This window comes from Triticum urartu, chromosome 1, assembly GCF_003073215.2.
Source record: "Triticum urartu cultivar G1812 chromosome 1, Tu2.1, whole genome shotgun sequence".
Classification (NCBI taxonomy): Eukaryota; Viridiplantae; Streptophyta; class Magnoliopsida; order Poales; family Poaceae; genus Triticum; species Triticum urartu.
Window position 1 is genome coordinate 12,767,738 of NC_053022.1, and position 72,089 is coordinate 12,839,826.

Sequence of the window (72,089 nt, forward strand, 5' to 3'; positions counted from 1 at the left end):
TTGGTAGGAAAAAGACCATCGCTCGTCCCCGACCGCCACTCATAAGGAAGACAATCAATAAATAAATCATGCTCCGACTTCATCACATAACAGTTCACCATACGTGCATGCTACGGGAATCACAAACTTTAACACAAGTATTTCTCAAATTCACAACTACTCAACTAGCATGACTCTAATATCACCATCTTCATATCTCAAAACAATTATCAAGCATCAAACTTTTCTTAGTATTCAACACACTCATAAAAAATTTTACAAATCATTTATGCTTAGCATATTAGGATTATTCAAGCAATTACCATGCTATTTAAGACTCTCAAAATAATCTAAGTGAAGCATGAGAGATCAATAGTTTCTATAAAACAAATCCACCACCGTGCTCTAAAGGATATAAGTGAAGCACTAGAGCAAACAACAAACTACTCCGAAAGATATAAGTGAAGATCAATGAGTAGTTGAATAATTATGCAACTATGTGAAGACTCTCTAACATTTAAGAATTTCATATCTTGGTATTTTATTCAAACAGCAAGCAAAGCTAAAGAAAATAAAATGACGCTCCAGGTAAAGCACATATCATGTGGTGAATAAAAATATAGCTCCAAGTAAAGTTACCGATGAACGAAGACGAAAGAGGGGATGCCTTCCGGGGCATCCCCAAGCTTAGGCTCTTGGTTATCCTTGAATATTACCTTGGGGTGCCTTGGGAATCCCCAAGCTTAGGCTCTTGCCACTCCTTATTCCATAGTCCATCGAATCTTTACCCAAAACTTGAAAACTTCACAACACAAAACTTAACAGAAAACTCGTGAGCTCCGTTAGCGAAACAAAACAAAACACCACTTCAAGGTACTGTAATGAACACATTATTTATTTGTATTGGTGTTAAACCTACTGTATTCCAACTTCTCTATGGTTTATAAACTATTTTACTTGCCATAGAGTCATCAAAATAAGCAAACAACACACGAAAAACAGAATCTGTCAAAAACAGAACAGTCTATAGTAATCTGTATCAAACTTGTACTTATGGAACTCCAAAAATTCTAAAATAAATTGGTGGGCCTGCGGAATTTGTCTAGTAATAATCTGCAAAAATAATCAACTAAATATCACTCTCCAGTAAAAAGTTTTAGCTAATCTCGTGAGCGCTAAAGTTTCTGTTTTTTACAGCATGACCACAAAGACTTCACCCAAATGTTCTACTTGGAACAAACACTAATTAAAACACAAAACTACATCTAAAAATCAGCTAGATGGATTATTTATTACTAAACAGAACCAAAAATCAAGAAACTAAAATAAAATTGGGTTGCCTCCCAACAAGCGCTATCGTTTAACGCCCCTAGCTAGGCATGATGATTCCAATGATGCTCACAAAAAGATAAGAATTGAAACATAAAGAGAGCATCATGAAGAATATAAATAGCACATTTAAGTCTAACCCACTTCCTATTCATAGGGATTTTGTGAGCAAACAACTTATGGGAACAATAATCAACTAGCATAGGAAGGCAAAACAAGCATAACTTCAAAACTTTAAGCACATAGAGAGGAAACTTGATATTATTGCAATTCCTACAAGCATATATTCCTCCCTCATAATAATTTTCAGTAGCATCATGAATGAATTCAACAATATAACCAGCACCTAAAGCATTCTTTTCATGATCTACATCCATAGAATTTTTAGTACTCTCCACATAAGCGAATTTATTCTCATCAATAGTAGTGGGACCAAACTCAACAAAATAACTATCATATGATTGAAAATTAAGATCAAGATGACAAGTTTCATGGTTATCATTATTCTTTAAAGCATACGTGTCATCACAATAATCATCATAGATAGGAGGTATGCTTTCATCATAGTAAATTTGCTCATCAAAGCTTGGGGGACAAAAAGTATCATCTTCATCAAACATAACGTCCCCAAGCTTGTGGCTTTTCATATCATTAGCATCATGGGTATTCAAAGAATTCATAATAACAACATTGCAATCATGCTCATCATTCACATATTTTATGCCAAGCTTTCTATGTAATTCTTCTTCTAGTACTTGAGCACAATTTTCCTTTCCATCATACTCACGAAAGATATTAAAAAGATGAAGCGTATGAGGTAAACTCAATTCCATTTTTTTTGTAGTTTTCTTTTATAGAGTAAACTAGTGATAAAACAAGAAACAAAAAGATTCGATTGCAAGATCTAAAGATATACCTTCAAGCACTCACCTCCCCGGCAACGGCGCCAGAAAAGAGCTTGATGTCTACTATGCAACCTTCTTCTTGTAGACATTGTTGGGCCTCCAAGTGCAGAGGTTTGTAGGACAATAGCAAATTTCCCTCAAGTGGATGACCTAAGGTATATCAATCCGTGGGAGGCGTAGGACGAAGATGGTCTCTCTCAAACAACCCTGCAACCAAATAACAAAGAGTCTCTTGTGTCCCCAACACACCCAATACAATGGTAAATTGTATAGGTGCACTAGTTCGGCGAAGAGATGGTGATACAAGTGCAATATGGATGGTAGATATAGGTTTTTGTAATCTGGAAATATAAAAACAGCAAGGTAACTAATGATAAAAGTGAGCGTAAACGGTATTGCAATGCTAGGAAACAAGGCCTAGGGTTCATACTTTCACTAGTGCAAGTTCTCTCAACAATAATAACATAATTGGATCATATAACTATCCCTCAACATGCAACAAAGAGTCACTCCAAAGTCACTAATAGCTGAGAACAAACGAAGATATTATGGTAGGGTACGAAACCACCTCAAAGTTATTCTTTCCAATCAATCCGTTGGGCTATTCCTATAAGTGTCACAAACAGCCCTAGAGTTCGTACTAGAATAACACCTTAAGACACAAATCAACCAAAACCCTAATGTCACCTAGATACTCCAATGTCACCTCAAGTATCCGTGGGTATGATTATACGATATGCATCACACAATCTCAGGTTCATCTATTCAACCAACACATAGAACCTCAAAGAGTGCCCGAAAGTTTCTACCAGAGAATCAAGACGAAAACGTGTGCCAACCCCTATGCATAAGTTCATGGGCGGAACCCGCAAGTTGATCACCAAAACATACATCAAGTGAATCACGTGATATCCCATTGTCACCACAGATACGCACGGCAAGACATACATCAAGTGTTCTCAAATCATTAAAGACTCAATCCGATAAGATTACTTCAAAGGGAAAACTCAATCCATTACAAGAGAGTAGAGGGGGAGAAGAAACATAAGATCCAACAATAATAGCCAAGCTCGCGATACATCAAGATCGTGCCAAATCAAGAACATGAGAGAGAGAGAGATCAAACACATAGCTACTGGTACATACCCTCAGCCCCGAGGGTGAACTACTCCCTCCTCGTCATGGAGAGCGCCGGGATGATGAAGATGGCCACCGGTGACGGATCCCCCCTCCGGCAGGGTGCCGGAACAGGGACCCGATTGGGTTTTGGTGGCTACAGAGGCTTGCGGCGGCGGAACTCCAGATCTATTCTGTTCCCCGAAGTTTTTAGGGTATATGGGTATATATAGGAGGAAGAAGTACGTCAGGGAAGCCACGAGGGGCCCACGAGGGTGGAGGGCGCGCCTGGGGGGGAGGGCGCGCCCCCCCTGCCTCGTGGCTCCCTCGTTTCTTTCCTGACATGCACTCCAAGTTTTTCCGGTAGCTTTCCTTCCAAAAATAACTTCTCCAGTTGGTTTCATTCCGTTTCGACTCCGTTTGATATTCCTTTTCTTCAAAACACTTAAACAAGGGAAAAAACAGGACCTGGCACTGGGCTCTGGGTCAATAGGTTAGTCCCAAAAATAGTATAAAAGTGTTTAATAAAGCCCATAAACATCCAGAATAGTAGATAATATAGTATGGAGCAATCAAATATTATAGATACGTTGGAGACGTATCAATCCCAAATTTTCAATTTGGAATGTTATACATTAGATCATCATTGCATATCATATTTTATTTGCATTTTTGTTTGATCCTAGAAATTCTACGCAACTCAAGGACCCGCGGAGAGAGTTGGGGATTTCATTATTTTCATATTCGAGTTTTCTCGAATTTTGAAAAGAGGATCGTTTGATTTTAATTATTTTTCTCTTGAATATTTCTTTAATAAAAAGATAAAAAGAGAGAGGATAAAATGACTTCCTCAAAAATAAAGAAATATCGGAGATTTAATATTAAAATCAAATAGGATTTTTATTCGGTGTTTTATCGCTATTTTATTTGAATTAGGAAAACAATGCATTTTTCGAAATTATATTTTAGGCCCAAATAAATGTTCACCTTGTCCGGCTTATTTTTAGAGGACGGGGAAAATTTATTTCGGTATTTTTGGAGTCTGTTTAGTATTTCTTTTCTTTCTTTTTCTGCTTGTCGGAATTATTATTGAAAAAAAGAAACCGACTCCGGGCCGTACCCGAGCGGGACTCCGCCCGAGGGGCTTTATAAGCCGCCGCCCCGAGCCGCCCCAAGGCCCAGCCACCGCGCCCAGCCCACCAGCGCCCGCCGCCGCAGCCGCCGCCCCGCGTCGCCGCTGCCGCAGCTGCCGCACCTCGCACCGCCCCGCCGCAGCCGCTGCCGCACCATCGCCACGACGTCGCTGGAGGTAGCCGCCGCCTTGGTTTATGCAAGAAAACCGAACGGTTTTCTTTTCTCTAAACCCTAGATCTTTTTTTAGATCGGGTTCGGTTAATTTTTTCGGTTTAGTTATTTAGCGAACGCCTATTCATACGTTAGTTTTAACGAATGGTTTTCACCGTTTAGCCGCAGACAGCGAACGTTCGTTCGTTAGCCTGTTCGTCAGTTTTTCTTTTTCTCAAATTTTCCGCGATTATTTTCGATCGCTATTTCTGATCCGATTTTCATTTTAGTTTAACTTTACGCTCGTTTATCAGAATCAGGCGATTCAAGTGCCTAGAGTTTCGTCTCGAAGCCCTCTTTCTGTTTAACCAACTTAGACAAGATTTTGCTACTGTAAAATTTGGCTTTAGTCCAGATTAGTAAACGAAGCTTGTTTCTTTCACCGTTTTGAGTTTTGTTGCTTCGTTTGATTTGATTCTTTTTGCAAACCGGAGTTCTTAAGTTGAACTTTATGGTTAGATCTCTTATTTGAGTTTTACCCGTGCCCTTGCTTGATTGCTTATTGTATGCTTGTTTGTTTGCGATAGAGTACCCGGAGTGTGAAGCGTGCTACTACGAGTCTCTAGGTTTCGCGGATCATCAGCAAGGCAAGTAAAACTTTGATCATACCTCTTTCATACCCAGTTTTATTGCATTAGATCAATCTTCAAACAATTGCATGGTTAGGGTCTGATTTAAATTGTGGGTTTGGAAAGTAGATGAGGTAGTACCTATTCACATGTTTACTATCAAACCTTGGGAGTTACTTCTACGTTGCTTATACTGCTATGCTATGCTCGTAGACGTGGATTGGGTTTGAGTGTATTCATGACATATGTGAGTATTGTTAATTAATGGTTAACTTAAGGTGGCAACTTTAATACACATCTGGGTGGATTGAGGCACCTGGGAATTCCAGTGATTGTCTGTTTTTTTTTTGGAAATCCCAGGGTACCGTGTGATTCTCCTATGGACTGCCACCCAGGCTCAAAGGGATCATAAGATTATTCATGCTAGAAACTTCCGTGTGCAGCCACATGCCAATATGGGCTCTGGCATAGTTGAGTAAGTTGTGGGAAACTTTTCCATGATGGGCTAGCAGATGTAGGGGATTGTAGGTGTACAGGCCTATCTATCGGTTAAAGGGACCTCTTCGAAAAGACTGTGTCTCGGTCATCCGCTTCTCAAACATCATGTAGTGCGAGAAATCAAACGGAGGAGATCGAGTCTTGTGGGAAAAAGTGCACAAACCTCTACAGAGTGTACAAACTAATCATGGTTAGCCGTGTCCCCGGTTATGGACGTCTTGAGTATCTAGTTTCTTGGATTATCATGTAGATCTCATTACTCTTAATATAATTTGATTGGGTTTAATGATGAAGCTTAATTGGGATTGAGTTGGGTGAACCTTCTCAATGTTTAACAACCACCATGATAGTTAAATAAAAATTTATTCCTTTGTTGTAGGGAAAAATTAGTTTTTCGCAAAACATATTAACCATACAGCCTCCACCAGCCATATATGCATATAGTGATAGCTTTATTCTATTCATTACTCTCTTGTGTTACATTGCCAGCATGTTCCATGTGCTGACCCGTTTTCGGGCTGCAACGTATCATGTTGCAGACTTTTCAGACGACGAGTAAAGAGCCTTAGGTCGTGGTCTTTCACTCAGTGATGTCGTTGGAGTTGATGGACTCACTTTATCTTCCAAGCCTTCCGCTGTTATCGTATTAGATGGCCTTAAGCCATATTTATTGTAATAAGTTCTCTTTTGAGACATTCGATGTAATGAGTGTGTGATTGCTACTCTGTTATAAATCCTTCAAGTACTGTGCGTGTCAGCATTACCGATCCAGGGATGACACTTATGCACAGAGACTTGACCGTCTGAGGTCGGGTCGCTACATGCTCTCGGGCTCAGCTGCACCCGCGCTGACGAAACAAATCAAAACAAATACTAGACAAACTCAAAAAAAATCTAAAAAAAATTTGGGTGGTAGATAATTTGATACATGAGGTTCGCTGCAAATTTTAACTCATTTGAACAATTCAGCAGCTCTCTGCAAAAAAGACAAAATCAGGGTCTATAAAAAAGTTTACTGTTCACGCACTGTTTTGACCCGATTTATCTTTTTTGCCGAGAGCTGCTCAGATATCCAAATGATTTAAAATTTGGAGCGGACCTCACACATCAAATTATCTACCACGCAAAAAAAAATTGGATTTTTTTGAATTTTTCTAGTATTTTTTTTTAATTTTTTCTGACCGGGAGCAGATGAGTCTGGGCACCGATTTGGATTTTCGATTTATTTGGCTTTAAATTTGTACACAAAAGAGTGTTAGTTCTATCTTTTCAATGCACTTTAAAGTAGGAAAAAATGTTTTTCTCTCATCACACGGTAAATCGAGACCAGTAACATTCTACACATGGTCTCTTTAATTTTTATATGCACTTAGCTCATTGGAGGTTGGGTAATTAAAAAGGAGAGAGACGGTGGCTTGCATCTTTTCCGTGTGTTTTTTACTCCATTCTATAATTTGTTCTAAAGTTTCTATATGTACACTTTTCACCGGACAAAGGGAATAGGTGTATTATACGATACATGCCAGCCTAAAATAGTTTTTGGCATAGATCCCGGGATAATAATCGTTGGCTAGATTGCAATGAGCGCTTTTTTTGTTGTTGAGTCGCTCCCGCACCTCCCGGGTCGCCTCCGCTCGAGCGACTCCGGAGGCTCCAACTGAACCGTAGCCAAGACTCTCCCAGCCTGATTCCCCTGGCCATTGCCGCCGCCGCCGCGGTGGCGGCGCCCGTCTCGCTGAAGGTGGAGGGCAGAGGAGGCACGCCGTTGTCGTGCATCTGTGCGGGGATGCACGGCGACGGATGCGTGTGCGAGGTGGTCTGTGGAGATGAAGACAAGGTGTCGCGGCGCTGGGTGACTCCAGAGGCAGCGGATCGGACGTGGTCGGTGCACGGCGGCGCGATCTGCCATGGCGTACGGCGGCGGTAGCAGGCCTGTTCGGGGCCTGATCTGGGCCGACGGCCCATGGACTCTGCGTGCCCCGGACGGGCGGCTGACTATCGACAAGTCGGTGCGCTGCACCAGCGCGATGCGGCGCAGCCACGCTCGGGAGGCGTTCGTCTTCTCCTCTGCAGCCGGACAGTGACGTGGGGGCTGCTGGCTCGGCCGGAATAAAGTGGTTTGGCCCTGCTGATCTTCAAGCGCCAAGTCTTTGATCTGTTTCATGCTGGCCTCCTCGATTGTCAGAGACACCCACAAGAGATAATACACAACTAGTATATATATAACTTGTATTCTTCAGGAGACATAACCGTAATAAATATTCTCCGATTCGGACCAAATTAGTTCATTTTTGCAGTAGCTGCAAGATGGGCCAGCCTCATCTTGGCAAACTCAACTAACTTGCCAACGTTCGGTAGAACCACCTTGGCGGCGTCCAACGCGGTGAAGCACTCCATCCACGCCAGTAGAAATGGCATATTCATAGTGTCAAAGAGCTTGGTACCACGTAGCTTTTCAGTTCCCTGCAGCCACGACACCAAATCACCCAGTGCGATGTCTATGTATCCAATACTTTGCCGTCGAAGAAGGGCTTCCCCTTGGAGCATTCCTTCAGAACTCCCTCTAGCATCTTCGACTGCCCCCGCTAGCATTTGCCTTCTCCCTTCAGTCTTCTCCTCCACTGTGCTAGCCTTGAAAGTTTGCATGCACAAGCCGTATAAGGGGCAGGTGACCCTCCATCAAAGATCACCTGACTTTGAAAGAACCTGTAACCTAGCCCTGTGTAGATTAAGTTTACACGATTTTAATCATCTCTTTGATCAATGAAGCTCGGTAGGCATGACATAAGGGATAAGGCTTTTACCCATCCACTGGGGGTGAACCTAGGTAAAACCACCGTGTCACCATCATTGTTGTCGAGATCCCTTCGGGCACCACTTTCCTCCCTATCGGCTTCCATAACCGTCAGTAGATCGAGCGGCGCATTAATCATCGACAATCTGGTTCATGTACACGTAGATGCCATGTTCTTGTTTGTTTGTTCTCTCCAGGATAAGTTAGGTCCACACGAGGTCATAGGTACAAAACTATCTCTGATTCGACTTCAGAGCGAAGATGTCATGCGGTGGAGATGACAACACACTCGGAATAGTCATCCTTTAGTTCCTTCTGTTGAGGTCTTATACGTTGCCACAGGGGATTATACATCAAGGTGCATTTCTGGTGAATCTCAATCTGAACTACCAGGTCATGAAAGTTGGTGTTGAAGGTGTTTTCTTCAACAATTTCCCTTGTGACTTGTCACGGTTGGGGTACTAATAGTCATCTCCATTAAAGATGTACCTCTCTCGCTCCAGACTCCCTCTCTGTAAAATAATATCAGGAAGAAAGAAACGAATATTATAACCGAAGATCATTCTATCTTCCTTGTTTAGTACAACATTACATACAGAGATGTGCAATAGAGACAACATAAGAGATAGTGCAGAGCTATACAACATGTATTTTCTTCAGTAGAATAACTATAATAAATATTCTCCGATCCAAACTGATTGGTTGACAACTTAGTTCAGTTCTTGACAGACAACACACTCAGAATAGTCATCTGGTACAACACAGCGAGGATGTTATGTACAGTGGAGATGACGATACACTTGGAATAGTCATCCCCGCAGAGGAGTCATATATCAAGGTGCGTTTTTGTTGAATCCTCAAGTTCTGAACTACCAGATCATGCAAGTTGGTGTTGAAGGTGTTTGTTTTCTTTGACATCTCCCTTTGTGACTTGGCAGAGTTGGGCCCACATGGTCATCTCCGACAAAGATGGACATTTTCTCATTCCAAACTCCATCTCGTTGAAGAAAAAAAACATAAAAATAAGATTGCTCCTCCGTTTTTAAATATATGCATTTTCAGATATTTCTATACAGACTACATTTGGATGTATATGGACATATTTTAAAGTATAGATTCACTCATTTTGCTTTTGTATGTAGTCGGTATTGGAATCTCTAAAAGGGCTTATATTTAGGAACGGAGGGAGTATATTATAACCAGGGAACATTCCACGTTTCCATATTCCATTCAATATTGCATACATGACATGTGTGACAATGACACCAACGAGAGATAATGCATAGCTATACAACAGACAGACATAACTGTAATAAGTAGTATATTTTTTTTATCCAAACCAATTGGGTGCCAACTTAGCTTAGTTCTTGACAGGCACATTTATACTGGCAGCAATTCGGGCCTGCCTTGTCTTTGCAAATGCAACCAACTTACTGACATCTGGCAGAGCCATCTTGGCAGCGTCCAGCGCAGTGAAACGCTCCACCCAAGCAAGCAGAAGTGGGGTATTTGAGGTGCCAAAGAGCTTGGTACCACATAGTTCTTCAGTTCCTTGCAGAAACGCCAACAGACCGCCAAGTGCTATATCCACGTATCCAATGTTATCACCGCCGAAGAAGGGCATCCCCTTGGAGCATTCCTTGAGAGCCACCTCTAGCGTCTTCACCCCCGCTAATATTTGCTTTATCGCTTCAGTCTTCTCCTCCTCCGACAAGTGGAGCGTAGAGAAGATAGGGTTTATCAACAGCAACACATCGGCTCGTCACTTTCTCTTCAAGGAGAGCCTTGCGCTACACCCCTTTTTTGATCCATATTAATTTTGTCATGGAAAAAAGTCACGCATGATTCTCATCAATCACTATACTCACTCCACATGCATATATGTACTTTACCTTCAGACTTATACCCAAGAAATATCCATGTACTTTTGCCTTCAATTTCCTATCATTCCTGGATGCGTACATGAAATGATGAATATTAATAGTAGCACTTACTACTCGCTCCAATGTTAGTACAAAGTTAAGACATTTATTTTGAAACCGAGGGATTACATATCAATGAGGTAGCTCTGGTATGTCCTTATAGTCCATTAGAATCCTTTCACTTAATTTGTAATACTCCTACCTACATCTGGTTGCAAATGTATTTTTTTCTTTCCCTTTTCGAAACAAAAAATTACATTATTGTTAACTATGTGCCGGTCCTAGTATTTCTAATGTAAGGTAGTATTGTTTTTATTTTATAAAAAAAATCATAATATGTTTCTGTGTTACCAAATAATATAAAGTTAAACGATCACATTTATAAAAATATCTTGAGATCACATACCGAGATATGGTTTTAGTTTATGAAAATACAATGCGTATCAACATCTAAATGCTATTGATCGACAGAAAACGATATCACTGGTGATAGAGAGGCCATGTAGATAACTGGTAAGCACGTCATCAGCACCAAACAATTATCTGAATTTATTGACATAATATGTTGCAATCTTTCACTCAGCTAAAGATTAAAGTTACATGGTATAATTCAAGTATTGCAGGGCATAATTGTAGAAACACAGCTAAACCGGTATTCCCATTAATTTGGTACCCTTCAGTAACATCTTACTAGATTCTTTTTCGGTACTAGCAAAATATTGAAGTCATGCATACGTGATCCTTGTCCAGGGACTGAAAAAAAAGGCAGTCACCATAAGATGATGAATGCAGTTATTGAGGCAGATGTGGCTCCAAGCACTTTTCTTACTTTTGCTGAATTGAATTGAATCGAATCACTCTCGCCTCCAAGGTCGCACGCGCTTGCGGCTCCGGAGGAACCCCAACCCTACAACCAGAAGGCCCTAGATCTAAACCTCCCGGCCATCGAAGGCGGCGGTCACCGACGGGCCATCTTCGCGCGGAGGCGGGCCATCACAGGTGTTACAAATAAGCCATGCTCGTGCGGTGGCGACCGGCGTCGGCGAGCCAGGTCTGGTCCGTGCGTGCGTGGGCGTGCCCATGTTCGTCGTGTGTGCTGGCCGTGCGTGTGGATCGCGCGGACTGCAGCGGATGCGTTGTGCACGGAGATTAGCTAGCATAGTTAGTTGGGGCATGCACGTATGGATTAGTGCAGCAAATCTCTTTCTGTGCGCGTGCAGCGGAGTGTGGCCGAGTTGAGTGGATCGTGGTGTACATGCTACTGGCGGCCGGTGTGGTGTCCGGGTCTTGCGTGTGTGCGTGTGCTAGTCTGTGTGTGCAACCGGGTATAAAGACCCACCCTATGTACTGATCGATATGCCAGTATGAGCCGAGCCAGCAGCTCGAGCTGCAGAGAATAGAAGAGGCCATATGTGCGGCTGAGGCGCCGTTCGTTTGGCGAGGCATTTGTGCGCCAAAAAAAAAACAGTGTGCTCCTTCTTCCATCTTCGTCTGAGCGAGAGAGAGAGAGAAAGAGAGAGAGCTACCCGGGGTTTGTCCCAACAACCGGGGCTGCGGTGGAGGTGGTGTGGCCGGCGGCGCGAGAGCTCAGTGATGCTACCTGCGCACGGGGAGGAGCGCAGAGGAGCGAAGGATCCGGCAAGATAGGCAGCAGGGAGGCAGGGAGTGTGCGGTGTGCCAGAGTAAGCTGGTGGCGGTGGCGCATGTCCACGGCCATGGAGGCGGCGGTGCTGAGGAGGCCTAGCCAGAAAGGAGATCCGGGCAGGCAGCGGGCGACCGGTCACCTCCACGTTCGTGGGCGGGTGATGGTGCTCTTCCGGTGGAGTTGGCGCTGGAGTTGGGTGAGACGAGGTGGCTCAAATCTGGGTCTGGCTCGATCTGAGTGGATGGGCTCGTTCCCTCTCGTGGTTGTCCCTTGGTGGGTTACGGCCAAGGTTTTGGATCCCAAGTGGACATTTTTTTCTCGAGGGGCATCAGAATTTGCGGTTACCACGGTAACCATGAAATTCTGGAAAAATTTCGGACGGAATTTATAGTCAAATTTTGAATTCAAATTTTTTTAAATCGATATAGAAAGCTATTTAACTCCAAATTATCAGTTGTTTTACCCTGGCCTTGTGGCTATTCGACAGCAGCTGGCACTTGCTCAGTTGCTCACTGGTCGTGAGTTCGAGCCCTGGTCGCTCCAACAAATTGGCAAACATTTTTTCAGCCAGGACTCGAACCCGCGTCTCCCAGCTGATGAATGGTTCGCTCTACCACCAGGCCACAACCACTTCTGCTGGTAGGAAAGCGATGACCGGTATTTAACTATACTGTGAGAGTTTGAATTCCAAATTTTCAAATTATTCGAGATTTTTTGCTCGATATTAGTGTTTCTCGAGGGGGGTCGGTAAACGCGGTAACCGCGCGGAAGCTCGGAATTTCGCTCGGTTACCAAAACCATGGTTACGGCCGTTGCGGTGGTCTTGATCTGTGCCCAAGGTGGAGGGACGTTAATGCTGCCGTTCCTAGTCTGAGTTGGTGGTGGAGTTTGGGTCGTGCTCTCTGCTGTGTGAGGTGTTGGAGGACCACGGCAGTGCGGCTTCATTGGCAAGGTGTCGCGGTGGCGGCGATGCGAGGCTTCATGGATGGTGCTGCCCCAAGCCTTGGTGGTGTGAAGATGGGCAGTGATACGGATGAAAATCCTGCCCGGTTCTTGCCGGTCCGGCAGCGATGGCGCCCGCGGGTGTCATTCCCCCTTCTTGGAGGCAACGTCGAGGTGTGTCGTCATCTCCCTCGCTTGCTTGGTAATGGCAGCGGCCGCGCTTCGATTCCTCTCTGTCACAGTCCAAGATCAAGAGGTAGTAGTGCGCCACACCACTGCTTAGATTTTTTATTCCTCCCTCCCACAGTTTCCAAGATCCCGTTCATGGCGTAGGCCAAGATTCCACATTTTCGATCCCTCTCGGAGTTTGTTATTAAACTGAAATAAGTGAAGCCCCAATTGATGTGGATGTCTGATGCATCCATGGAATTCTACCGAATTGCAGATCAGATCAGATCACTGTGCCGGAAAGGTAACATCTGAATAAGGTAACCGACAGATTATTGTATTGTGCACAGCTCTATTGCAAGTTTTTGGACATAAATATGGAAGTAGCTGTTGAAAGTCAAAACCAATTGCATATTGTGTATCTTGCAAACAACTAGCAGAGCACTATTACATGGCACTGACCTGTGATTATTCATATATCTCCAGACCTAATGGACCGAAAGCATCGAAGCACAGCAATTTCTATGCTTGCATCACACACGTAGGCAAAGTACAAACTTGAATGCTGACAGAGTATGGTAGTCACTGTTTTGATTTATGGCATAGGTTCATTTTCAGATGAGACAAAAGGCTTCGGTGGCATCTGCAGATTCTGCAACCTCCCTGTTAACATGTTAACGACCTTTGTCATCGACGGACGGTTTCTTGGGTTCCACTGGATACACCACAGTGCCACCATAGCCAGCTTCCTCACCTTGTCTTTCTCTTCTTGAGTCGTTTCCAAAGTAAGCACCAACTCCTGATCGTTGATTACTTTCTCGTAGATCCATTCTGGGAGGTAAACATCATTCTGGCTCTCAATACTTGGGTCTGAATTCCTCCTTCCGCTCACCATTTCTAGCACCAGCATTCCGAAACTGTACACATCTAACTTGTACGATACTCCCCAAAGTTCCGAGAATATAGCGCTGGTGCAATATAGCCCATTGTGCCTCTTGCTGCTGTTAAGGTGACGATGCTTTGGTCTCTTGTGCACAATTTGGCAAGGCCAAAGTCTGAGATCTTTGGATTGAAGTTGTAATCCAGCAGGATATTGTGAGGCTTAATGTCAAAGTGGAGGATACGCTGGTTGCACCCTTGATGTAAGTACTCCATTCCTCTGGCGATGCCTAACGCAATATGTAGCAGCTTGTCTGGTACTAGAAGATTCTGAAAAATATTAGAGTCATCAGAGAATATGTATTTCTCCAGTGACTCGTTAGGCATGAATTCGTAAATAAGAGCCCGTCTCATTCCTTCAGAACAAAATCCCAGGAGACGGACAATATTGGCATGGTGGATTAGTCCAATGGTTGCAACTTCGATGAATACTTCTCCCTCTCCTGTAGAGTTCTCTAGCATCTTGACTGCCATGGGCACTCCATTTGATAGTTCACCTTTGTATACACTTCCAAATCCTCCCTGCCCTACTTTTTCCTTAAAACGTCTTGCCATCTTCTTAACTTCAGAGAAAGTGTACCTTGTGGGTTCCGATGTTCCATACGTCTTGAGAAACATTTCTACCTTCAAATGTATCTCCGCATTATATCTTGTCTTGAGTGAAAGATAAAGCACAGTGGCCACCGCCAACAAAAGAGCAACAAACACGGCCACTGATGATGTAGCGGAGAAAATAGACAATAGGTCATCAACATATTGCATCGGGATTTAAAAGCAGTTGCTTAGTCAGTGTCATGGGGATAAGAGGATATCAAGAGTCAGAGTAGCCACTAGCCAACAATAAGAATTTACACAATATAAGTTCTTTTTTATTTTGAAGTTAAAAACACTCAGTTATAGCAGTACCTGCAATGACTTTGATATGCGTACCTGCAAATACCAAGAATGAGATAAAATAAATCAATTATAATTCTTGAAAAAAAGTTGTAGAACCGACAAACTGTTATACGAGTGTTTTCTACTGTTGGTGCAGTAAATTTCCCTAGAGGATACAGTAGTTTTTTTTAATATATGCGGAACACATATGTGGCGCTGTTTTTTCTTTTTTAGAAAGAGAAGAAAAAATAAATCTTTGTCACAAGTACAACTTATCAAACAGATTTTATTTTTTGGAAAATTTATAAAAATGACACTAGTCGCATTGTTTTGGTGCTATTTCTGAAAATGCCACTGGTCTGTTAGTTTTTCTTATGTTTTGGTCATGCGCACAGCTTTTACGGTCAAGACAAACCTTTTGACTGAACTGGGCAATTTTTTTCTGAACATGGTCTCGGTCACATACATGTGGACCCGGTCGAGGTCGGTTCTCTCAGTTACTCTGCTCTGTCGTCCCCAATTCATCCCCTTAAAATGCCTAGCTAGTTCCCTGCCCTCTCTAAACCTGCCCAAATCCCATCGATCATGGGTCGCATCCTGGGGGTGTAGGCATGCTGGTGGAGGCTGCAGGTCTAAATTTTTTTGACTGATATCCCCAAAAATTCAGTTTAGTGTCGCATAGCAAAATTTAGGGCAAATAACAGCTAAAGAGTTCCAAATTTTATAAGGCCGGTGTCTGATAGACGAACAAAACATATCTTTTTTGTGCTTGATTATTTCTCAGATTTGTTTTATGAGAGTTATGGCACAATGTGATTGCTCAAGCAGGCTGCTTAAATGATCTGTGGTGCTATTTTTGAATGAAAAATAATTGGCGGACAGTCTCATGGAAGATTCAAACACATGGAACTGTAAAATGAGTAAATTGCACTCTAGATTTTGCTTCTTTGTCAAAATAAAATAGAATGATACTCCCTCCGTTCGTAAATCGATGATGATTTGGACATTGACACGGTCTCTAATATGTATCTTTTGACTGTTACTTTGTTGTATGTACTCCCTCCGTTCCCAAATATTAGATGTTTTGGATATTTCAATATGGACTACATACAGACTGAAATGAGTGAACAAACACCTAAAATGCGTCTATATACATCCGAATCAGAAAAAAGTTAGAACATCTTATATTTGTGAACGGAGGAAGTACATGTTAGTATAAAATCATGAAATTTATATAATGAAACTATCTCTGTATGACGAACTTGACGATACTATTTCCACCTAATATTTTAGTAATCAAAGTTCGAAAAGGTCGACTGTATGCTTTGTACGAAGTGATGTATTTGCAAATTGAGGGAGTACTATATATAGTTTTGGACAGTCAGATCTGATCATACCAGGCATGCAGAATGGTAGACTCCTTTATGAGCTGAATGCGCAGCGTGCGCCATGGAGTTCACAATCCATGCAATTGTATTCATTCAAATACACCGTCATCTCAGTGAAACTGAGGATTCTTTCAGCACTTTCCTTGAAGAACTGTGGTTTGTAGTTTTCGTACAATTCTCGGTTGTCATACTTTGGTATCTGTATCAGGACGCTGCTGCCATCTGAGACTGGGATGACCTTGCAGTCCAGCGGAAGAAGAGACATATCTTCATAGCCAGCTACCAAATACAAGAAGTGGGTTGCGTTGCTAAGGCAGTAGACTGGGCCTGCAATGCTATCGGCAGCACCAGGTGTGAACTCTTTTGAACAGCGTACTAGGGTTGCAGATAAACTCCAAGAAAATAATTGGTTCGGACCCAGCGGGTCATTGTTGGCAACATCAACTTGTTGAGATGATAAGCTTCCGGAGATCATGAGCTCCTGCTGGAGCAGTTGGCAGGGGTCTACAAGCGGGATGATCTTCATGGAAGAACGTCTGTAATCCATGGCGCTGACACTGCATGGGCCAAGAACTGGGTGAAGTAGGATGGTGTCTTGACCAGAACATGCTAACTTCGTTCATGATTCGCGACATCCACATGATGATGATGTATTGCTGGATTTAAGGCAGAAAGGATACCTGATCTCTGTTGGGGCTGGACAGCAACAATGCGCTGCACAAATTTACCGACACGGCAAATATGCACACTACACAGCCCCCTCCACTTGTGATGAACTTTGAGGATAGCTTCAACCAACAAGTAAGCAGCGGAATAACACAAACAACATGCACATGTGACAGAGGATTTAAGGTGGAAAAACCTCCTCAACTTGAGGAGTAAAAAACCACGGCTGTGGACCGACCGGTCCACACAACTTCACTATGAGAATGATGAGTACAAAGTCTTCTCTAGAACCTCTAGAGAGATTTACAACACACTCTCCATGTTGCCAACCGGCAACAGCAACAACAACCACAAGAGACAAGGTTTCAGCAAAGCAGAGTTTACACAGCTTCTGTACCCTCTGGTGTTTTGCAAACTGCTCTTAAACCACTGGACCAAACAGCACCAAATTTGGCAGACAAGTAGACACACGAGTTCTTGAGATCCCCTCCAAATTTCAGCTCAATCGGACATCGTTTGCCTACACAAACTGTTCGTCTCCCAAAACTACTCTGTTCTAAAACTGCAGCAGTCAGAGCTGACAAAACCACTCTCAAATTTGATGCTCCACTGACCCAATCCTCAAACCAGCTAACCAGATCGAAGTACTCAAAGTAAGGAACGAGCTTACCAAGTTTGGGGTCGATCCAAGCACGTTTGAGCCTCCAAACACCAGCTTGAACACTGTCTAGTCAGATGCAGCAAATCTGGACAGAACCTCTGCTTCTTCTTTCTCTCTCTCTCAGGTTGTGGTTCCTCTTGAAAGAAATATGCCCAGAAATATGCCCTAGAGGCAATAATAAAGTTATTATTTATTTCCTATAATCATGATAAATGTTTATTATTCATGCTAGAATTGTATTAACCGGAAACATAATACATGTGTGAATACATAGACAAACAAAGTGTCACTAGTATGCCTCTACTTGACTAGCTCGTTAATCAAAGATGGTTATGTTTCCTAACCATGAACAATGAGTTGTTATTTGATTAACGGGATCACATCATTAAGAGAATGATCTGATTGACATGACCCATTCCATTAGCTTAGCACCCGATCGTTTAGTATGTTGCTATTGCTTTCTTCATGACTTATACATGTTCCTATAACTATGAGATTATGCAACTCCCGTTTACCGGAGGAACACTTTGGGTACTACCAAACGTCACAACGTAACTGGGTGATTATAAAGGAGTACTACAGGTGTCTCCAAAGGTACATGTTGGGTTGGCGTATTTCGAGATTAGGTTTTGTCACTCCGATTGTCGGAGAGGTATCTCTGGGCCCTCTCGGTAATGCACATCACTAGCATTGCAACTAATGAGTTAGTTGCGGGATGATGTATTACAGAACGAGTAAAGAGACTTGCCGGTAACGAGATTGAACTAGGTATTGAGATACCGACGATCGAATCTCGGGCAAGTAACATACCGATGACAAAGGGAACAACGTATGTTGTTATGCGGTCTGACCGATAAAGATCTTCGTAGAATATGTAGGAGCCAATATGGGCATCCAGGTCCCGCTATTGGTTATTGACCTGGAGACATGTCTCGGTCATGTCTACATTGTTCTCGAACCCGTAGGGTCCGCACGCTTAAGGTTACGATGACAGTTATATGACAGTTATATTATGAGTTTATGCATTTTGATGTACCGAAGGTTGTTCGGAGTCCCAGATGTGATCACGGACATGACGAGGATTCTCGAAATGGTCGAGACATAAAGATTGATATATTGGAAGCCTATGTTGGGATATCGGAAGTGTTCCGGGTGAAATCGGGATTTTACCGGAGTACCGGGAGGTTACCGGAACCCCCCCGGGAACCATATGGGCCTTGATGGGCCTTAGTGGAAAGGAGAAAGGGGCAGCCCAAGGTGGCCGCGCGCCTCCCCCCTTCCCCTAGTCCTATTAGGACTAGGAGAGGTGGCCGGCCCCCCTCTCTCTCTTTCCCCCCTCAAGGAGTCCTATTCCAACTAGGATTGGGGGGAATCCTACTCCCAGAGGGAGTAGACTCCTCCTGCGCCCTCCACCTGGCCGGTGCCCCCCTCTCCCTTGGCTCCTTTATATATTGAGGCAGAGGCACCCTAGAACACACAAGTTGATCCACGTGATCTATTCCTTAGCCGTGTGTGGTGCCCCCAGCCACCATAGTCCTCGATAATACTGTAGCGGAGTTTACGCGAAGCCCTGCTGCTGTAGTACATCAAGATCGTCACCACGCTGTCGTGCTGACGGAACTCTTCCCCGACACTTTGCTGGATCGGAGTCCGGGGATCGTCATCGAGCTGAACGTGTGCTCGAACTCGGAGGTGCCGTAGTTTCAGTGCTTGATCGGTTGGATCGTGAAGACGTACGACTACTTCCTCTACGTTGTGTCAGCGCTTCCGCAGTCAGTCTGCGTTGGGTACGTAGACAACACTCTCCCCTCTCGTTGCTATGCATCACATGATCTTGCGTGTGCGTAGGAAATTTTTTGAAATCACTACAAAACCCAACAGTAGCATCCGAGCCCAGGTTTTATGGTTAGATGTTATATGCACGAGTAGAACACAAGTGAGTTGTGGGCGATATAAGTCATACTGCCTACCAGCATGTCATACTTTGGTTCGGCGGTATTGTTGGATGAAGCGGCCCGGACCGACATTACGCGTACGCTTACGCGAGACCGGTTTCCTCGACGTGCTTTGCACATAGGTGACTTGCGGGTGACTGTTTCTCCAACTTTAGTTGAACCGAGTGTGGCTACGCCCAGTCCTTGCGAAGGTTAAAACGGAGTCAAATTGACAAACTATCGTTGTGGTTTTGATGCGTAGGTGAGATTGGTTCTTTCTTAAGCCCGTAGCAGCCACGTAAAACTTACAACAACAAAGTAGAGGACGTCTAACTTGTTTTTGCAGGGCATGTTGTGATGTGATATGGTCAAAACGTGATGAGATATAAGTTGTTGTATGAGATGATCATGTTTTATTGAAATTATCGGCAACTGGCAAAAGCCTTATGGTTGTCTCTTTATTGCATAAGATGCAAGCGCCAAATAATTGCTTTACATTATCGCTATGCGATAGCAATAGTTGCGAAAGCAATAGTTGGCGAGACGACCATGTGACGACACATTGATATAGATCAAGATGATGGAGAACATGGTGTCAAGCCGGTGACGATAGAAATCATGATAGTACTTTGGAGATGGAGATCAAAGGCGCAAGATGATCACGGCCATATCATGTCACATATTTTGATTGCATGTGATGTTTATCTTTTTATGCATCTTATCTTGCTTTGATTGACGGTAGCATTATAAGATGATCTGTCACTAAATTATCAAGAAGTGTTCTCCCTGAGTATGCACCGTTGCCAAAGTTCGTCGTGCCCAGACACCACGTGATCGGGTGTGATAAGCTCTACGCCCATCTACAATGGGTGCAAGCCAGTTTTGCACACGCAGAATACTCAGGTTAAACTTGACGAGCCTAGCATATGCAGATATGGCCTCGGAACACTGAGACCGAAAGGTCGAGCGTGAATCATATTGTAGATATGATCAACATAGCGATGTTCACCATTGAAAACTACTCCATTTCACGTGATGATCGGTTATGGTTTAGTTGATTTGGATCACGTGATCACTTAGAAGATTAGAGGGATGTCTTTCTAAGTGGGAGTTCTTAAGTAATATGATTAATTGAACTTTAAATTATCATGAACTTAGTCCTGGTAGTATTAGCATATCTATGTTGTAGATCAATAGCTCGCGTTGTTGCTTTCATATGTTTATTTTGATATGTTCCTAGAGAAAATTGTGTTGAAAGATGTTAGTAGCAATGATGTGGATTGGATCCTTGATCTGAGGTTTATCCTCATTGCTGCACAGAAGAATTATGTCCTTGATGCACCGCTAGGTGACAGACCTATTGCAGGAGCAGATGCAGACGTTATGAACGTTTGGCTAGCTCAATATGATGACTACTTGATAGTTTAAGTGCACCATGCTTAACGGCTTAGAATCGGGACTTCAATGACGTTTTGAACGTCATGGAGCATATGAGATGTTCCAGGAGTTGAAGTTAATATTTCAAGCAAATGCCCGGATTGAGAGATATGAAGTCTCCAATAAGTTCTATAGCTGCAAGATGGAGAGAACAGTTCTGTCAGTGAGCATATACTCAAAATGTCTGGGTATAATAATCACTTGATTCAGATGGGAGTTAATCTTCCAGATGATTGCGTCATTGACAGAATTCTCCAATCACTGCCACCAAGCTACAAGAGCTTCGTGATGAACTATAATATGCAAGGGATGAACAAGACTATTCCCAAGCTCTTCGTAATGCTGAAATTAACGAAGGTAGAAATCAAGAAAAATATCAAGTGTTGATGGTAGACAAGACCACTAGTTTCAAGAAAGGGCAAATGGAAGAAGGGGAACTTCAATAAGAACGGCAAGCAAGTTGCTTCTAAAGTGAAGAAGCCCAAGTCTGGTCCTAAGCCTGAGACTAAGTGCTTCTACTGCAAAGGGACTGGTCACTGGAAGCGAAACTACCCCAAGTGATTGGCGGATAAGAAGGATGGCAAAGTGAACATAAGTATATTTGATATACATGTTATTGATGTGTACTTTACTAGTGTTTATAGCAAACCCTTAGTATTTGATACTAGTTCAGTTGCTAAGATTAGTAACTCGAAACGGGAGTTGCAGAATAAACAGAGACTAGTAAAAGGTGAAATGACGATGTGTGTTGGAAGCGGTTCCAAGATTGATATGATCATCATCGCACACTCCCTATAATTTCGGGATTAGTGTTGAACCTAAATAAGTGTTATTTGGTGTTTGCGTTGAGCATGAATATGATTTGATCATGTTTATTGTAATACGGTTATTCATTTAAGTAAGAGAATAAATTGTTGTTCTGTTTATATGAATAAAATCTTATATGGTTACACACCCAATGAAAATAGTTCGTTGGATCTCGATCGTAGTGATACACATAATCATAATATTGAAACCAAAAGATGCAAAGTTAATAATGATAGTGCAACTTATTTGTAGCACTGCCGTTTAGGTCATATTGGTGTAAAGCGCATGAAGAAACTCCATGCTGATGGGCTTTTGGAATCACTTGATTATGAATCAGTTGATGCTTGCGAACCATGCCTCATGGGCAAGATGACTAAGACTCTGTTCTTCGGAACAATGGAGCGAGCAACAGATTTGTTGGAAATCATACATACTGATGTATGTGGTCCGATGAATATTGAGGCTCGCGACAGGTATCATTATTTTCTAATCTTCATAGATGATTTGAGCAGATATGAGTATATCTACTTGATGAAACATAAGTCTGAAACATTTGAAAAGTTCAAAGAATTTCAGAGTGAAGTGAAAGATCATCGTAACAAGAAAATAAAGTTTCTACGATCTGATCGTAGAGAAGAGTATTTGAGTTACGAGTTTGGCCTTCAGTTAAAAACAATGTGAAATAGTTTCACTACTCATGCCACCTGAAACACCACAATGTAATGGTGTGTCCGAACGTCATAACCGTACTTTATTAGATATGGTGCGATCTATGATGTCTCTTACCGATCTACCACTATCGTTTTGGGGTTATGCATTAGAGACAGCTGCATTCATGTTAAATAGGGCACCATCTAAATTCGTTGAGACGACACCGTATGAACTATGGTTTGGCAAGAAACCTAAGCTGTCGTTTCTTAAAGTTTGAGGTTGCAATGCTTATGTGAAAAAGTTTCAACCTGATAAGCTCAAACCCAAATCGGAGAAGTGCGTCTTCATAGGATACCCAAAAGATAATGTTGGGTACACCTTCTATCACAGATCCAAAGGCAAGACATTCGTTGCTAAGAATGGATCCTTTCTAGAGAAGAAGTTTCTCTCGAAAGAAGTGAGTGGGAGGAAAGTAGAACTTGATGAGGTAACTGTACCTGCTCCCTTAATGGAAAGTAGTTCATCACAGAAATCTGTTCTTGTGACTACTACACCAATTAGTGAGGAAGCTAATGATGATGATGATGATCATGGAGCTTCAGATCAAGTTACTACTGAACCTCGTAGATCAACCAGAGTAAGATCCGCACCAGAGTGGTACGGTAATCCTGTTCTGGAAGTCATGCTACTAGATCATGATGAACCTACGAACTAAGAAGAAGCGATGGTGAGCCCAGATTCCGCAAAATGGCTTGAAGCCATGAAATCTGAGATGGGATCCATGTATGAGAACAAAGTGTGGACTTTGGTTGACTTGCCCAATGATCGGCAAGCAATTGAGATTAAATGGATTTTCAAGAGGAAGACGGACGTTGATAGTAGTGTTACTATCTACAAAGCTAGAATTGTCGCAAAAGGTTTTCGACAAGTTCAAGGTGTTGACTACGATGAGAGTTTCTCACTCGTATCTATGCTTAAGTCTGTCCGAATCATGTTAGCAATTGCCGCATTTTATGAAATCTGGCAAATGGATAAACAAAACTGCATTCCTTAATGGATTTATTAAAGAAGAGTTGTATATGATGCAACCAGAAGGTTTTGTCAATCCTAAAGGTGCTAACAAAATATGCAAGCCCCAGCGATCTATGGACTGGTGCAAGTATCTCGGAGTTGGAATATATGCTTTGATAAGTTGATCAAAGGATATAGTTTTATACAGACTTGCGTTGAAGCCTGTATTTACAAGAAAGTGAGTGGGAGCACTACAGAATTTCTGATAAGTATATGTGAATGACATATTGTTGATCGGAAATAATGTAGAATTATTCTGCAAAGCAATAAGGAGTGTTTGAAAGGAGTTTTTCCAAAGGAAAGACCTCGGTGAAGCTGCTTACATATTGAGCATCAAGATCTATAGAGATAGATCAAGACGCTTGATAAGTTTTTCAATGAGTACATACCTTGACAAGATTTTGAAGTAGTTCAAAATGGAACAGTCAAAGAAAGAGTTCTTGCCTGTGTTACAAGGTGTGAAATTGAGTAAGACTCAAAGCCCGACCACGGCAGAAGATAGAAAGAGAATGAAAGTCATTCCCTATGCCATTGGCCATAGGTTCTATAAAGTATGCCATGCTGTGTACCAGATCTATTGTATACCCTACACTGATTTTGGCAATGGGAGTACAATAGTGATCTAGGAGTAGATCACTGGACAGCGGTCAAAATTATCCTTAGTGGAATAAGGATATGTTTCTCGATTATGGAGGTGACAAAAAGGTTCGCCGTAAAGGGTTACGTCGATGCAAGTTTTGACACTGATCTGGATGACTCTAAGTCTCGATCTAGATACATATTGAAAGTGGGAGCAATTAGCTAGAGTAGCTCCGTGCAGAGCATTGTAGACATAGAAAATTGCAAAATACATAACGGATCTGAATGTGAAAGACCGTTGACTAAGATTCTCTCACAAGCAAAACATGATCACACCTTAGTACTCTTTGGGTGTTAATCACATAGCGATGTGAACTAGATTACTGAATCTAGTAAACCCTTTGGGTGTTGGTCACATGGCGATGTGAACTATGGGTGTTAATCACATGATGATGTGAACTATCGATGTTAATCACATGGTGATGTGATCTAGATTATTGACTCTAGTGCAAGTGGGAGACTGAAGGAAATATGCCCTAGAGGCAATAATAAAGTTATTATTTATTTCCTTATTTCATGATAAATGTTTATTATTCATGCTAGAATTGTATTAACCAGAAACATAATACATGTGTGAATACATAGACAAACAGAGTGTCACTAGTATGCCTCTACTTGACTAGCTCATTAATCAAAGATGGTTATGTTTCCTAACCATAGACAAAGAGTTGTTATTTGATTAATGGGATCACATCATTAGATGAATGATCTGATTGACTTGACCCATTCCGTTAGCTTAGCACTTGATCGTTTAGTTTGTTGCTATTGCTTTCTTCATGACTTATACATGTTCCTATGACTATGAGATTATGCAATTCCCGTTTACCGGAGGAACACTTTGTGTGCTACCAAACGTCACAACGTAACTGGGTGATTATAAAGGTGCTCCACAGGTGTCTCCGAAGGTACTTGTTGGGTTGGCATATTTCGAGATTAGGATTTGTCACTCCGAATGTCGGAGAGGTATCTCTGGGCCCTCTCGGTAATGCACATCACTTAAGCCTTGCAAGCATTGCAACTAATGAGTTAGTTGTGGGATGATGTATTACGGAACGAGTAAAGAGACTTGCCGGTAACGAGATTGAACTAGGTATTGGATACCGACGATTGAATCTCGGGCAAGTAACATACCGATGACAAAGGGAACAACGTATGTTGTTATGCGGTCTGACCAATAAAGATCTTCGTAGAATATGTAGGAGACAATATGGGCATCCAGGTCCCGCTATTGGTTATTGACCGGAGACGTGTCTCGGTCATGTCTACATTGTTCTCGAACCGTAGGGTCCGCACGCTTAAGGTTTCAATGACAGTTATATTATGAGTTTATGAGTTTTGATGTACCGAAGGAGTTCGGAGTCCCGGATGAAACCGGGGACATGACGAGGAGTCTCGAAATGGTCGAGACGTAAAGATCGATATATTGGACGACTATATTCGGACATCGGAAAGGTTCCGAGTGGTTCGGGTATTTTTCGGAGTACCAGAGAGTTACGGGAATACGTATTGGGCCTTATTGGGCCATACGGGAAAGAAGGAAAAGGGCCTCAAGGGTGGCCGCACCCCTCCCCTTTGGCTAGTCCGAATTGGACTAGGGAAGGGGGGCGCCCCCTTCCTTCCTTCTCCTTTTCCCTTCCCTTTCCTTGTCTCCTACTCCTACTACATGGAAGGACTCCTAGTTGGACTAGGAAAGGGAGAATCCTACTCCCGGTGGGAGTAGGACTCCCCTAGGGCGCGCCATAGAGAGGGCCGGCCCTCCCCTCCTCCACTCCTTTATATACGGGGGCAGGGGGCACCCGATAGACACACAAGTTGATCTTCGTGATCGTTCCTTAGCCGTGTGCGGTGCGCCCCTCCACGATATTACACCTCGGTCATATTGTAGCGGTGCTTAGGCGAAGCCCTGCGACGGTTGAACATCAAGATCGTCACCACGCCATCGTGCTGATGGAACTCATCCCCGAAGCTTTGCTGGATCGGAGCCCGGGGATCGTCATCGAGCTGAACGTGTGCCAAGAACTCGGAGGTGCCGGAGTAACGGTGCTTGGATCGGTCGGATCGGGAAGACGTACGACTACTTCCTCTACGTTGCGTCAACACTTCTGCTTCGGTCTACGAGGGTACGTAGACAACACTCTCCCCTCTCGTTGCTATGCATCACCATGATCTTGCGTGTGCGTAGGAATTTTTTTGAAATTACTACGTTCCCCAACAATCATCACCTGAGAACCTCTGAATAAACACACAATGGTCTGAGCTACACTTCTTGTAGCCTTGCTCCCCCATGACAGTTTCAAACTTCATGTACCATTGTCTTGGTGCTTGTTTCAGGCCATAGAGACTTTTCTTCAGCTTGCACACATAGTCTTCTTTGCCTTTCACAAGAAACCCCTCAGGTTGCTCCATGTATATTTCTTCCTCCAACTCACCATGAAGGAATGCAGTCTTCACATCCATTTGCTCAACCTCCAAGTTGAGACTTGCTGCCATGCCAAGGATTACTCTTATGGATGTCATCTTCACAACCGGAGAAAATATCTCATCATAGTCAATGCCTTTTCTCTGGTCGAGTCCTTTTACAACTAGCCTGGCATTGTACCTTGGATGTGATGTGTGCTCTTCTTGCTTGATTCTGTAGACCCACTTGTTCTTCAAAATTTTCTTGCCCTTGGGCAACTTCACCAACTCATAAGTGTGATTCTTATACAAGGAATCCATCTCTTCTTGCATAGAATTTTTTCACTCCTTCTTGTGCTCATCTTCCATTGCATCTGCAAAGCATTTAGGTTCTGAACCGTCAGATAATAACACCACGTATTGATCTGAGGGATACCTACTGGAAGGAATTCGACCCCTGTTGGATCTTCTGAGTGGAGCAGCTGGTGGACTTTCTGGTGCTGGTGCTTCTTGCTGATCCGGATCATCAATTTCAGCATCATACTCTTGTTGCTGCTGTTGGGGAGCATCTTCTTCACCTGCACCACCTTGTACATCATCTTGTACATCTTCTACATCAGCTTCAACTTGCACAGGAGCTGGAGCTGCAGGAACTGGGTCAGAATCAATCATATCTTGCTGCTGCTAAGGAGGAACCTGCCCCTTTGTCTTCACAATATCCTCAATTGTTTGGTCTTCAACAAACACAACATCACGGCTTCTCACAACTTTCCTTGCTATAGGGTCAAACAGCTTGTAGCCAAACTCATCACCACCATAACCAAGAAAGATACACTGCCGTGTCTTCGAATCAAGCTTTGACCTTTCATCTTGAGGAATATGAACAAAGGCCTTGCACCCAAAAACCTTCAGGTGGTCATATGAGACGTCCTTGTCACACCAGACCCTATTAGGAACATCTCCCTGCAAAGGATAACTTGGTGAGAGATTAATAAGATAAGCTGCAGTCATCAAAGCCTCACCCCAAAAGTGTTTGCATAGCTTTGCACTTGACAACAAGCATCTAACTCTCTCCACAATTGTCCGGTTCATCCTCTCAGCAAGACCATTCAGCTGTGGTGTCTTCGAGGGAGTAAATTGATGCGTAATACCCTGCTGCTTGCAATATGCATCAAATGGCCCAATATACTCTCCTCCATTATCAGTGCGAATGCACTTGATCTTCTTCTCAGTTTCTCTCTCAACCGAGGCTTGGAATTGCTTGAATACACCTAGTACTTGATCTTTGGTCCTCAAAGTGAAGGCCCAAACTTTCCTGGAAAAGTCATCAATAAAAGTCACAAAGTACTTAGCACCACCAAGAGATCTTACCGACATTTTGCAAACATCGGAATGTATCAAGTCCAGCTTCTCGGGCTTCTTGTGAGGAGGTAGAGTCTTGAAGGCAACTCGGTGTTGCTTCCCTGCTAGACAATCTGAACATTTCTTGATGTGAACTCCTTTCACACCCTTCAACAATTTTTTCTTCACTAGCACTGTCATCCCCTTCTCACTCATGTGCCCAAGTCTCTTGTGCCATAAAGCACAACTATCATCCTTCTCTAGTGCATTGACGGAAGCACTAAAGAGCTTAGCATGAACATGATACAAAACTGAGACCATTTTACCTCTTGCAACAATCATGTTGCCTTTGGTGAGCTTGTACTGCCCTTTTCCAAAACTGCTCAAGTAATCATCTCCATCAAGGAAACCAACTGAAATAATATTGAGACGAAGTGCCTCAACATGCCTCATAGATTTGAGGACTAACCTGTTGGGGAACGTAGCATAAATTCAGAATTTTCCTATGTGTCACCAAGATCTATCTACGGAGAGACTAGCAACGAGGGGAAGGAGAGTGCATCTACATACCCTTGTAGATCGCTAAGTGGAAGCGTTCAAGTGAACGGGGTTGATGGAGTCGTACTCGTCGTGATTCAAATCACCGATGACCAAGTACCGAACGCACGGCACCTCCGCGTTCAACACACGTACAGCCCGGTGGCGTCTCCCACGCCTTGATCCAGCAAGGAGAGAGGGAGAGGTTGAGGAAGACTCCATCCAGTAGCAGCACAACGGCGTGGTGGTGATGGAGGAGCGTGGCAATCCTGCAGGGCTTCGCCAAGCACCACAGAAGAGGAGGGAGAGAGAGATGCAGGGCTGCACCAACGAGAGGTCGAATCACGTGTCTTATGGGCAGCCCTATGCCTCATATATATGGTATTTTCTAGTTCCATTTTACTGAAACCGAGACTTTCAGTCATCTTGCCCATGTGGTATGAATTGCATGTCTCAAGTGATTCAAAATCAAGTGAGTCCGAACGGTCCATTTGCATGGAGTTTCTTCATGCAAATACACCAATAGACATGGTTCGCATGTCTCAAACCTTTCAAAAACGAGTGAGCCCAAAGATCCATCAACATGGAGCTTCTTCATGCGTTTTATACCGATATGACTTACGTGGCAGTGCCACAAGTAGGTGGTACTATCATTACTATCTTTTGGCATGAACATGTGTATCACTACGATCGAGATTCAATAAACCATTCATTTTAGGTGCAAGACCATTGGAGGTATTATTCAAATAAACAGAGTAACCATTATTCTCCTTAAATGAATAACTGTATTGCGATAGACATAATCCAATCATGTCTATGCTCAACACAAACACCAATCTCGATGGTAGAAGGAGTGTACGATATTTGATCATATCAACATTGGAAACACTTCCAACACATATCGTTAGCTCACCTTTAGCAAGTCTCCGTTTATTCCGTAGCTTTTATTTCGAGTTACTAACACTTAGCAACCGAACCGGTATCTAATACCCTGGTGCTACTAGGAGTACTAGTAAAGTACACATCAACACAATGTATATCCAATATACTTCTATCAACCTTGCCAGCCTGCTAATCTACCAAGTATCTAGGGTAATTCTGCTCTAGTGGCTGTTCCCCTTATTACAGAAGCACTTAGTCTCGGGTTTGGGTTCAACCTTGGGTTTCTTCACTAGAGCAGCAGCTGAATTGCCGTTTCATGAAGTATCCCTTCTTGCCCTTACCCTTCTTGAAACTAGTGGTTTCACCAACCATCAACAATTGATGCTCCTTCTTGATTTCTACTTTCGCGGTGTCAAACATCGCGAATATCTCAAGGATCATCATATATGTCCCTGATATATTATAGTTCATCACGAAGCTCTAGCAGCTTGGTGGTAATGACTTCGGAGAAACATCACTATCTCATCTGGAAGATTAACTCCCACTTGATTCAAGTGATTGTTGTACTCAGACAATCTGAGCACAAGCTCAAAAATTGAGCTTTTCTCCCTTAGTTTGCAGGCTAAGAAAATCGTCGGAGGTCTTATACCTCTTGACGTGGGCACGAGCCTAAAATCCCAATTTCAGCCCTCGAAACATCTCATATGTTTCGCGACGTTTCAAAAACGTCTTCGGTGCCTCAACTCTAAACCGTTTAACCGAACTATCACGTAGTTATCAAAACGTGTATGTCAGATGTTCGCAACATCCACAGACAACGTTCGAGGTTCAGCACACTGAGTGGTGCATTAAGGACATAAGCCTTCTAAGAAGCAATGAGGACAATCCTCAGTTTACGGACCTAGTCCGCATAATTTCTACTATCAACTTTCAACTAATTTTTCTCTAGGAACATATCTAAACAGTAGAACTATAACGCGAGCTACGACATAATTTGCGAATACCTTTTGACTATGTTCAGGATAATTAAGTTCATCTTGTGAACTCCCACTCAGATAGACATCCCTCTAGTCATCTAAGTGATTACATGATCCGAGTCAACTAGGCCGTGTCCGATCATCACGTGAGACGGACTAGTCAACATCGGTGAACATCTTCATGTTGATCGTATCTTCTATACGACTCATGCTCGACCTTTCGGTCTTCTGTGTTCCGAGGCCATGTCTGTACATGCTAGGCTCGTCAAGTTAACCCTAAGTGTTTCGCGTGTGTAAATCTGTCTTACACCCGTTGTATGTGAACGTTAGAATCTAACACCCGATCATCACGTGGTGCTTCAAAACACGAACTGTCGCAACGGTGCACAGTTAGGGGAGAACACTTCTTGAAATTGTTGTAAGGGATCATCTTATTTACTACCGTCGTTCTAAGCAAATAAGATGTATAAACATGATAAACATCACATGCAATCAAATAGTGACATGATATGGCCAATATCATATAGCTCCTTTGATCTCCATCTTGGGGCTCCATGATCATCTTGTCACCGGCATGACACCATGATCTCCATCATCATGATCTCCATCATCGTGTCTTCTTGAAGTTGTCACGTCATCTATTACTTCTACTACTACAGCTAACGGTTAGCAATAAAGTAAAGTAATTACATGACGTTTATGTTGACACGCAGGTCATAAATAAATAAAGACAACTCCTATGGCTCCTGCCGGTTGTCATACTCATCGACATGCAAGTCGTGATTCCTATTACAAGAACATGATCAATCTCATACATCACATATGTCATTCATCACATCCTTTTGGCCATATCACATCACATAGCATACCCTGCAAAAACAAGTTAGACGTCCTCTAATTGTTGTTTGCATGTTTTATGTGGCCGCTATGGGTTTCTAGAAAGAACGTTTCTTACCTACGCAAAGACCACAACGTGATATGCCAATTGCTATTTACCCTTCATAAGGACCCTGTTCATCGAATCCGATCCGACTAAAGTGGGAGAGACAGACACCCGCCAGCCACCTTATGCAACTAGTGCATATTTGTCGGTGGAACCGGTCTCACGTAAGAGTACGTGTAAGGTTGGTCCGGGCCGCTTCATCCCACGATGCCGCCGAATCAAGATAAGACTAGTAACGGCAAGCATATTGAACAAAATCAACGCCCACAACTACTTTGTGTTCTACTCGTGCATAGAAACTACGCATAGACCTAGCTCATGATGCCACTGTTGGGGAACGTAGCATAAATTCAAAATTTTCCTACGTGTCACCAAGATCTATCTATGGAGAGACTAGCAACGAGGGGAAGGAGAGTGCATCTACATACCCTTGTAGATCGCTAAGCGGAAGCGTTCAAGTGAACGGGGTTGATGGAGTCGTACTCGTCGTGATTCAAATCACCGATGACCAAGTACTGAACGCACGGCACCTCCGCGTTCAACACACGTACAGCCCGGTGACGTCTCCCACGCCTTGATCCAGCAAGGAGAGAGGGAGAGGTTGAGGAAGACTCCATCCAGCAGCAGCACAACGGCGTGGTGGTGATGGAGGAGCGTGGCAATCCTGCAGGGCTTCGCCAAGCACCACAGAAGAGGAGGGAGAGAGAGATGCAGGGCTGCACCAACGAGAGGTCGAATCACGTGTCTTATGGGCATCCCTATGCCTCATATATATAGGGAAGGGGAGGGGCTGCGCCCCCTCTAGGGTTCCCACCCCTAGGGGGGGCAGCCCTAGATGGGGAGCAAGGGGGCGGCCAAGAGGGGATGGGAGAGGGAGGCGCACCAATATGGGCCCTAAGGCCCATATCCCATTAGGGTTTGCCCCTCTCCATCTCTTAGGCGCATGGGCCTTAGTGGGGCTGGTGCCCTTGGCCCATGTAGGCCAAGGAACACTCCCTACAGCCCATGTGGCCCCCCCGGGGCTGGTGGCCCCACTTGGTGGACCCCCGGGACCCTCCCGGTGGTCCCGGTACGTTACCGATAAACCCCGAAACTCTTCCGGTGACCAAAACAGGACTTCCCATATATAAATCTTTACCTCCGGACCATTCCGGAACTCCTCGTGACGTCCGGGATCTCATCCGGGACTCCGAAAAACATTCGGTAACCACATACAAACTTCCTTTATAACCCTAGCGTCATCGAACCTTAAGTGTGTAGACCCTACGGGTTCGGGAGACATGCAGACATGACCGAGACGTTCTCCGGTCAATAACCAACAGCGGGATCTGGATACCCATGTTGGCTCCCACATGTTCCACGATGATCTCATCGGATGAACCACGATGTCAAGGACTTAATCAATCCCGTATACAATTTCCTTTGTCTAGCGGTACGATACTTGCCCGAGATTCGATCGTCGGTATCCCGATACCTTGTTCAATCTCGTTACCGGCAAGTCTCTTTTACTCGTTCCGTAACACATCATCCCATGATCAACTCCTTGATCACATTGTGCACATTATGATGATGTCCTACCGAGTGGGCCCAGAGATACCTCTCCGTCTACACGGAGTGACAAATCCCAGTCTCGATTCGTGCCAACCCAACAGACACTTTTGGAGATACCCGTTGTGTACCTTTATAGCCACCCAGTTACGTTGTGACGTTTGGCACACCCAAAGCACTCCTACGGTATCCAGGAGTTGCACAATCTCATGGTCTAAGGAAATGATACTTGACATTAGGAAAGCTTTAGCATACGAACTACATGATCTTGTGCTAGGCTTAGGATTGGGTCTTGTCCATCACATCATTCTCCTAATGATGTGATCCCGTTATCAATGACATCCAATGTCCATGGTCAGGAAACCGTAACCATCTATTGATCAACGAGCTAGTTAACTAGAGGCTTACTAGGGACATGGTGTTGTCTATGTATCCACACATGTATCTGAGTTTCCTATCAATACAATTCTAGCATGGATAATAGACGATTATCATGAACAAGGAAATATAATAATAATCAATTTATTATTGCCTCTAGGGCATATTTCCAACATAACCTTGTACCATTTGCGGTCTCCAAATGCACATCTCCTTTTCCAATGATGGCTGCTCTATCATTGTTCCCCATCTTCACAACACCAAAATCACCTGATATATAGTTAGTGAAGAGCTCTCTGCGAGATGTAGCATGAATGGTAGCACCGCTGTCCGGTATCCAAATCATCTCGTCACCATACACAAGGTTGACGGTTTCATCAGAAACAACAGTGATCCTCTCCTCAACAGTGGAACCAAATCTACCCTCATTTTCCTCATGCATAACAAGCATGATGTCCTCTTCTACTGCAGTAACTCGGTTGCCCTCTGTGTCACTATCACTGTCAACTTGCTTCTGATCTTGCTTCTTCTTTTTCTTTTTGTCTTTCTTCCACTTGTCATATTGCCACTTAATGTGGCCCTTCTGATGGCAGTGATGGCACTCATAATTAGCATACTTACTTTTTGACTTGCTCCTACCTCTTTCTGCCCCTTTACCTGGACCTCTGCTCTTGCTTCTCCCCCTGGACTGAGTGACCAACACCTCTGAATGTGAGGAAGAACTAGCTTCAGCCACCTTTCTGGATTCTTCATTTAGTACCCTGGTTTTCACAAGATTCCAAGTGACAACTCCATTAGGTGCTGAATTGCAAACCGTGACCTTAAAGGTCTCCCAACTGTCCGGTAATGAGCCTAGTAGTAGGAAAGCTCTCACTTCATCTTCAAATGTTATTCCCATTGAAGAAAGCTGATTTATAATGCCTTGGAATGTATTCACATGATCTGCAATTAGAATGCCCTCTTTGTACCTCAAGCACATCAATTGTTTGATCAAGAACATCTTGTTTGTACCTTCTTTTCGGGCAAAAAACTCTTCCAATTTCTGCCATAAGGTGCGTGCATGTGTCTCATCAATCATATGGTTCAAAACATTATCATCGACCCATTGCCGAATAAACCCACAAGCTTGGCGATGAAGTACCTTCAACTGACCTTCCTCAATGCCCTCCGGCATCTCAGTGGAGAATACTGGCTTCCAGAATTCTTTCACATACAACAGGTCCTCCATCTTGCCCTTCCATGCTTGATAATGAAGGAAATATGCCCTAGAGGCAATAATAAAGTTATTATTTATTTCCTTATATCATGATAAATGTTTATTATTCATGCTAGAATTGTATTAACCGGAAACATAATACATGTGTGAATACATAGACAAACTTAGTGTCACTAGTATGCCTCTACTTGACTAGCTCGTTAATCAAAGATGGTTATGTTTCCTAACCATGAACAAAGTGTTGTTATTTAATTAACGAGGTCACATCATTAGTTGAATGATCTGATTGACATGACCCATTCCATTAGCTTAGCACCCGATCGTTTAGTATGTTGCTATTGCTTTCTTCATGACTTATACATGTTCCTATGACTATGAGATTATGCAACTCCTGTTTATCGGAGGAACACTTTGTGTGCTACCAAACGTCACAACGTAACTGGGTGATTATAAAGGAGCTCTACAGGTGTCTCCAAAGGTAGATGTTGGGTTGGCGTATTTCGAGATTAGGATTTGTCACTCCGATTGTCGAAGAGGTATCTCTGGGCCCTCTCGGTAATGCACAACACATAAGCCTTGCAAGCATTGCAGCCAATGAGTTAGTTGCGAGATGATGTATTACGGAACGAGTAAAGAGACTTGCCGGTAACGAGATTGAACTAGGTATTGGATACCGACGATCGAATCTCGGGCAAGTAACATACCGATGACAAAGGGAACAACGTATGTTGTTATGCGGTCTGACCGATAAAGATCTTCGTAGAATATGTAGGAGCCAATATGGGCATCCAGGTCCCGCTATTGGTTATTGACCGGAGATGTGTCTTAGTCATGTCTGCATTGTTCTCGAACCGTAGGGTCCGCACGCTTAACGTTACGATGACAGTTATTATGAGTTTATGCATTTTGATGTACCGAAGTTAGTTCGGAGTCCCGAATATGATCACGGACATGACGAGGAGTCTCGAAATGGTCGAGACATAAAGATTGATATATTGGAAGTCTATGTTTGGATATCGGAAGTGTTCCGGGTGAAATCGGTATTTTACCGGAGTACCGGGAGGTTACCGGAACCCCCCGGGAGCTGTATGGGCCTTAGTGGGCTTTAGTGGAAAGGAGAAGGGGCAGCCCAAGATGGGCCGCGCGCCTCCCCCCTCCCCTAGTCCTATTAGGACAAGGAGAGGTGGCCGGCCCCCCTCTCTCTCTTTCCCCCTCAGCGAATCCTATTCCAACTAGGATTGGGGGAGGAATCCTACTCCCAGAGGGAGTAGGACTCCCTTGGCGCGCCCTCCTTGGCCGGCCGGCCCCCTCCCCTTGGCTCCTTTATATACGGAGGCAGGGGGCACCCCTAGATACACAAGTTGATCCACGTGATCGTTCCTTAGCCGTGTGCGGTGCCCCCTGCCACCATATTCCACCTCGATCATATCGTTGTAGTGCTTAGGCGAAGCCCTGCGTCGGTAGAACATCATCATCGTCACCACGCCGTTGTGCTGACGGAACTCATCCCCGAAGCTTTGCTGGATCGGAGCCCGGGGAGCGTCATCGAGCTGTACATGTGCTAAGAACTCGGAGGTGCCGGAGTAACGGTGCTTGGATCGGTCGGATCGGGAAGACGTACGACTACTTCCTCTATGTTGCGTCAACGCTTCCGCAGTCGGTCTGCGTGGGTACGTAGACAACACTCTCCCCTCTCATTGCTGTGCATCATCATGATCTTGCGTGTGCATAGGAAATTTTTTGAAATTACTACGTTCCCCAACAGTGGTATCAGAGCCTAAGTTTTATATGTTGATGTTATATGCACGAGTAGAACACAAGGGAGTTGTGGGAGATATAAGTCATACTGCCTACCAGCATGTCATACTTTGGTTCGGCGGTATTGTTGGACGAGACGACCCGGACCAACATTACGCGTATGCTTACGCGAGACCGGTTCCCCCGACGTGCTTTGCACATAGGTGGCTTGCGGGCGACTGTCTCTCCAACTTTAGTTGAACCGAGTATGGCTACGCCCGGTCCTTGCGAAGGTTAAAACGGAGTCAAATTGACAAAATATCGTTGTGGTTTTGATGCGTAGGTGAGATTGGTTCTTGCTTAAGCCCGTAGAAGCCACGTAAAACTTGCAACAACAAAGTAGAGGACGTCTAACTTGTTTTTGCAGGGCATGTTTTGATGTGATATGGTCAAGGCATGATGATGAATTTTATTGTATGAGATGATCATGTTTTGTAACCGAGTTATCGGCAACTGGCAGGAGCCATATGGTTGTCGCTTTATTGTATGCAATGCAATCGCGGTGTAATGCTTTACTTTATCACTAAGCGGTAGCGATAGTCGTGGAAGCATAAGATTGGCGAGACGACAACGATGCTACGATGGAGATCAAGGTGTCGCGCCGGTGACGATGGTGATCATGACGGTGCTTCAGGGATGGAGATCACAAGCACAAGATGATGATGGCCATATCATATCACTTATATTGATTGCATGTGATGTTTATCTTTTTATGCATCTTATCTTGCTTTGATTGACGGTAGCATTATAAGATGATCTCTCACTAAATTATCAAGAAGTGTTCTCCCTGAGTATGCACCGTTGCCAAAGTTCGTCGTGCCCAGACACCACGTGATGATCGGGTGTGATAAGCTCTACGTACATCTACAACGGGTGCAAGCCAGTTTTTGCACACGCAGAATACTCAGGTTAAACTTGACGAGCCTGGCATATGCAGATATGGCCTCGGAACACGGAGACCGAAAGGTCGAGCGTGAATCATATAGTAGATATGATCAACATAACGATGTTCACCATTGAAAACTACTCCATCTCACGTGATGATCGGTTATGGTTTAGTTGATTTGGATCATGTGATCACTTAGAGGATTAGAGGGATGTCTATCTAAGTGGGAGTTAATAAGTAATTTGATTAATTGAACTTAAACTTATCATGAACTTAGTACCTGATAGTATCCTGCTTGTTTATGTTGATTGTAGATAGATGGCTCGTGCTGTTATTCCGTTGAATTTTAATGTGTTCATTGAGAAAGCAAAGTTGAAAGATGATGGTAGCAATTACACGGACTGGGTCCGTAACTTGAGGATTATCCTCATTGCTGCTCAGAAGAATTACGTCCTGGAAGCACCGCTGGGTGCCAGGCCTGCTGCTGGAGCAACACCAGATGTTATGAACGTCTGGCAGAGCAAAGCTGATGACTACTCGATAGTTCAGTGTGCCATGCTTTACGGCTTAGAATCGGGACTTCAACGACGTTTTGAACGTCATGGAGCATATGAGATGTTCCAGGAGTTGAAGTTAATATTTCAAGCAAATGCCCGGATTGAGAGATATGAAGTCTCCAATAAATTCTATAGCTGCAAAATGGAGGAGAACAGTTCTGTCAGTGAGCATATATTCAAAATGTCTGGGTATAATAATCACTTGATTCAGATGGGAGTTAATCTTCCAGATGATTACGTCATTGACAGAATTCTCCAATCACTACCACCAAGCTACAAGAGCTTCGTGATGAACTATAATATGCAAGGGATGAACAAGACTATTCCCGAGCTCTTCGCAATGCTGAAAGCTGCGGAGGTAGAAATCAAGAAGGAGCATCAAGTGTTGATGGTTAACAAGACCACTAGTTTCAAGAAAAAGGGCAAAGGGAAGAAGAAGGGGAACTTCAAGAAGAACGGCAAGCAAGTTGCTGCTCAAGAGAAGAAACACAAGTCTGGACCTAAGCCTGAAACTGAGTGCTTCTACTGCAAGCAGACTGGTCACTGGAAGCGGAACTGCCCCAAGTTTTTGGCGGATAAGAAGGATGGCAAGGTGAACAAAGGTATATGTGATATACATGTTATTGATGTGTACCTTACTAGAGCTCGCAGTAGCACCTGGGTATTTGATACTGGTTCTGTTGCTAATATTTGCAACTTGAAACAGTGACTACGGATTAAGCGAACACTGGCGAAGGACGAGGTGACGATGCGCGTGGGAAATGGTTCCAAAGTCGATGTGATCGAGGTCGGCACGCTACCTCTACATCTACCTTCGGGATTAATATTAGACCTAAATAATTGTTATCTGGTGCCAGCGTTGAGCATGAACATTATATCTGGATCGTGTTTGATGCGAGACGGTTATTCATTTAAATCAGAGAATAATGGTTGTTCTATTTATATGAGTAATATCTTTTATGGTCATGCACCTTTGAAGAGTGGTCTATTTTTGATGAATCTCGATAGTAGTAACACACATATTCATAATGTTGAAGCCAAAAGATGCAGAGTTGATAATGATAGTGCAACTTATTTGTGGCACTGCCGTTTAGGTCATATCGGTATAAAGCGCATGAAGAAACTCCATACTGATGGACTTTTGGAACCACTTGATTATGAATCACTTGGTACTTGCAAACCGTGCCTCATGGGCAAGATGACTAAAACGCCGTTCTCCGGTACTATGGAGAGAGCAACAGATTTGTTGGAAATCATACATACCGATGTATGTGGTCCAATGAATATTGAGGCTCGTGGCGGATATCGTTATTTTCTCACCTTCACAGATGACTTAAGCAGATATGGGTATATCTACTTAATGAAACATAAGTCTGAAACATTTGAAAAGTTCAAAGAATTTCAGAGTGAAGTTGAAAATCATCGTAACAAGAAAATAAAGTTTCTACGATCTGATCGTGGAGGAGAATATTTGAGTTACGAGTTTGATGTACATTTGAAAAATTGTGGAATAGTTTCGCTACTCACGCCACCCGGAACACCACAGCGTAATGGTGTGTCCGAACGTCGTAATCGTACTTTACTAGATATGGTGCGATCTATGATGTCTCTTACTGATTTACCGCTATCGTTTTGGGGTTATGCTTTAGAGACGGCCGCATTCACGTTAAATAGGGCACCATCAAAATCCGTTGAGACGACGCCTTATGAACTATGGTTTGGCAAAAAACCAAAGTTGTCATTTCTTAAAGTTTGGGGCTGCGATGCTTATGTGAAAAAGCTTCAACCTGATAAGCTCGAACCCAAATCGGAGAAATGTGTCTTCATAGGATACCCAAAGGAGACTGTTGGGTACACCTTCTATCACAGATCCGAAGGCAAGACATTCGTTGCTAAGAATGGATCCTTTCTAGAGAAGGAGTTTCTCTCGAAAGAAGTGAGTGGGAGGAAAGTAGAACTTGACGAGGTAACTGTACCTGCTCCCTTATTGGAAAGTAGTACATCACAGAAAACTGTTTCTGCGACACCTATACCAATTAGTGAGGAAGCTAATGATGATGATCATGAAACTTCAGGACAAGATACTACTGAACCTTGTAGATCAACCAGAGTAAGATCCGCACCAGAGTGGTACGGTAATCTTGTTCTGGAAATCATGCTGCTAGATCATGATGAACCTACGAACTATGAAGAAGCGATGGTGAGCCCAGATTCCACAAAATGGCTTGAAGCCATGAAATCTGAGATGGGATCCATGTATGAGAACAAAGTATGGACTTTGGTTGACTTGCCCGATGATCGGCAAGCAATTGAGAATAAATGGATCTTCAAGAAGAAGACTGACGCTGATGGTAATGTTACTGTCTACAAAGCTCGACTTGTTGCAAAAGGTTTTCGACAAGTTCAAGGGGTTGACTAAGATGAGACCTTCTCACCGTAGCGATGCTTAAGTCTGTCCGAATCATGTTAGCAATTGCCGCATTTTATGATTATGAAATTTGGCAGATGGATGTCAAAACTGCATTCCTGAATGGATTTCTGGAAGAAGAGTTGTATATGATGCAACCGGAAGGTTTTGTCGATCCAAAGAGAGCTAACAAAGTGTGCAAGCTCCAGCGATCCATTTATGGACTGGTGCAAGCCTCTCGGAGTTGGAATAAACGTTTTGATAGTGTGATCAAAGCATTTGGTTTTATACAGACTTTCGGAGAAGCCTGGATTTACAAGAAAGTGAGTGGGAGCTCTGTAGCATTTCTGATATTATATGTGGATGACATATTACTGATTGGAAATGATATAGAATTTCTGGATAGCATAAAGGGATACTTGAATAAGAGTTTTTCAATGAAAGACCTCGGTGAAGCTGCTTACATATTAGGCATAAAGATCTATAGAGATAGATCAAGGCGCTTAATTGGACTTTCACAAAGCACATACCTTGACAAGATTTTGAAGAAGTTCAAAATGGATCAAGCAAAGAAAGGGTTCTTGCCTGTGTTACAAGGTGTGAAGTTGAGTCAGACTCAATGCCCGACCACTGCAGAAGATACAGAGAAAATGAAAGATGTTCCCTATGCTTCAGCCATAGGCTCTATCATGTATGCAATGCTGTGTACCAGACCTGATGTGTGCCTTGCTATAAGCTTAGCAGGGAGGTACCAAAGTAATCCAGGAGTGGATCACTGGACAGCGGTCAAGAACATCCTGAAATACCTGAAAAGGACTAAGGATATGTTTCTCGTATATGGAGGTGACAAAGAGCTCACCGTAAGAGGTTACGTTGATGCAAGCTTTGACACTGATCCGGACGATTCTAAATCACAAACCGGATACGTGTTTACATTAAACGGTGGAGCTGTCAGTTGGTGCAGTTCTAAACAAAGCGTCGTAGCGGGATCTACATGTGAAGCGGAGTACATAGCTGCTTCGGAAGCAGCAAACGAAGGAGTCTTGATGAAGGAGTTCATATCCGATCTAGGTGTCATACCTAGTGCATCGGGTCCAATGAAAATATTTTGTGACAATACTGGTGCGATTGCCTTGGCAAAGGAATCCAGATTTCACAAGAGAACCAAACACATCAAGAGACGCTTCAATTCCATCTGGGATCTAGTCCAGGTGGGAGACATAGAGATTTGCAAGATACATACGGATCTGAATGTTGCAGACCCGTTGACTAAGCCTCTTCCACGAGCAAAACATGATCAGCACCAAGGCTCCATGGGTGTTAGAATCATTATTGTGTAATCTAGATTATTGACTCTAGTGCAAGTGGGAGACTGAAGGAAATATGCCCTAGAGGCAATAATAAAGTTATTATTTATTTCCTTATATCATGATAAATGTTTATTATTCATTCTAGAATTGTATTAACCGGAAACATAATACATGTGTGAATACATAGACAAACTTAGTGTCACTAGTATGCCTCTACTTGACTAGCTCGTTAATCAAAGATGGTTATGTTTCCTAACCATGAACAGAGTGTTGTTATTTGATTAATGAGGTCACATCATTAGTTGAATGATCTGATTGACATGACCCATTCCATTAGCTTAGCACCCGATCGTTTAGTATGTTGCTATTGCTTTCTTCATGACTTATACATGTTCCTATGACTATGAGATTATGCAACTCCCGTTTACCGGAGGAACACTTTGTGTGGCTACCAAACGTCACAACATAACTGGGTGATTATAAAGGAGCATTACAGGTGTCTCCAAGGGTAGATGTGGGTTGGCGTATTTCGAGATTAGGATTGTCACTCCGATTGTCGAAGAGGTATCTCTGGGCCCTCTCGGTAATGCACACACAGTAGCTGCAGCATTGCAGCCAATGAGTTAGTTGCGAGATGATGTATTACGGAACGAGTAAAGAGACTTGCCGGTAACTGAAGATTGAACTAGGTATTGGATACCGACGATCGAATCTCGGGCAAAGTAACATACCGGATGACAAAGGGAACAACGTATGTTGTTATGCGGTCTGAACCGATAAAGATCTTCGTAGATTATGTGGAGCCAATATGGGCATCCAGGTCCCGCTATTGGTTATTGACCGGAGATGTGTCTCAGTCATGTCTGCATTATTCTCGAACCGTAGGGTCCGCACACTTAACGTTATGATGACAGTTATTATGAGTCTATGCATTTTGATGTACCGAAGATAGTTCAGAGTCCCGGATGTGATCACGGACATGACGAGGAGTCTCGAAATGGTCAAGACATAAAGATTGATATATTGGAAGCCTATGTTTGGATATCGGAAGTGTTCCGGGTGAAATCGGGATTTTACCGGAGTACCGGGAGGTTACCGGAACCCCCCGGGAACCATATGGGCCTTAGTGGGCTTTAGTGGAAAGGAGAAAGGGGCAGCCCAAGATGGGCCGCGCGCCTCCCCCCTCCCCTAGTCCTATTAGGACAAGGAGAGGTGGCCGGCCCCCCTCTCTCTCTTTCCCCCTCAGCGAATCCTATTCCAACTAGGATTGGGGGAGGAATCCTACTCCCAGAGGGAGTAGGACTCCCTTGGCGCGCCCTCCTTGGCCGGCAGCGGCCCCCTCCCCTTGGCTCCTTTATATACGGAGGCAGGGGGGCACCCCTAGATACACAAGTTGATCCACGTGATCGTTCCTTAGCCGTGTGCGGTGCCCCCTGCCACCATATTCCACCTCGATCATATCGTTGTAGTGCTTAGGCGAAGCCCTGCGTCGGTAGAACATCATCATCGTCACCACGCCGTTGTGCTGACGGAACTCATCCCCGAAGCTTTGCTGGATCGGAGCCCGGGGAGCGTCATCGAGCTGTACGTGTGCTAAGAACTCGGAGGTGCCGGAGTAACGGTGCTTGGATCGGTCGGATCGGGAAGACGTACGACTACTTCCTCTACGTTGCGTCAACGCTTCCGCAGTCGGTCTGCGTGGGTACGTAGACAACACTCTCCCCTCTCGTTGCTGTGCATCATCATGATCTTGCGTGTGCGTAGGAAAATTTTTGAAATTACTACGTTCCCCAACAGATAATTTGTACCATTCAAAGATATCATCCTGTTGGTATTCACTTCCATCTTTCACCATAAGAAACTCAGCAATTTGCACAAGCAAACCAAGACTCTGATACCACTTTGTTGGGGCTGGACAGCAACAATGCGCTGCACAAATTCACCGACACGGCAAATATGCACACTACACAGCCCCCTCCACTTGTGATGAACTTTGAGGATAGCTTCAACCAACAAGTAAGCAGCGGAATAACACAAACAACATGCACATGTGACACAGGATTTAACGTGGAAAAACCTCCTCAACTTGAGGAGTAAAAAACCACGGCTGTGGACCGACCGGTCCACACAACTTCACTATGAGAATGATGAGTACAAAGTCTTCTCTAGAACCTCTAGAGAGATTTACAACACACTCTCCATGTTGCCAACCGGCAACAGCAACAACAACCACAAGAGACAAGGTTTCAGTAAAGCAGAGTTTACACAGCTTCTGTACCCTCCGGTGTTTTGCAAACTGCTCTTAAACCACTGAACCAAACAGCACCAAATTTGGCAGACAAGTAGACACACGAGTTCTTGAGATCCCCTCCAAATTTCAGCTCAATCGGACATCGTTTGCCTACCCAAACTGTTCGTCTCCCAAAACTACTCTGTTCTGAAACTGCAGCAATCAGAGCTGACAAAACCACTCTCAATTCTGATGCTCCACTGACCCAATCCTCAAACCAGCTAACCAAATCGAAGTACTCAAAGTAAGGAACGAGCTCACCAAGTTTGGGGTCGATCCAAACACGTTTGAGCCTCCAAACACCAGCTTGAACACTATCTAGTCAGATGCAGCAAATCTGGACAGAACCTCTACTTCTTCTTTCTCTCTCTCTCAGGTTGTGGTTCCTCTTGTGTGTTCTCTCTCACACTCTCACGAATGGCAGCCGCCACCAGCAAGGGGTGGGGTGGCTAGGGTTTTCTCCTTGCTCCCTTCACCAGGAAACACTCACAACCGTTGGATGCAGAACAGATCAACGGTTCATATGTGTTGGACTTGTGTGGGCTGATGTTGGGCTGCCAACACACCTCCATGTGGAGGGACTTAGCCCAACAATCTCTGGGCCATGTTGGCTGCACTGGGATGGTGCGCAGTATCTGAAGAATTCTTTATCATCCCAGCTACGGCCAAGTCGATTCCGTGGTTGATAAGAGGCAGCAGCAGGAGGGCTATGACAAGTAATTTACTCATCTTCCTTTTCTACTGTAACCAAGAAGGAGAGCAAGAGAAAGAAGAAGATGTGGCGAGTGCAAAAAAGAAAAAGAAAAACAGCAGCACTTATTCCTTGTCTTCTATAGGTAAGCAGTCAGAGGAGAACCTTTCAAATGCTGACAGCCTTAATCTAGTGTTTTGAATGTGATGCAGACATGCTTTAGTCTATTCCCCTGTTACATGAGCATTAAATACACGTCGATTGGCATTTTGCACTTATTTCGTGTCTTCTATAGGCAGTCAGAGTCGTGCTTCACTAATAGTCAGAGGAGAACGTATTTATTCTTTGTCATCTATAGGTAAGCAGTCCTATCAGTTGGTGGTTGGGTGCAAGGGTTGCTTCAGCTAGTTCCCTCTTGCATAAGCATTAAATACATTTTGGACCATGTGGGAGCTTTTGTATACTGTCATTGTTACATAGGACTCCAAGCCTGAGTCGTCTTTTGTTCCAAGCTTTCATGGGGAACCCCGGTGCAATTCATCGTTCTATTACCCTCCAAGTCTTCACTGTCTTCTCCCTTGTTGCCTTTTTGTAGCAGATCATGTCCAGGGAGGAGATGATGGGTGCCCACCTTTCTCCTGTGGACATCTCCGAGACATATTGCCTCCTTTCCGCCGGCGAGGTGATCCTCTTGAGTGTGGTGTTGAAGCATACGAGCTGGGTTGCACCAGTAGCAAGGCTAAAATTCAAATCAACACGGGAACATACTATGTGACTGCCAGCAACTACACCGGTTCCTACTTTTTGGTCATCGACACCAAACTCCGATACCAGCAGCAGCTGCCCTCTTCCACTGTGGAATCACCTTCCTTATTTAGGACCCTATGAAAAAAGTTATTTATATTCAAATGGCTTTAATAATTTGCAGACTCGAAGCCTCTACACAGCTTGTTTTGCTAATTGTTCGCAGGCAGTAATGGATAATAGTTCATACAAGAGGGAAGATCGCCCCGGGAGAAAACCTAACCCTAACGAGAGGGAAGTTCAGGACTCGACACGGCTCAGGTGAAGAGAAGAGAAGAGTGAAGATGGGAGGAAAAGCTTTGGTCTTGGGTCGAGGATCGTGATGGGCTGTCACTAGCAGGCCTTGTTAGAAGAAGGCTTCACTCACTTTGCATCCCTGGAATTCTGCCGAATTGCAGATCAGATCAGATCACTGTGCCGGAAAGGCCGAAAGGAAGATGAGATTCAGTGAGGTCAGACTGCACTGCACTGCACTGCACTGCAGCAGGAGAAATATGGGAATGGAGATTAGTGGACGTAATATCTGAATAAGGTAATCGACAGATTATTGTATTGTACACAGCTCTTGCAAGTTTTTGGACATAAATATTAAAGTCAAGACCAACTGCAAATCGTGTAGCTTACAAACAACTAGCAGATCACTATTACATGCTAGTGATCGGTGATTATTCATACACCTTCGGACCTAATGGACTGATAGCATCCAAGCACAGTGGTTGCTATTGCAGCGCACGCGTACACAAAGTACACCATTGAATGTTGACAGAGTATGGTAGTCCCTGTTTTGATTTACGGCATAGGTTCATTCTCAGATTAGACAAAAGGCTTCGGTGGCATCTGCAGATTCTGAAACCTCCCTGTTAACATGTTAACGACCTTTGTCATAGATGGCCGGTTTCTTGGGTTCCATTGGATACACCACAGTGCCACCATAGCCAGCTGGCTCACCTTCTCTTTCTCTCCTTGAGTCATTTCCAAAGTAAGAGCCAACTCCTCCCCATTGATCACTTTCTCGTAGATCCACTCTGGGAGGTAAACGTCGTTCTGACTCTCAATGCTTGGGTCTGCATTCCTCCTTCCGCTCACCATTTATAACACTAGCATCCCGAAACTGTACACGTCTGACTTGTATGATACTCCCCCAAAGTTCCGAGAATATAGCTCTGGTGCAATATAGCCCATTGTGCCTCTTGCTGCTGTTAAGGTGACGATGCTTTGGTCCCTTGCACAAAACTTTGCAAGGCCAAAGTCTGAGATCTTTGGATTGAAGTTGTAGTCCAGTAAGATATTGTGAGGCTTGATGTCAAAGTGGAGGATGCGCTGGTTGCACCCTTGATGCAAGTACTCCATTCCTTTGGCGATGCCTAAAGCAATATCTAGCAGCTTGTCTGGTACTAGATGATGCTGAAAATTATTAGAGTCGTCAGAGAATATGTATTTCTCCAGTGATTCATTAGGCATGAATTCATAAATAAGAGCCCGTCTCATTCCTTCGGAACAAAATCCTAGTAGACGGACAATATTGGCATGGTGGATTAGTCCGATGGTTGCAACTTCATTGATGAATACTTCTCCCTCTCCTGTAGAGTTCTCTAGCATCTTGACTGCTACAGGCACTCCATTTGGTAGCTCGCCTTTGTATACACTTCCAAATCCTCCCTGCCCTACTTTTTCCTTGAACCGCCTTGCTATCTTCTTAACTTCAGAGAATGTGTACCTCGTGGGTTTTAATGTGCCATATGTCTTGAGAAACATTTCGACCTTCAAATGTATCTCCCCGTTGTATCTTGTCTTGAGTGAAAGATAAAGCACAGTGGCTACCGTCAACAAAACAGCAACAAATGCTGCCACTGATGATGTAGCTGTATAAACAGATAATAGGTCATTAGCATATTGCATCAGGAATCAGTCTTTGTTAGGGGGATAAGATCAGAGTTAACAACAGTAAGAATTGCACAAAAAATGTTTTTATTTTATTTTGAAGTTAAAAGTACTTGGTTATAGCAGTACCTGCAATGACTTTGATATGTGAACCTGCAAATACCAAGAAACAGAATGAGATAAAAAGAAAGGAATTATACTTCTTGATAAAAGTTGTAGAACAGAAAAATTGTTGTAGGAGTGTCGTCTACCATTACTTCAATACATTTCCCTAGCAGGAACACAATAGAGTTTGAAATATGAGGAACAAATATACGGTGCTATTTATGTCTTTTTTAGAAGAGAGAAAAATGACATGCAATTGGGTGCATGCTTGAGAGGAAAAAAGAGAACAGTTTTTTTTGTCATGACTTATCAAACAGATTCTCTTCTTGGAAATTTGTAACGATTCCACTAGTCACCATTGTTCTGGTGCTATTAATGGAAATGCCACTGGTCTGTTAGTTTTTCCTAAGTTTTTCCATACACTGCTGTCATCATCAAGTCAAAGTATATTGGCTCAACTGCGCAGTTTTGTTCCGAAAATGCCCTCAGCCACATATGTGAACCTCGTTGGTTCTCTAACTTATTACTCCGCCATGTCCTCCGCGATTCATCCCCCGAAAAATCTAGTTAGTCAGCAACCCCCTGTAAACCTGCCCAAATCCCATCAATCCCGACTTTCCGTTACCTCCTATGGGTGTAGGCATGGTGGGTGCTTGAGTGCGACGGTGGTTGTAGGTCTAAAAGAATATACTAATATCTCCAGAAGATTTTTTTGAGGGTTGCATAGCAAAATTTAGAGTAATTAACCAGTAAACATTTCCGAATGAAAAACATATAATTTTTCTGCTTGATTATTTCATAGAATTTTGTAATGACCAAGGTAAGGCGTCTAGAGGCAGTCAACCCCGCCTTACCGCCTAATGGACGCTTAAGCGCCTAAGGCTGTCAGGCGCCTTACCTCTTAAGCATCGCCTTATGGACGCCTTAAAAACCATGGTAGTGAGAGTTGGGTACTCCAGTGTTATTTGTTGAGCAGGTTGCTCAAATGATTTGTGATGCTACGTTTGAATGAAAAAAAGTGACAGAAATTCTCTTAGAGTTTCAAACACATGGAATTGTAGGATGAGCTAGTAATTAAATTGTAAAGCAAAATCTCAATAAATTTTAGAACTTTATCAAAAAATAAAACAGGACACTAATATGATAATATATGTTGTAGAAAGTTAGAACCGATCATACCATGAGAGTTAGGGATGCAGATTGCATTATTCCGTTCAAAGCTGAACGCGCAGCGTCCACCAACTTCACATAGTCTACAAGGGATATCATCCCAGTATACCGTCCTCTCAGCAATACTGAGGATATTTTCTGCACTTTGGTTGAAGGACTGTGATCTACTGTAAGTGCCATCAGGCACTGGGTTATCAAAAAACATATACACGGGGCCATCTGAGATTGGGATGACCTTGCAATCCAAAGGAAGAAGGGACATGTCTTCATAACCATCCACCAAATAAAAGAAGTGGGTTGTGTTGCTAAGGCAGGAGACTGGGCCTGCAATGTTATCGGCAGCGCCAGGTGTGAACTCTGTTGAACAGCATACTAGGGGTGCAGAACTCCAGAAGAAAAAATCATCATGAATTGTTTTCTCATTGTTGACAACATCAACCTGTGGAGATGATGAGCTTCTGGAGATGATGAGCTTCTGCTGGAGCACCAAACAGGGATCTACAAGCGGCGTGATCTTCATGGAAGAACGCCTGTAATCTATGGCGCTGACATCATATTGGCCAAGAACTGGGTGGACTAGGATGGTGTCTTGGCCAGAGCATGCTATCTGCCTGATTGTTCTGCCACCACATCCACATGATGATGTATTGATGGATTCAAGGCAGAAAGGATACCTGATCTCTGGGCCATGGCTGCACTGGGACGGTGGGCAGTCTTTGAATAAATCTTTATCATCCCATGCCATTGCCAAGTAGGTTGTGTGCTTCATAAGAGGCAGCAGCAGGAGGGCTATTGCAAGTAATTTACTCATCTTTCTGTAGTACTGTAATGGATATCGAGAGTAAGGGGAGGAAGAAGAAGATGTGGCAAGTGCAAAAAAATAAATGCAGCACTTATTCCTTTTCTTCTATACGTAAGCAGACATAGGAGAACGTTTCAAATGCTGACAGCCTTAGTCTAGTGGTTTGAATGTGATGCAGACTTGCTTTAGTCTATTCCGCTGTTACATGAGCATTATATACATGTCGACTGCCATTTGGCACTTATTCGGTGTCTTCTATAGGCAGTCAGAGTCATGCTTCACTGATAGTCAGAGGAGAACGTTTCAAATGCTAACGCATTCCTTAATCTAGTGGGTTGAGTGTGATGCAGACTTGCTTCAGTGCATTCCCCTGTTACATGGTTGCCATTTGGGACCATGTGGAAATTCTTCCAGTCGTTGTCATCTCTAAACAAAATAAATTACCGAATCATGGGACAGTAGACTCCAAGCCCAAGACATCTTTGGTTCCTGGGTACATAATGGGAGAGAAATATCTTCGTCTTCATTTGTGTGTCGTGTATATACCAATGAAGTTATAATTTATAATTAGTATTTTAATCACACTATGAAGTGATCTATACAGCTGGATACGATCAACTAGTCAATCCTTTGCCCACATTAGTTAACAGTACTAACTAGGATATCAAGTCCCTACAAGCCTTCACTGTCCTCACTGTCTTCTGTGAGAAAGCTTTCATGGGGAATCCTGGTGCATTTCATCCTTCTATTACCCTACAAGCCTTTACTGTCTTCTCCTTCGTTGCAGTTTTTGCAGCACATCATATCCAGGGAGGAGAAGATGGGTGCCCACCTTTCTCCTGTGGGCATCTCCAAGACATTCGACCTCCTTTCCGTCGGCGAGGTGATCCTCTTGAGTGCGGCGTTGAAGCATACGAGCTGGGTTGCACCAGTAGCAAGGCTACAATTCACATCAACACAGGAACATACTATGTGACTGCCATCAACAGTTCCAGTTCCTACTTCTGGGTCATGGACCCCAACTTCAATACCAATAGCAGCTGCCCTCTTCCACTGTGGAATCACGTTCCTTATTCAGGACGAGGTGGCAAAATTGATTCAGATTCACCTGGATTTTTTGATTTGGTCACTCGAAGCCCCTACGCAGCATGTTTTGCTAATTGTTCGAGAGCAATAACAAATAATAGTGCATACAAGCCCGTTGCTTGCCTGAGTGCCAACAATTCACATGTTTATGTCTGGGTGTCTGATCGTGATACTGGGTCTGGGTACTGTATGGTTGAAGATCTTGAACCTTATTGTGGATACTTGGCTATGATTCCATTTGGTGATTGGAATTTTTTTGATTGGTCACAGCTACAGAATGCAAGTTATGTAGATATCACACGATTCATAAGTAAGGGGTTTACTGTCCTATTTCCTACGGATTTCAGTTCATATGACAAAGAGAATTTTGCCTCATACGTCAATATATGCCGCAACAATTCAACCAGGTAATCACCCAAATTTAGTTTCTCTCCTCAGAAAGCATAATTACGCTAGCGGTGGCAAGCCTGGAAGCAGTTAACCAGGGAATAGCAATAATTTGCATTACAATTACACCGCAAAGTTTGTCACTCCATATCATTTTGGCTTCTGTCATAATTATCAAAAAGAGTAAATTGCATTTTCACAACCTAATTTGACCCCCAAAACGCTGGGTTTTTGGTTTTCTTTGCATACCACTGCAATTCAATTGTGTATTGCACTTGGCTCTAGTTTTTCTTCTTCGACCTGATCAGGCCTAGCCTGTCTGGCACAGGTCAGATTATGTCGAATTTAAAAACAATAGTCCAAAATGCAACGCAGAGTCAAATTTAATGAATTCAAACACTGCTGTTTTGCGCAAATGGGATCAAATTAGTATGCAAATGGAATTTGACCTATCTAAAGACCGTGCTCTCTTCTAAATCCATTTCTTTACAATTGTAATTATTTGCAGCTACTTCAAAGAGCAAGTATCTGGTGCAAACATCATCAATTGGGCCTGTGCTTTTCTTTGGAGCGAAGTGCACTTCGTAGAATGCATGACCCAGTACTCTAGAGATCGCAGCTACAGAACAAATTTGATTTTGGTTGTAACCATAGTATCTGGTATTGCTATCGCCAAGTTCTTTTTCGGTGCGTGAGAATTATATGCCTTTTACTTTCGAAAAAGAATTTACATGCTTTTTAATCATCATGGACACAATCTTGTACATAAGCATATGCCTATATGTTCATCTAGCTTACGTCAGTATACTTGCTGGGCAGTATTATGCAGATTCTTGTTGGCGCCCCTAGCTGTATGGATATTCCTAGCCTACAAGTACTGGAAAACAAGGATCATAATTGATGCAGTTGAGAAGTTCCTCAGGATTCAACAAATGATTGGCCCGACAAGGTATGCCTACACAGATGTAGTTGCAGTCACAAGCCATTTCAGAGATAAATTGGGCCAAGGGGGCTATGGCTCGGTGTACAAGGGTGTGCTACTTCCAGGCAGTGTCCATGTCGCCGTGAAGATGCTAGAGGGCAACTCAAACTGCAATGGAGAAGATTTCATCAGCGAGGTCTCCACCATCGGCAGGATCCACCACGTCAATGTGGTGCGTTTAGTGGGGTTCTGCTCGGAGGAAATGAGAAGGGCCTTAGTCTACGAGTACATGCCCCACGGTTCACTTGACAAGTACATCTTCTCTACTGAGAAGAGCTTCTCATGGGACAAGCTCAACGAGATCGCTCTGGGCATTGCCAGGGGGATCAACTACTTACATCAGGGGTGTGACATGCAGATTCTGCACTTTGACATCAAGCCGCACAACATCCTTCTTGACAGCAATTTTGTCCCAAAGGTCGCTGATTTCAGGCTCGCCAAACTGTACCCGAGGGGTGACAGTTTTGTGCCACTGAGCGCTATGCGGGGAACCGTCGGCTACATAGCCCCCGAGATGATATCCCGGAGCTTCGGTGTCATATCCAGCAAGTCCGACGTGTACAGCTTCGGGATGCTGCTGCTGGAGATGGCTGGCGGGCGAAGGAACGCCGACCCAAACGCGGGGACCTCAAGCCAGGCGTACTACCCGTCATGGGTTTACGACAGGCTGACCCGGGAAGAAGCGGGCGAGGAGATATCACCTGTTGCTGCTGACATGCATGAGCTGGAGAAGAAGCTTTGCGTTGTCGGGTTATGGTGTATTCAGATGAGGTCTTCCGATCGGCCAACGATGGGCGAGGTGATTGAGATTCTGGAGGCTGGGGCTGACGGCCTGCAGATGCCTTCGAGGCCATTTTTCTGTGATGAAGGGCACATACATGTGGAGGACTCTTACCATTTCACTTCGGAGCTGACGGCGGTCTCAGAGGAAGAATTGATCACGGTGTCGGAGGAGGAAGACGATGTGTGATGTATATATACAATGTGTGGTACTATAGTTTATGTCTGTATCATGGAGTGATGCACTTATCTGTAAAAATTATGGTTGTAACAGTACCAGCCCAGTATAAATGCTTTGTACAAACTGCCTTCCTTGCTGTACAGAGCAACTTCAAATAAGTTTGAAATCTTACATCCATCTATTTGTTCGTTCATCACTCTCGATAAATTCTGATGGAAAATATTGCTTGAACAGTAAATTATTGATACAAATAAGCTTGTGAGAGGTGAGAAAAGGCCGCCTTTTTCTTGTTGAGAAACATTTATAGAGAAAATTTGTATTTCATTCTGCTGGCAGTAACACACATTATGGATGAAGATTGTCACCGAGAAGCTACGTTGCATAATTTTTTCTTTCTTTTGCATATGAAATGCAGTTTTAGTTTACAGCAACATCATTCCAGGTTGAGTTCCGGCCGCATAATTGGCATTGTTGCAGAGTCCCCCATATTCTCCACTTGAGGATTGTACGCCCCAGAGTGCGGGAAGACATGCTACATACTCCCTCCGTTCCTAAACATTTGTCTTTTTAGAGATTTCAAATCGACTATCACATACGGATGTATATAGACATATTTTAGAGTGTAGATTCACTCATTTTGATCTGTATGTAGTCACTTGTTGAAATCTCTATAAAGACAAATATTTAGGAACGGAGGGAGTAGATAGTTCTTTTCCCTCTTTGCTGCTAAGAAATCGCTGCGGTCATGCAATTACATAATTGCATTTGATAACCAGAGCCACAGGCCATATCTGGTCTTCTTACCATCGTGCTGCTACTCTTGTTGTCCACTGCTTTATACAACTGGCTTCCCGTCCTTGCACTTGTTATTAGAGAAACAAATAGAGTATATTTCAGTAAGTTTGAAATATACTATTTTTTGTTTATTTTTGTAACTCTTATACACAAATTTCGGTTGAAATATATGTCTGAACCACTCGGCAGATTCCTCAGAAGGATTTTTCCCCTGTGATGGGACATGAGAAAAAGAGCACTTCTATTCCTTGTTGTAGAAAACAAATAGTTGTTTAGACAACTTTGTGTTCCTTTTCTCAGAAAAAACAGAGGAATTTTGCATTATGGATGAACACTCCACCAACATCCCTGGGAAGCTAACTTACATACATTCCGTCCAATTGCATTGCGACAAATAAGACCCCCAAAAAAATTCAATAACAGAGGACAGCTCAGCTCCCTGATGTCATTGCGAATTCATCGAATGCAGTCAATAATTTACAGCAGCATAATTCCAGATTGGGTTTCCATAAGCATATGACCATACTCTCATGAATGAGTTCACCATGCCTGCTGAATAGTGAGAAATAGATGCTTGTAGTGCTCAATAATGATTACAAGTGCCAGCGGCAGTACACAAACTTAATAAAAGCTTGTAAGAGGGATCAGCGAAGAAGCATTACTACTCCTGAACAATCGGTCGCATACTGTGTGTATGTGTGTGTCTGTATGCAGGCATGATTAAGGAAGAAGCTACTTAACTAACTGATGAGCAGAATACTCATTTCATACAGCATAATGTGGAAGAAAATGACATGCATTGTTGCAGAGCATCTCATGTTCCCCCTTCATAATTGCGCTCCACCAAGTACGCTGGCTCGTAGTTCTTTTTCTTCTTTGCAGCTGACCTTACATCCGCCTTCAAGAATTCGGCTGTGCGGCTGACCTTCTTACAACTCATCTTCGATAGAGGACAGTAAAAAAACCATAAGAGTGGTAACAAGGAGACAACAGAGCTTGCATCGCAGTGCAGAATCTGGTAATAATAGCAAATTGAGTCTGTCAGTAAAGGGAGTGAATAAATCTCTTTATCTTTACAAAAGCTACTTAACAGAGTAGTCTCTGACTCGGCCTCTTAATTTACGATAACTAGTCAAGTATGAAAGATTGAAATTACACATCCCTTTTCTTCAATAAACTTTAAACTAATGAACATCCACTTAGTGGAAACTGCATGATCAGTAACTTGTTTCTATGATCGACCCTACCTGTTCCGTCCTATGGAGTCAGGTGACAATACGCATGAACATGCAGAAAAAGCATGTTAGATTTAGCCGACAGACTCGTAACAAATTAACATTACTTGTAATAACATATGGCAATGTTCGTAGAAAAAACTGTACGTGCATGCAAAAAAAGGGTGAAAGAAGAACCACCAAACCCTAACCTTGGAGCAGCGACAATCACCCAATCCTTTCCCAAATTCCTTTCTTCCTCAATCCAACTGTAACATTCCTTATGTGGCTAATCTTCATTACATGTTTGGTGCATTCATCAGAATCTCTCTTCTGCCGGAGTTTCTCTATCAGCTCTTCTGACGTATCTTTCAGAATTAATTTCTCAAGGGCTGCAAGGTGTTCAATGCCATTAGGAAGAAAATTTAGCTCAGGACACTCTGTGAATGATAGCTCGATGAGGTTTTGCATCGCGCCCTCCTCTATTTGAACCTGGTTGGGCTGTGCCGCAACCCATATGAATAGATACCTAAGTTTTGGAAATGACCCTGCGGTAAAATGCAACCTCTTCCCTTCAAAGGCCTTAATTAGCTCGAGAAAGCGTAGACCACATAACACGCGTAGACAGGAAAAGGTTTCCTCGTCGATATTGGAGAATGCCAGAGTCAAGCGAGTAAGGCTATTAAGGTGTGACCATGAAGAGAAAAGCTCAGCATAAATGTTTTTTCTAGTTGCCCTCCTAAACAAAGCCAAGAAAGGGTTGGAGGTAAATATAGCCCTTCAAACCGCAGAACCTCATTCTCAGCTGCAGCAAGAATTTCGAGATGAACAAGATGGCTCATTTTGGTGATAGCATTGCTCAAGTCAGCAGAGTGTTCACTTCTTACTTTACACACACCGAATGTTCTTAGCTCCGTAAGAACTCTAACTTCACGCAGAAACTCTGGCGTTGACGCCCTGAAGAGCCCGTAATCCTGCCAAGTGCTGCATGCCATTAGGCACCTTGACCCCACCTACACTTATGCCGGACGTCCACGCATATAGGTGTCTTAACTTCTGAAGTTTAACAACATTGTTTGGCAAATATGTCAGCTTAGTGCCAAAAGCATCCAAGACTTCCAAATTTTGTAACCTCACCACTGCTTCAGGAAGGCTTTCGATCTCGGTATGTCTAAGACCCAAATAACGCAGATTAAATAAGTCGAATACCTCATTGGGCAGCATTCTGATACGAGTACCTTTAAGATCCAATGTCGACAGCAGATTCGAAGCAGTTAGAATAGGCTTCAGAAAGTCAATATCGATATACCTCCCAAATACATGGAGTGCACGGAGATGTGTTGCGCCAGATCGGCTCAGTTGTTCAAGGTTTTCTCCCTGGACCGATATGCGACGTACACCCTCTACAGAGAATGCCCCAGTAGCAGAGCCATTATAAACTTTACCAAAGCATTCCTCCTTGGCTTTGTTGAGGACAAGAAGGCGTATGACATCATGCATCCGACAGTGTTTCAGTCGTCCAGTATGATTCCTCTCCACTACCTGTAATAAGCTTCGGTTCACAAGCTCAGTCAAGTATCCCTCTGCCACTTCCTCCAATGTTCTGTTATCTTCCTTTTCCTTGATAAATCCCGCAGCAATCCACTGCCTCACTATCGTCCTCCTCTTTAATTTATGATCTTCTGGGAATAATGCGCAGTGTAAGAAACAATTCTTCAAATCATACGGAAGGTCCTCCAAGCTGACCTTTAGGATCATATGAACATCAGGGATCACGTCTTCCGCCAACTGTAAATCCAAATCCCTATGCACATTCTCCCATTCAGTAGAAGTTGGCGGTTTGCAGGAGAGTAGGCGACCAATGCATGCAATAGCAATAGGCAAGCCTTGACACTTTGCTATGACCTTCCGAGCCAATTCCTGCAGCTCCAACGGGCACTGTTTGTCAGCATGATTCCAAAAGGCCTCTTTGCAGAACAGCACCCAGGAGTGATATGCTTGTAGCGGTTCCAAGTGAATTGTTGACTCCTGAGTTGCCAATAGTGACACTTCATGCTTTCTTGATGTGATAACAAATCGGCCCATACAGTTAGATGTTGGGAAGACATTCCTTATTTCCAACCACAAGGGCGCAACCCAAACATCATCCAGGACCAAGATGTACTTTTTACCGTGAAGGTACTTGTGGATGGACTCTGCTAGGCTTCCCATCTCAGTGTTGGCGACGCCAACTGCAATTCCGAACTGGGAGGCAATCTTCTTCAACAGGTCGTCAAGACGGCAGCTCTTCGACACAGTTACCCACGCCGCTGCATCAAAATCCACTTTCACAGTGTTGTAGACATGATCAACCAGAGTGGTTTTACCAACACCAGGCATCCCCCACACCGTGGCGACTTCGCTGCTGCTCTGCTCCAAACCACTGGCACCACCACCGCGGGTTAGCCACTGTATCAACCTCTCCTTGTTCTTCTCAATCCCCACAAGGTCCTCAACTTTGGTGAAATGCAGAGCTTGACCTTGACTCGTCAATCTGGCAGCAGAAGAAGATCTGACGGTGTAATCTTTCTTCCTCCGATTGGCATCCTGTAGCTTTCCTTCTATTTCATGAAGCTTGGTTGCCAGGCGGTACCAGGTCTTGATATGCCTGAGCCGCTTCTTCATCTTGCCGGCGAACCCTCCGTGCTTGCTGTCCTCCAGCTTGTAGGTGAACTTGTCAACGGCGTCCTCGATCTGGAAGGCGAGGCCCCTAATCTCATTGATGAAGATGGCAGTGTTATTGTCTGTGTCCTTGAACCGCTCCGCCTCGTGCAAGTAGGCCAGCATGCTCTCCAGCTCTTCCTTGGACCTGCGGATCTTACCGAAGACGTCCCTGAGGGCCGCGGCTTCTTTACGGAGCAGCGACCAGCCAAAGGTCGCAGCCTCTGTAGCCAGTGCCATGCCGAGCGTCGCCACCAGCAACCCGACAATAGCCTCTGCCATGGTTGCTGAGGCTTTGAGCTCGGATGTAGAGGATTCTTAGTACTGTATTGGAGGCAGAGGACGAATGGTTTGGTAAGGTTGGCTACAATGTGTGAACTAATTTATTCTAAAACAAAATTCTGCCAAGAAGTTTAGACGCAAATGGACAAATTATTGGACGAGAACTTCAATGTTCTCAGCTAAAAATATATAAGTCTGTGTTGTATGAGAAAAAACAAAAAGAAAGGAAGTGTACAAAACAGACGGCATAATACTTAATTTTTTTCGGAACACGCAAATGGACATATTGTTGGACGAGAACTCCGATGTTCTCAATTCATAGGATAGCTCACACCGGACCCCTTTTTTATCCCTGCTTCCAAATTTTATAGTTGCTGTCCACCTCAAACTTTTGGAATGTATTTTGGTAAATCCAAGAATACAAGCAAGAGGGGCACAGGTAAAAGTTATCTTGGTTTGAACTCCAAAATAAGATCGTAGTATCTGTTCTCCAAATCCCTCACAAAGATATACAGCACCAATCATACATCTAGTATGGGTTAACTTAAGAGCATCTCTAGCAGACCCTGTATATCATGCCGAACTGCAAAATAACTTCAGGTTAACAGTTTTGCGAGAAAAAAGTGGCCCAAACAGATACACTATCGGACCGCGGCCTTTAAAGAATTTTACGGGGCGCGGCAAATTCTTCCCTCAACCTTTAGAAACACGGGCGGGAGGCCGACTCAAGGGTAACCTCTGTCCGCTAGCAAGATTTGGCGGAATGGACATTTCCACGCGGCTGTTCCCGCTCTCCCTTCAGCCGCTCTTCCTTCCACTACCACGGAAGGGCGGGACAAAAAATGTTATGCAAGTTCTTTCCGCATGCACGTATGGCTATATACAAAATACATGCCTATATATGATGATTGAATTGAAGCTATTGTGTATCGCTCTAGGTTGTGACCGTTACATAATGAATTTCATCCAAATATCCATCACTACCCCATGTCTACGCTTTTATAATGTTGTCTTTGCTCAGCTTACTATTAGTGTTGCTGCTACACTTGCTACCAAATTGCTACTTTTACTGTAATTACTGCTACTACTATTTCCACTTCTATAATATCGTGCTACTAATAAATTGATGCAAGAAAGTGACTTCTCAGGTGTGATTGAATTGACAACTCAACTGCTAAGAGCATCTCCAACAGCCGCCCAACGCGCCGTGCGCTAAAAACTACTTTGTCGCACGCCCATTGCCTGATTTGGCGCGGCGGGCAGCGCTGGCTCCAGCAGCCGCGCTAAAATGCAGCGCACGTGTAGCTCCAGCAGCGCGCGCGACTCGCCGGCGCATGCCATATGTTGCACTTTGGACACAAAATGGATTTCAAACATTCAACAATGCAATGAACATGGTAATATAATTTCACACAACAAGTTGATGAATAGAAGTTCATGCCCACAATTTCATCCAACCAAGTTCAAAATGCAAACCAAGTTCATGACACAAACGAAAGACACATCAAGCCTCGTCCTCGTCTTCCTCCGATTCATCCGACTCCTCTGAAGACAATTCTTCCTCCTCCTCATCATCATTGTCGCGCACCGCATCACGTGAAGCTCGGACGGTGTTGGCAAGATCTTCAATGGCATCTTCATGGGAAGGGGTGTGAGGCACACCGGAAGACATTCCGCCATGGCGGCCGGAGGTGCTCCCATGCCTCCCATGAGAGACGCAAAACTCATGCCTTTCATGCCGGCCATGGCGCCGGGAGGTGCTCCAAAGCCACCCATGCCTCCCCATGGTCTCCATGGTAGCTCCAAGGCCACCCATGGCAACCATGCCGCCCATGGTCGCTCCGAAGCCACTCATGCCTTCCATGGCGCCAAGGCCACCGCCACCCATGGCGCCAAGGCCACCGCCACCCATTGCGTGAATCATAGCTCTTTTTTGGATCAAGACCTCTTCACAGGCAAGATTGACCCACTCCTTTTGCGTCTCATTGAGGATAGATGTGTTCAAGAAGAACAATTGCTTCTCCCATTCCAACAATCTAGTTCGCTCCTCATTGCTCACCTTCCTCTCCTCGAAATCCACCTTTCTCTCCTCGACCGCCACCCTCCTATCCTCGGCCGCCAACCTCCTCTCCTCGGCCAAGGCATCTTGGTTCCTTGCCATCTTCCTCTCCTCGTTGGCTTCTTTTCTTACCTTCATAATAGCTTCCATAGCGTTTTTGAGCTCATCATCTCCTTTCCTCTTCTTCTTTTCTTTTGTGTCTTTCTTGCACCCATCCGGTCGTTTTGGCTTTGAGTATGAAACCGAGTTGGGTGTGGGGCTTCTCTTGTCGTCATCACTTGATGCATCATCCTCCTCATCATCATCCAACTCAAGTGTTCTCTTGCGTTTGTTTCTCAAATCCAGATCATCCAAATCATCACGCTTCTTCCACTTCTCATCATCCTTCAACACTTCATAGCAATGAGGCAAGGTAAATGACCTTCCTTTCTTGATCTTCCCCTTCTTGATCCTCTTCTCCTCTCCTTTGAACAAGTTTTGTGCAATGTTGTACTACATGAAAACAACACAAGTTAGCACTCAAACACCAACAACAAGTATGATGAACATGGATGAAATGACACTTACTCTATCTTACTCATTAGTGCCACTTGGGTTCAACTTATCAACCGCCTTTTGTGCGGCCCCCACTTTTGACAATCCTTGTTGATTGTCAACCACCGGGACCGAAGAGATCGTTCGGAGCGGTCAATTCCACTCACGTTGCGAACATCAAAGTGCTCCTTCATCCAGTTCCAATAAGCATCTCTACTTTGATCACCTTCAACGGATGGATCCCTCGACACTTGCAAAACCAAGTAAGGCATAGTAAGATGTCTTCGGCGTTGGTGTAATTGCCCGCTCTTCCTTTCGGTGCGTCGACAATGCCCTCACCATCCTTGTCCACCTCAAACTCATGGTCATCGAAGTGCATGTCATTGGTTTGAGACCAATGCGAATTGTTGGAGCCAAAACCCATAGTTGACACGTATGCATCATCGTTGAGACTACAAAGTATATAACAATGCAAATAAGCTATCTATATGTATGCATTCAAAAAATAACAACAAAAAAAAGTTGGGGAATTTTTTTACCTTTGGGGCATATCGTCGAACACATTGTGCGCGTCGGTCGCTGGCTCAACAAGTGAGCTCGCCGGCGCTTCGGTAGCCGCCACGCCCATCACACGCCCTGCAAGCTTCCTCCTCGACGCCTTGGAGGTGCCGGAGCCGTCCGCCGCCTTGTTCTTCTTCACGGATGCCTTGCCCTTCTTCGGCCGCGCCGCATATGGGAGCTTCGGGGGGGGGGGGGCACGTGGCTTTATCACGGCGAGCGCCGGCGCGACGCCACCGGCCGCCGAGGTCATCCGCGGCAGCATGAAGAGGCCGCGCGCGAGGCCGATGCTCGGAGGAGCTCCAGCGGAGGCGAGGCCAACGCCCCCCGCGCTAGGGTTTGCGGCGGTGGAGGGGTCGCGGCTGTAGGATGGGGTGAGGGAGGTGGCGGTGCGTGCGTCCATCGGGTCCAGTTCGCCGGCGCCGGCAAGCGCGGGGCGAAGGTAGCGCGAGGAGAGACTGCGGCGCGAGCGCACGTGTGTGCCGCGCGCGGAAGCGGGCGCCCCAAATACACAACGCGCGTTGGCGATTCGGATAGCGCGCCCAACTCTATATGCCGCGCGCGCGGTTATTGCGCACCCGCTGGAGCCACTCTACCGATTGCGCGGGCGCTAAAATGAGAAATTTTGCGGCGCGACGGTTGTTTAGCGCGGCTGTTGGAGATGCTCTAAGGATTGTAAATATTTTTTGACTCCCCTTGTGTCGAATCAATAAATTTGGGTGAAATACTACCCTCAAAGACTACCGTGATCCCCTATACTTGTGGATTATCACAGACTTCCTCTATGTGAAAGCAAAAATAAATCTCAACAAGAAAGAAGATTATTACCAGAGAAAATTCCGTCTTCCTTATTCAGTTCAATATTGCAGACATAACATGTTTGTCAGAGACACCCACAAGAGATAATACACCTTACATTTTTCAACGGGTATAAGTATAATAATACAACTTACATTATTCAGCAAACATAACTGTAATAAGTATTATTTTTTATCCGAACCAATTGGGTGCCAACTTAGCTCAGTTCTTGACAAGTACATTTATAGTAGCAGCAATTCATGCCCGCCTTGTCTTTGCAAACGCAACCAACTTGCTGGCGTCTGGCAGAGCCGCCTTGGCAGCGTGGTGAATAGAGTTTACCTTGAAGGTAGTTACTGTCTTGTTTCAGGATGACACTGCACTCATGTCAGTTAAGGGATTAAGAAAACGCATCCAAAACTATAATTCATTCATTACACCGTGAAATTCTAGAACCAGAATAAGGTTGACGGGTTAGGCATTTCTAGGGAACAATTTTTTACATGTAATATGAGATGGTAATCTTAGAACGTAACCGTAATTAATTTGCTCAGTGATACACTGCTATGGTGAATAGAGTTTGTGAGAGACAGCGTGCCCATCTGATATGTATTCAAATAGTATGATACTGTATACGAAACTTGATTTCAATCAATGACAGTCAAAAGGCAATTAATTCCGCCTCCGGTGGGACGAATTCAACAAGTTTTTCTCATAACAGGAGCACAAATCAGCTACACAATTTCGTCACGGAATCACTGAATACAGTTTTAATTTACAGCAACATCATTCCAGATTGAGTTTCTAGCAGCGTATAGTCATGCTCTCAATCTCTCATGAACAGAGTTCACCATGCAAAAGAAAGTAGCTAGGCAACAGAAACTACCACTAACTGGTTGGCAGACATACTCATTGCACACAGCGTAATGTGGAATAAGACGACATGACATGTGTTCTCCCCTTCAGGATTGTTCCTTTTCTTCTTTGGAGCTAGGAAATCATCATGCCACGGAAATCAACAGCTGATCTTCTTGTCTTCGATGCAAATCAGGAAACAAGTCATATAGAGAAGTAGTAACAAGAAAGAACAGCCCAGATTTTCACTGAGAAACTGATGTAACAACTGCAACACCTCTAATGTACTTGCCTCCTCCCTAGAGAGCAAAAGATTCAGTTAGTCAGCCAGTGAGGGGAGAGTCTTTGCAGACGCTACTTAATAGCACAATCGACTCAGCTTATTAATTTAGGATAATTAGTATGAAAGACATACATAGGGTAATAAGTATGGAAAAAACGAAAGCTAACCTTGTGAATAGCGATGATCACCTAGTCCTCACCCAAAGTCCTTTATCAGTCGGACTGTAACATTCCTTATGTGGTTAATCTTCATTGCATCTTCATTGCATTCATCTGAATATTTATCAGGGGAGAATTTTTGTAACTCTTATACACAAATTTTGGTAGAAATATATGTCTGAACCACTCGGCAGATTCCTCAGAAGGATTTTTCCCCTGTGATGGGACATGAGAAAAAGAGAACTTCTATTCCTTGTTGTAGAAAACAAATAGTTGTTTAGACAACTTTGTGTTCCTTTTCTCAGAAAAAACAGAGGAATTTTGCATTATGGATGAACATTCCACCAACATCGCTGGGAAGCTAACTTACATACATTCCGTCCAATTCCAATGCGACAAATAAGACCCCCCCCCCCCCAAAAAAAAAAATTCAATAACAGAGGGGTTTCATTGTAAATAATTTACAGCAACATAATTCCAGATTGGGTTTCCATAAGCATATGACCATACTCTCATGAACAGAGTTCACCATGGCTGCTGAATAGTGAGAAATAGATACTTGTAGTGCTCAATAATGATTACAAGTGCCAGCGGCAGTACACAAACTTAAAAGCTTGTAAGAGGGATCAGCGAAGAAGCATTACTACTCCTGAACAATCGGTCGCATACTGTGTGTATGTGTGTGTCTGTATGCAGACATGATTAAGGAAGAAGCTACTCAACTAACTGATGAGCAGAATACTCATTTCATACAGCATAATGTGGAAGAAAATGGCATACATTGTTGCGGAGCATCTCATGTTCCCCCTTCATGATTGCGCTCCACCAAGTACGCTGACTCGTAGTTCTTTTTCTTCTTTGCAGCTGACCTTACATCCGCCTTCAAGAATTCGGCTGTGCGGCTGACCTTCTTACAACTCATCTTCGATAGAGGACAGTAAAAAAATCATAAGAGTGGTAACAAGGAGACAACAGAGCTTGCATTGCAGTGCAGAATCTGGTAATAATAGCAAATTGAGTCAGTCAGTAAAGGGAGTGAATGAATCTCTTTATCTTTACAAAAGCTACTTAACAGAGTAGTCGACTCAGCCTCTTAATTTAGGATAACTAGTCAAGTATGAAAGATTGAAATTACACATCCCTTTTCTTCAACAAACTTTAAACTAATGAACATCCACATAGTGGAAACTGCATGATCAGTAACTTGTTTCTATGATCGACCCTACCTGTTCCGTCCTATGGAGTCAGGTGACAATACGCATGAACATGCAGAAAAAGCATGTTAGATTTAGTTGATAGACTCGTAACAAATTAACATTACTTGTAATAACATATGGCAATGTTAGTAGAAAAAACTGTATGTGCATGCAACAAAAGAGTGAAAGAAGAACCACCAAACCCTAACCTTGGAGCAGCGACAATCACCTAATCCTTTCCCAAAGTCCTTTCTGCCTCAGTCCAACTGTGACATTCCTTATGTGGCTAATCTTCATTACATGTTTGGTGCATTCATCAGAATCTCTCTTCTGCCGGAGTTTCTCTATCAGCTCTTCTGACGTGTCTTTCAGAGTTAATTTCTCAAGGGCTGCAAGGTGTTCAATGCCATTAGGAAGAAAATTTAGCTCAGGACACTCTGTGAATGATAGCTCGATGAGGTTTTGCATCGCGCCCTCCTCTATTTGAACCTGGTTGAGCTGTGCCGCAACCCATATGAATAGATACCTAAGTTTTGGAAATGACCCTGTGGTAAAATGCAACCTCTTCCCTTCAAAGGCCTTAATTAGCTCGAGAAAGCGTAGACCACATAACACGCGTAGACAGGAAAAGGTTTCCTCGTCGATATTGGAGAATGCCAGAGTCAAGCGAGTAAGGCTATTAAGGTGTGACCATGAAGAGAAAAGCTCAGGCATAAATGTTTTTTCTAGTTGCCCTCCTAAACAAAGCCAAGAAAGGGTTGGAGGTAAATATAGCCCTTCAAACCGCAGAACCTCATTCTCAGCTGCAGCAAGAATTTCGAGATGAACAAGATGGCTCATTTTGGTGATAGCATTGCTCAAGTCAGCAGAGTGTTCACTTCTTACTTTACACACACCGAATGTTCTTAGCTCCGTAAGAACTCTAACTTCACGCAGAAACTCTGGCGTTGACGCCCTGAAGAGCCCGTAATCCTGCCAAGTGCTGCATGCCATTAGGCACCTTGACCCCACCTACACTTATGCCGGACGTCCACGCATATAGGTGTCTTAACTTCTGAAGTTTAACAACATTGTTTGGCAAATATGTCAGCTTAGTGCCAAAAGCATCCAAGACTTCCAAATTTTGTAACCTCACCACTGCTTCAGGAAGGCTTTCGATCTCGGTATGTCTAAGACCCAAATAACGCAGATTAAAACAAGTCGAATACCTCATTGGGCAGCATTCTGATACGAGTACCTTTAAGATCCAATGTCGACAGCAGATTCGAAGCAGTTAGAATAGGCTTCATAAAGTCAATATCGATATACCTCCCAAATACATGGAGTGCACGGAGATGTGTTGCACCAGATCGGCTCAGTTGTTCAAGGTTTTCTCCCTGGACCGATATGCGACGTACACCCTCTACAGAGAATGCCCCAGTAGCAGAGCCATTATAAACTTTACCAAAGCATTCCTCCTTGGCTTTGTTGAGGGCAAGAAGGCGTATGACATCATGCATCCGACAGTGTTTAGTCGTCCAGTATGATTCCTCTCCACTACCTCAATAAGCTCCGGTTCACAAGCTCAGTCAAGTATCCCTCTGCCACTTCCTCCAATGTTCTGTTATCTTCCTTTTCCTTGATAAATCCCGCAGCAATCCACTGCCTCACTATCGTCCTCCTCTCTAATTTATGATCTTCTGGGAATAATGCGCAGTGTAAGAAACAATTCTTCAAATCATATGGAAGGTCCTCCAAGCTGACCTTTAGGATCATATGAACATCAGGGATCACGTCTTCCGCCAACTGTAAATCCAAATCCCTATGCACATTCTCCCATTCAGTAGAAGTTGGCGGTTTGCAGGAGAGTAGGCGACCAATGCATGCAATAGCAATAGGCAAGCCTTGACACTTTGCTATGAACTTCCGAGCCAATTCCTGCAGCTCCAACGGGCACTGTTTGTCAGCATGATTCCAAAAGGCCTCTTTGCAGAACAGCACCCAGGAGTGATGTGCTTGTAGCGGTTCCAAGTGAATTGTAGACTCCCTAGTTGCCAACAGTGACACTTCATGCTTTCTTGATGTGATAACAAATCGGCCGGTACAATTAGAAGTTGGGAAGACATTCCTTATCTTGGACCACATGTGCACAGCCCAAACATCATCGAGGACCAAGATGTACTTTTTACCTTGAAGGTAGTTATGGATGGACTCTGCTATGCCTCTCGTGTCACTGGTGGCGACATCGACTGCAATGTCGAACTCGGCAGCAATCTTCTTCAACACGTCTTCCAGATGGTAACTCTCTGAGACTGTTACCCATGCCGCGGCGTCGAAATCCACTTTCACATTGTTGTACACATGAGCAACCAGAGTGGTTTTACCAACACCGGGCATCCCCCACACCGTGGTGACTTTGTTGCTGCTCTGCTCCAGACCATCGCCGCCGCCACGACCGGTCAGCCACCGTGTCAGCCTCTCCTTGTTCTCCTCGATTCCCACAAGGTCCTCGTCCCTGGTGAAGTGCAGAGCCTGATTGGTAAATTTAGAGGCAGATCTGCCTATGACCGTGTAATCCTTCTTCCTCTGCTTGGCATGTTTCAGGTTGTGTTCGATTTCTTGGAGCTTGGCAGCCAGGCGGCGCCAGGTCTTGATATGCTTGAGCCTCTTCTTCATCTTGGCTGTGAACCCACCGTGCTTGCAGTCCTCCAGCTTGTAGGTGAACTCGTCAACTACGTCCTCGATCTGGAAGGCTAGGCCCCTGATCTCGCCAACGAAGATGGCGGTGGTCCTGTCGGTGTCCTTGAACCGCTCCGCCTCGTGCAGGTAGGCCTGCATGCTCTCCAGCTCCGCCTTGGACCGGCGAATCTTGCCGAAGAGGCCCCTGAGGGCGGATGCTTCCTTACCAAGCAGCGCTCCGCCAGAGTGTGCCGCCTCTTTTGCCAGCGCAGCGCCCAGCGTGAGCAGCAGCTGCGCGACAACAGCCTCCGCCATGGTTGCTGAGGTTTTTTTTTCCTCAGATGACTGTCGTTGAGAGCAACTCCAACCAAGCCACCAAATCTCACTCACTCACTGAATACTCACTTGAGTACCATTATCAGGAAAAAAAAACACCGCCTTTATTTCTTTGATAACTCCAGCCCATTCACCAAATCTTATTGGTTACATATAACTAACAAACATGTATCTTTCTCTGTCTCTGTCTCTGTCTCTCCCCAAACACAATGTTTTCACAACTTGGCTCAAACATTTCTTTGATGAAGAAAGAAGCTGCAAAATCAGTAGAAACAAACAAGAGCATCAGGGACAATAACATGAGTAGCACCATAAATCTCAGCAGCGGCATCAAGCGGCAGCGGCAGCAGCAGCCAAATCTGAAATCACAGGACAAGCGCACACAGCACCGGGCTTGCAGCCTCCGCCTCGGCCAGATCCGGGCAGGCAGAGGCGCAGAGCGAGGACTTTGCTGCTACTGCTGGCCCTCCTCTCTCACTCTCACTGTCCTCTCTGTATCCGTGTCCACGCCGGGGTGGGTGGTGGCGCAGTCACGGGACGGCGCGGCGGGGAACTCCGGGCGCCCACCGGCCCGACCTGGACACAGGGCAGCTCGGCGGCGCGAGCGAGGAAGAAGGGAAGGGAAGGGGAGAAGAGAACCAACCTGGACTGTAGCTACGAGGCGGTGGCGCGCCGGCCGGAGGAGACGAGGGGCGGCGTGGAAGGCGGTGGCGCGCCGGCAGAGGTGGGGAACGAGCTTCGTCTCTCGGTAGTCTAGTCAACCAATCAATCGGTCGGTCAAGGTGACGCCACATGAGCATCTCTACAACCCAAGTAGTACTCGTCCTTTTTAGTTTGCACATAAGTAAAGTTTGTTCAAAGTCAAAGTATCTCTACTTTGTACAAATTTATAGAAAAAATAGTAGCATTCACAATGCCAAATTGATATAGTTAGATTCAAATATACTTTGGTCAAATTTTATAAAGTTTGACTTGACATAATATATCTAATAATATGCGAGGTAAAAAGGACCGGAGGGAGTACCAAAATCCGCTATGACTGGGCAGCACACAAAAAGCCTAAACCCTAACCCCGAGTATATCGAGGGTAAACTAGTCGATAGATCATCTCATATCGAGACAACTCAATTCATACACATCGAGGGTATTACCTCTTCGAGAGGGCCCGAATCTAGGTAAACTCATGTGTCCTTATTACCATCGTGAAAAGACTATCAGCTCGGTCCCCCTACCCAAGATCTGCTAAATTTAGCTCCGGCATTGGTGGCTCATGCAGCCCCCCCCCCCCCCACTCCGTGTAGTCGCAGCAGTGCGATGAGAGATCAAATCGGTTCCCGCACGATCGACGCTCAAGAACGAATCTTCATCGTCAGCTCAGCTAGTCACCTCGGCTAGGTCAAGGACTATGTCTCATGTCAGGTCTGTCAGAGATCGATGAGCATCTTTGTCAATATTAACTCGGATCTCAACCGAGGTCATAGAAAACTCCGTCCATGCAGCCCGGGGGCTCTACGTCAACATTGCTCTCGCACGACCGTGCAAACTTTTTTGGACAGCAGATCCATTTTCTCCGTCCACGCCTCCTCGAGTGTCATTTCGATGACTTCTTCGATTGAATTATGCGGAATTCAGTCCACAACGACCCCATAAAATTCCATCGCGTTCCCGGCGGAGGAATCTCCGGGAGTCATCAATATACCGAGGAACTGATGGATCTCGGCAGAAATTCGTGCAAGTTCGGGAAGAGGAGTCCAGCGGCCAGCTAGGACATCCTTTAGAAGATCCAGCCGTTCATCTCATGTTTTGGTCCCTTGCGCACAACTTTGAAAGGCCAAAGTTTGAGATCTTTGGATTGTAGTTGTAGTCGAGCAGTATATTGTGAGGCTTAATGTCAAAGTAGAGGATGCGCTGGTTGCACCCTTGATGCAAGTACTCCATTCCTCTGGCAATGCCAAAAGCAATATCTAGCATCTTATCCCAAACTACAAGATGCTGAAAATTGTTAGGGTTGTGATAGAATACATATTTCTCTAGTGAATTGTTAGGTATGAATTCGTAAATAAGAGCCTGTCTTGTTCATTCGGAACAAAATCCCATGGTCGCAACTTTGTTGATGAATACTTCTTCCTCTCCCGTAGAGTTCTATAGCATATTGACTGCCACGGGCACTCTATTTGGTAGCTCAGCCTTTGTATACACTTCCAAATCCTCCCTGCCCTACCTTTCCCATGGAGGTCTCTTACCATTTCACTTCCGAGCTGACGGCGGTCTCAGAGGAGGAATTGAGTGCGGCGTCGGAGGAAGCTTGACGACGTGTGAGATATACAGTGTGTGATCTAATTTATGTTTGTGTACATGTATCTATCATGGAGTTATGGTTGAAATAGTACCCATCAAGTATTTTTTGTACAAACTTTCACTACTAGAAAAAGGGCTATAGATGGGATTGACACTAATGGCGCACCAGACAAGCGGTGCGCCATTAGTATATACTAATGGCGCACTACCTTCTGATACGCCATTAGAGTTGAAACTACTAATGGCGCACCTGGCCCAGGGTGCGCCATTAGTATCAAAAAAAATTAACTAATGCGCCTGTCCAAACATATTAATGGCGCACCTGTCGGAAAGTGCGTCACTAATGTTATTTTTTTATTATATTTTTTATTCCCTTTTTTGCAAAACTACTAATGGCGCACTGTTCCACCGTGCGCCATTACTAGTTTAAACTAGTAATGACGCATTTAGAGTTGGTGCGCCATTAGTAAGTGGGCAGGAACAAGATATTTTGGACAGCCTCTCCTACCCACACTCACTTTCTCCCCACTTCATTCTCTCCACCTCCTCCTTGTCTCGGGTGCCTCCTCTTTTTCACCTCATTTCCATCATAGATTCATTCAATTTAAGTGGTTAAATTACCTTGTTTTGATAGGTAAGTAAGGGGGGAAGCTATATTTATGTTGTTCTCCCTACAACAATGTGCACATGCACTTTTTATGGCCTAGCTAGATCTATGTATGTTCGTGGTGTTGCATATGTTTGTGGTGTTGCATATGTGTTTGTGTTTGGAGGTGTACCGGTATTTGAAATGCGATAGTTGCCAATATTTTGCCGGAATGTTGATTCATTTCCGTTTCGGCGAGAATTTTGGCATTAAGCATTCTTTTTGGTCCTATTTTTAGGGAAAGTCATGCCAAATTTTTTTTCTTGATTCTAAAATATCGTTTTGCTCTACCCCGCAGGCGACCATGGTCCGCATGATGACCGAAGGCATCGTGAATAGGTTTTTGAGGTCCGCGAAGGCCGAGATGCTTCAAAAGAACGAGACGGAGATAAGATGTCCGTGTCGAAGATGCAAGCTGAAGAGCCTTATTGCGGACCCGGAATCCGGGCAGGTGCGGGACCACCTGCTCTTGCGTGGTTTCATGGATGGCTATCGGTGGCAAGGTGATGAAGATGACTACGAAGTCGTCCATGGGGGCCGGGAAAGAAATGAGGAAGGGCAGCAAGACAACCACCGCGGCTCGGGCGGGCGAGAAGACGAAGAATCCCCAGGAGATGATCATGACGGTGATGCTGTACACAGTCATCATGTAGAAGATGCAGGACATGATGATGAGGAAGATGCCGGAGCAGACGATGGGCATGATCATGAAGATGATGATGCCGGCGGAGCAGACGACGCTGGACCATCGATGGGCTGGGTGCAGGACCCTCATATTCAAGAGCTGCTTCTCAAGCAGACGGATAACGCAAGAGCTGCCGCCCGAGAGAAAGCCAAGATGGATCAACTTGAGTTAGACGAGGTTACTCCATTGTATGAAGGATGCAGGCCCGAGGATACCCGCCTGAAAGTAACGCTCATGGCTCTGGAGATGAAGTTAAAACACAAAATGACCGACGCATGCTTCGACGAGAACATGTCATTCTGGCACGAACGTCTTCCCAAGGGGAACAAGTGCCCGACCAGTTTGGAGGAGGCGAAGAAAATCGTGTGTCCTCTGGATTTACCGCACGTGAAATACCATGTGTGCATGAACAATTGCATCATTTATCGGGACGAGCACGCGGAGTCTACCATATGTCCGGTGTGCGGCGTCACTCGATACAAGAAGAGGAAGAAAGCTCCTCGAAAAGTGGTGTGGTACTTTCCGATCACTCCTCGTCTGCAGCGGTATTTCGTGGACCCTAAGGTAGCAAAGCTCCTGCGTTGGCACGCGGATAGGGAGGAGAAGAAGCGAGAAAATGACGCAAATGATCCGGAGATAGATAAAAAAGATAAGATGCTGAGTCACCCTAAGGATGCGAGCCAGTGGCAAGCGTTGAACTTCAAAGACCCAGAATTTGGGAACGATCCAAGGAACATCGTGCTGGGCGCGAGCACCGATGGAGTCAATCCGTTTGGCAGCCAGAGAAGCACACATAGCACCTAGCCTGTATTTGTGTGGATGTACAACCTTCCCCCCTGGTTGTGCATGAAGAGGAAGTACATTCACATGAGTATGCTAATTGAAGGACCGAAACAACCAGGGAACGACATCAATATGTATCTGGGGCTGCTGAAAGAGGAGCTTGACACGCTGTGGAAAACGCCAGCCAATACGTGGGACGCCGCAGAGAAAGAATATTTCCCTATGAGAGCCGCGCTGCTCACGACGGTGCACGACTATCTAGGTTACGGATATGTCGCAGGGCAGGTGGTCCACGGATTTTCTGGATGCGTCAGGTGCATGGATGACACAACGTATCGCCAGCTAGATAGAGATCCCAGGTCTTCGAAAACCGTGTTCATGGGACATCGAAGGTGGCTTCGCGATGATGACCTATGGAGAAAACGCAAGGATCTGTTCGATGGTGAAACCGAACCCCGAGGACGCCCGCGTACGAGGAGCGGCGAGGAAATAGACGAGCTATTGAAAAATTGGAAAGACTGCCCACTGCCGGGAAAGAAGCAAAAGGCGCCAGAGCCGGGAAAGAAGCGAAAGGCGCCAGAGCCGCTGCTGAAGGTATGGAAAACGAGGTCTGTTTTCTGGGACTTGCCGTACTGG

At 44.3% G+C, this 72,089-nt stretch overlaps 2 protein-coding genes and 3 pseudogenes across 2 annotated transcripts; 1 reads left to right on the plus strand and 4 right to left on the minus strand.

Moving 5' to 3' along the window:
* Window positions 1-13,806: 13,806 nt before the first annotated feature.
* LOC125536305 lies at window positions 13,807-44,475 on the minus strand (annotated as a pseudogene).
* A 1,550-nt stretch (window positions 44,476-46,025) lies between these two features.
* Window positions 46,026-49,208, minus strand: LOC125536475 (rust resistance kinase Lr10-like). Its single transcript, XM_048699733.1, has 3 exons — window positions 48,407-49,208; window positions 47,252-47,275; window positions 46,026-47,103 (listed from the first exon to the last, which is right to left on the minus strand). Exons 1-3 carry the CDS (start codon window positions 49,206-49,208, stop codon window positions 46,331-46,333), a joined length of 1,599 nt encoding a protein of 532 aa, XP_048555690.1. The 3' UTR covers window positions 46,026-46,330.
* A 708-nt stretch (window positions 49,209-49,916) lies between these two features.
* On the plus strand, window positions 49,917-52,624 carry LOC125536385 (rust resistance kinase Lr10-like). Its single transcript, XM_048699634.1, has 3 exons — window positions 49,917-50,692; window positions 51,181-51,359; window positions 51,492-52,624. Exons 1-3 carry the CDS (start codon window positions 49,917-49,919, stop codon window positions 52,622-52,624), a joined length of 2,088 nt encoding a protein of 695 aa, XP_048555591.1.
* Window positions 52,625-53,840: 1,216 nt separating this feature from the next.
* LOC125542626 lies at window positions 53,841-57,606 on the minus strand (annotated as a pseudogene).
* A 5,717-nt stretch (window positions 57,607-63,323) lies between these two features.
* LOC125542632 lies at window positions 63,324-67,839 on the minus strand (annotated as a pseudogene).
* Window positions 67,840-72,089: the final 4,250 nt, after the last annotated feature.

What these genes read in the sequence shown, in the direction of transcription:
- LOC125536475 (XM_048699733.1), bottom strand. Translation starts at nt 49,208, where the DNA reads ATGAGTAAATTACTTGCAATAGCCCTCCTGCTGCTGCCTCTTATGAAG. An exon ending in CTGCATCCCTAACTCTCATG is followed by an intron (nt 47,276 to 48,406) that starts GTATGATCGGTT and finishes TGGTATTTGCAG; the next exon opens with GTTCACATATCAAAGTCATT. An exon ending in ACATATCAAAGTCATTGCAG is followed by an intron (nt 47,104 to 47,251) that starts GTACTGCTATAA and finishes CTGTTTATACAG; the next exon opens with CTACATCATCAGTGGCAGCA.
- LOC125536385 (XM_048699634.1), top strand. Translation starts at nt 49,917, where the DNA reads ATGGGGAATCCTGGTGCATTTCATCCTTCTATTACCCTACAAGCCTTT. An exon ending in TGCCGCAACAATTCAACCAG is followed by an intron (nt 50,693 to 51,180) that starts GTAATCACCCAA and finishes AATTATTTGCAG; the next exon opens with CTACTTCAAAGAGCAAGTAT. An exon ending in TATCGCCAAGTTCTTTTTCG is followed by an intron (nt 51,360 to 51,491) that starts GTGCGTGAGAAT and finishes CTTGCTGGGCAG; the next exon opens with TATTATGCAGATTCTTGTTG.